The sequence below is a fragment of the Tachyglossus aculeatus genome, chromosome 4, assembly GCF_015852505.1.
Source record: "Tachyglossus aculeatus isolate mTacAcu1 chromosome 4, mTacAcu1.pri, whole genome shotgun sequence".
NCBI classification, from domain to species: domain Eukaryota; kingdom Metazoa; phylum Chordata; class Mammalia; order Monotremata; family Tachyglossidae; genus Tachyglossus; species Tachyglossus aculeatus.
In genome coordinates this window covers 87,720,985-87,792,781 of record NC_052069.1, presented here as the reverse complement: position 1 = coordinate 87,792,781, position 71,797 = coordinate 87,720,985, and the positions used below count along the sequence as shown (strand labels likewise).

The 71,797-nt window shown below is 48.4% G+C and overlaps 1 protein-coding gene and 1 non-coding gene across 2 annotated transcripts; one reads left to right on the top strand and one right to left on the bottom strand.

Moving 5' to 3' along the window:
• The first annotated feature begins 4,857 nt into the window (after positions 1-4,857).
• Positions 4,858-4,995, top strand: LOC119928025. The gene has a single exon (XR_005450986.1). It is a non-coding gene; the product is annotated as a small nucleolar RNA SNORA7 (small nucleolar RNA).
• Positions 4,996-17,906: 12,911 nt separating this feature from the next.
• On the bottom strand, positions 17,907-53,047 carry GDF6 (growth differentiation factor 6). Its single transcript, XM_038745640.1, has 6 exons — positions 52,830-53,047; positions 51,919-52,115; positions 19,979-20,087; positions 19,131-19,837; positions 18,386-19,076; positions 17,907-18,255 (listed from the first exon to the last, which is right to left on the bottom strand). The coding sequence occupies exons 1-6, from the start codon at positions 53,045-53,047 to the stop codon at positions 17,907-17,909; spliced, it is 2,271 nt and encodes a 756-aa protein (XP_038601568.1).
• Positions 53,048-71,797: the final 18,750 nt, after the last annotated feature.

Here is a 71,797-nt window from a genome sequence, read left to right as displayed (position 1 = left end):
AATCCCCATTGTACAGATGAGGTAACTGAGGCCCAGAGAAGCAAAGTGAGTTGCCCAAAGTCATACAGCAGACACGTGGCAGAGCCAGAATTACTGTACTGAACTCTCCCACATGCTTAGTGCAGTGCTCTGCACACAGTAAGCACTCAATTCATTCATTCAATCATATTTATTGAGTGTGTATTGTGGGCAGAGCACTGTACTAAGCGCTTAGAAAGTACAATTCAGCAACAAAGAGAGAAAATCCCTGCCCACAACGGTAAACGCCATCGATTGATTGAGAGTCTGGCCCAAGGTCACCCAGCAGGTCACTGGCAGAGTTGGGACTAGTCCTTTCACTAGACTAGATCTGTTAGTGAATGAATACACAAAAACAGCTCAGATGAATTTAAAGTTAGAATCCCCGCCATCCATTCCTCCCCATTAACCACCCATCCTATTAGCCTGGATCAAACATCACATACCAAGGCAATCACCTGCTGAGTTAGGGCACTATGGCACGGCCTCGGCTCTGTCCTGTGGACACTTCAGCCGAAAATAGGTCCCTGCACACGCAAAACCTTTGTGTGCACTTCACAATACGCTGCATCCCTCCCCGCCTACACGTTTGCTGCACCCCGACCCAGTGGGTGCACATCAGTGCCAACCAACTAACGCTTTTATCGATTTTTTTTTTTGGCCCGGGTTCTTGAAGTCTCTGGACCGAGGGAGGCGCATCGAGTGCTTTCAGTGGAAGGCTCTAAAAATACAAACTTTGAAAGAAACTCCTTAAATCTGTAATCTTTCAGGGCAAAACCACAAACAAAGCTTTTAACGTGAGAGTGGGACCAAGAAGTTGGGGTATTTTAAAACATTCACACCGGTTACTTAACTTAGGGCCTCAGCTTCCCGATCTGAAAGTTGGGGGACAACTGCTGGGTGTCTGAATTCGCTAGTATTGGTAAAAATGCTTCAGGTACTTGCCTGAAAGATGTTGCATTACTTCAAATAACTAGGATGGAGTCTTCAATTATAAATACAATTTTGCACAGAATGAAACTTACCAAAGTAGAAATTCAGTTGACTGAATCAAAGTTAGTTTTTTCAATCCATTTCTCTACCTACTAAGTTTTGGGTTGATTTTGGCAGGGGTTATTTGTTCTGTACTACATTCAGGTTACTTTTAGAAAATCTTGAAACAAACTGTGGCTTCCAACCCAAATACTGTTTCATTTTTACTGTCAGAAGCTTCCCCAAGACTAAATGGGTTTTCTCTACTCCACATTATTATTATGATTATCATTATTATTACCAATAATTATAACAGTAGTGAATAATAATTACGGTATTCATTGAGCACTTACTATCTTTCAAGCCCTGTACTAAGCTCTGGGATAGATACAAGATAATCAGGTAGATCCCAGTCAGATATTACTACTGGAAAATGCCAACAAATGCTGTGGGTAAAAAAAAAAAAAAATGCTCTTTTTGCCTGGGCTATCATGATGCCAGGTTGAAAAAAGTTCTACTCTTAAGGCACTAATGGGACAGGACACGTTAGCTAAATGACAAAAAGAGGATCAGCCTTGGTGGGTTTTTGCTGAGATAGAGCACGGTGGGGTTGGAAAACATAATACTGTGCTCACAGTATCTGAGCTGAATTGTCATGCCCGTTCTTCCTCGAACACGACTTCTCACTGGTCCATTCCTAAATCCGGCTGATAGCTTTTACCCATAGCCCAGGTGGCTTTGTGCTCTCCTCTTGTCCCCAAATTAGCCTCCCTAGACACTAAAACCTTGACTGGCAGCAAGTCGAGCAGAGACTATATCTACCCCAGTGCTCAGAACAGTGCTTGACACATAGTAAGCGCCTAACAAATACCATTATTATTATAAATAAGGCAAAGGGATGGAGAGCCTGAAATGGTCTTTGCCCACCGCATGGGTATATATTATGAAGTCAGGGCTCCTGGCATTAACTGGCAGAGTTGGTGATTAGTGGCTCTGTTAACTGGTTTTGTAAGCCCTCCTCAATCCTCAAGAATGTTAAGTAGCAGTAGCACTAAAAGTATTTACTGAGCGCTCCATGGGTACAATGCACTACCACAAGGTTTGCTTGTGAACAGTTGGGAAAAATCATTTTCATCTGAAGAACTCTACATGCCTACACCCTGCAGATACATCAAGTGGTCTGGTGAGTCAAAGCATAATCTACCCAAAGCCAGATTGAAAACTTTCAACGTTACCACAGTCATCTTCAACTGACATCTCTTGGTAAATGACAAACCTCAGGGCAAGGTACCACACTTTGTGTACTGCCCAAACTCACAAAGGATCACTGAACTTAAATAGAACAATTAAGCCTGTTGCATTTATTCAGAAATTACAGTACGCTCCACACCACAAACTAGCGTGTTAACAAATTGATCGCTTCACATCGTAAGTTCCAAAGTCTTATCAGAAAACCCATTTCTGGAGTGTCATGTGACACTATGTCAGTTCAGAATAATGAATTTCAAAAGAGCAAACAATTTCAAATAAATTAGCCAAAAAGCTTCCCAAAAGCCCTGTTTCTACCTTGAGCGCCACTCAGAGCAAACTTCTGGTTTGTTTTCCATTCACATCCCTGTTACAACCCATTCTGCCCCGCCACCTGCCTATCCATCTTGGACTCCACTTGAGTAAGTACCATAGCTTCCAGGCAGCCAGTCAGTCAATCAATCAATCATATTTACTGAGCGCTTACTGTGTGCAGAGCATTGTACTAGGCGCTTGGGAAGTACAAGTTGGCAACATATAGAGACAGTCCCTACCCAACAGTGGGCTCACAGTCTAAAAGAGTGTGTCAATCGTATTTACTGAGCACTCACTGTGTGCAGGGCACTGTACTAAGCACTTGGGTTAGTACAATCTACCAATATAACAGACACATTCCCTACCCACAACGAGCTTATAATCTAGAGGGTCCTGGGTCCCAAACGGTATCCTAAGGATCAGAGGACTGTCTTCTATGCCACAGAAGACTGAGAGAGAATTGTGTGCTCAGATTCCATGGTGGCAGACAGGTCCTGGGGTATGAATTCAGGACTTCAGGGCTTGGGAATAAGGTGTGTGTTTGGCGGGGGGTTGGTGGTGGGTGGGGAGAAGGGGAGACAGGCGTAGATTGCTTCCCTAAAAAATAATTGTAATAACTGGGGTATTTATTAAGCACTTACTATGTACCAGGCACTGTACTAAGCACTGGGATAGATACAAGATAATCAAGTTGGACACAAACCCTGTCCCCACATGGGACTCACAGTCTTAATTCCCATTTTACAGATGAGGTAACTGAAGCCCAGAGAAGTGAAATGATGAGGTCACACAGCAGACAAGTGGAGGAGCTGGAATTTGTATCCTGGTCCTTCTGACTCCCAGGACCGTGCTCTATCCATTAGGCCATGCTGTTTTTCAAAACAAAAACAATTTTTAAAAAGTTTTACTCGTATTTTCCTTTAACTAAACCATATCTGTTGTGGAACCAACTCTAGCCCTGATTTTTAATTGAACGCTCAAAATAAAGAAATTTTCAGGATAACAAGTGAGCTTCTTGTGGGCAGGGAATGTATGTTATTATTTTATAGTCTCCCAAGCACTTAGTACAGTGCCCAGCACACCGTTAAGTGCTCAATAAATACAACTGATTTATTTGGTTGTCCCCTTGAAGCTCCTTAGGATAGGCGTTCGCTATTCTTGACTGTTAATAGGAATAACCCTCATTTATATTAATAAATCTTGACAGAAAAGCATCTCTTTTTAAAGTAAAATCCCATCAGGTCATTTGAAAAATGTCTTGTTGACACTCAGTAATTTATACCCTGCAATGTCATACTTGGTGGGGTTCAAATGGAGTAGTCCATTTGTGGGGGAACGTTGGGGGGCTTGTATGAAATCAAAAGGCTTTATTTAAACCCACACCAAGCAGCCTTAGGAGACAGATGCAATACAGACTTGTAATAATAATCATAATAATGATGGTATTTGTTAAATGCTTACTCTGTACCGGGCACTGAACTAAGCACTGGGGTTGATACAAGCAAATGGAAGTGGACACAGTCCCTGTCCCACGTGGGGCTCACAGCTTCAGAGGAAACTGAGGCCCAGAGAATAATAATAATGATGGTATTTGTTAAGCCAGGTTGCCCCACATGGGGCTCACAGTCCTAATCCCTATTTTACAGATGAGGCAACTGAAGCACAGAGAAGTTAAGTGCCTTGCCCAAAGTCACACGGCTGACAATTGGTGGAGCCGGGATTTGAACTCATGACCTCTGACTCCAAAGCCCGTACTCTTTCCACCGAGCCACGCTGCTGTGCCTAATATATTAACAGTGCTCAATAAACATTTACTATTAATAATGACTGCACCGATTCCTTAGCTAGAAGAGCATTCTGGCTAAATTAAACACACAGACACACACATATACACAAAACATACAGACACACACAAACAGAGGTGAGATTGGGAGACTAAAGTAAAACATGGGCCCGAACAAAACAAACTGGAATTTCTGGAACTGATTCTGATAACCAACCTGGTTCAAAGTGGAGAAATAATGATGCTATACTTTATATAACGTCCAAAACACCAGACTTTATTACCCTAGTAGAGCTCATAATGACGCCCATGAAAGAGATGGAGAACACAAGCCAAGAACTAAAAAGCGTACGAAGTTGCCCAATGTTTATAATAGATGCAAGTGCCAAAAGTCTGAAGAACAAAATGCAAAGAATCTAAGCAGGCACCACCTGTTTCTCTGCAATTGAGGTAGGTCTCTAGACTGTAAACTCACTGTGGGTAGGGAATGTTTCTTGTTATATTGTGTATCCTCCCAAGCTCCCCTCTCAGGATGGCATCTGGAGAGTTTCCAGTACCCTACCAGTATCAGCTACTGGAGGGAGAGTCAAGCAGAGGCAAACCCATTCCACTCCTAGCTTGGGCAGTGACTAGCGAGTGGCAGGCAATCTGCTACAATCAATTGTATTTATTGAGCGCTTACTGTGTGCAGAGCACTGTACTAAGCGCTTGGGAAGTACAAGTTGGCAACATATAGAGACAGTCCCTACCCAAGTCAAAACTCACCTGTGCTGGGCAGCTGCGGCACCGGAGAGAGTCGAGGGCGGAGATTCGAGTTTTCTGCGCGAAGGAGGGCAGTGGTCGACTGCTTCTGCATTTTTACCAAGAAAACTCTGTGGATACACTAACAGAATGGTTTCAGATGGAGATGGGGAGTTCTGGGAGAGATGCATCCATGGAGCCTGTAACGCCTCGACAGCCAAAAACAAGGCAAGACTCTCCCAAGCACTTAGTACAGTGCTCTGCACACAGTAAGTGCTTAAATACGACTGGTTGACTATCTAACCCCTGAAGAGTGCCCTGGGCAAGTCAATCAATCAATCAATCAATCGTGTTTATTGAGCGCTTACTGTGTGCAGAGCACTGTACTAAGCGCTTGGGAAGTACAAGTTGGCAACATATAGAGACAGTCCCTACCCAACAGTGGGCTCACAGTCTAAAAGGGGGAGACAGAGAACAAAACCAAACATACTAACAAAATAAAATAGAATAGATATGTACAAGTAAAATAAATAAATAAATAAATAGAGTAATAAATATGTACAAACATATATACATATATATAGGTGCTGTGGGGAAGGGAAGGAAGTAAGATGCGGGGGATGGAGAGGGGGACATCACTTCACTTCTCTGGGCCTCGGTTACCTCACCTGTAAAAAATGGGGATTAAGAGTGTGAGCCCAATGTGGGACAGGGACCTTGTCCAACTTGACTAACTTGTACTGCCCCAGTGCTTGGAACAGTGCTTGGCACACGGTAAGCGCTTCACAAGTACCATAATTATTGCTGTTATTATTAAGGAGGTGGCCCGGGGTATTGGTCGTCCGCGTGACAAAGAGGCAGCAGCAGCTCCATTCAGGAGGGCACTACACACACCAACCGAGGATAGGGAGCAAACAATGAGGTCCTAAAAGCCATCAGCCTCACCCAAACTCAGGCTAGATTCACCTGCAGCGTGGCTCAGTGGAAACAGCCCGGGCTTGGGAGTCAGAGTCATGGGTTCTAATCCCGGCTCCGCCACTTATCTGCTGTGTGACTTTGGGCGAGTCTAATTTCTCTGTGCCTCGGTTACCTCATCTGTGAAATGGGGATTAAGACTGTGAGCCCCACGTGGGACAACCTGATTACCTTGTATCTATCCCAGTGCTTAGAATTGTGCATGGCTTATAGTAAACACTTAACAAATGTTATCATTATCGGTAGTGTTATTATTTTACCTCTAATAATAGCACTAGATCCTCATCTTTTATGCTGGTGCCCCATGAAGACTGACCCCTGTTGAAAAGATTCTACACAGATCTAGACAGACGCTTCAAGGCAGTATCATGAAAGACTTCAGTGCGCATGAGGACAATGATGCCGAAACATGGAAAAATAGTCAAAATTATTGCAGCAGTCAGAGCCATGAAGAATCAATCAATCAATCAATCAATCAATCGTATTTATTGAGCACTTACTGTGTGCAGAGCACTGTACTGAGCACTTGGGAAGTATAAGTTGGCAACATATAGAGACAGTCCCTACCCAACAGTGGGCTCATAGTCTAAAAGGGGGAAGAATGGCAAAGCTCCTCTGTATAATGGAACACTAACTAAGATATATAATCAGGAAGGGAACAGCCTCTTTAGTCACCGATACAAGTTGTCTCTCGGCAAATGGGAAGCTGAGGAAATGACCCAGGATATCAAAGTTCTGACCATTATCACCATCTTCAAAAACAAGAGAGAGAAAGGTTGTCGGCAGAAGCTATAATGGGATATGTGCCTCAGTTACCTCATCTGCAAAATGGGGATTAAGACTGTGAGCCCCACACGGGACAACCTGATAACCTTGTATCTATCCCAGCGCTTAGAACGGTGCTCAGCACATAGTAAGCGCTTAACAAATACCATCATTATTATCATTACTATTACTATAAAACTGCTCCCCAAAATTGGCATGATCATAACTCTTTTATCCCGGTCTGACTCTTAAAAAGCATTGTTATCCACGAGTTCTCAGAAGTGTCCCTGAAACTTCCAGACCATAGCAAGATACACTGAACGAAGTTTTTGCTGCATATCAGACCCAGGAGAAATGCAGGGAAGAACGTTAAGATGTCTCTACGGTTTTCATAAAATTTACAAAACATTTGATCAGCGGGCCTGAAGTCCGGGAACTACTTGAAAGATTTGGATGCCTGAGAAGTTTATCAAGAACCAAAGAATACTCCACAGTGGGACATGGCTGCCTATCAAAAGTGAAAGACCTTGTCAAATCCCTTCCCTATCGCCCTTGGAGTTAAACAGGGAGGTGTACTAGAGTCAACCTCAGGGAAGCAATAAGAAATCTGGAAGTGGCGGTATTTATTAAGTGCTTACTATGTGCCAGGCACTGTACTAAGCACTGGGGTAGATACAAACTAATCAGTTTGGGCACAGTCCCTGTTCCACATAGGACGCACAGTCTTAATCTTAAATTAATCTTAATCTTAAGTGCTTAGTACAGTGCTCTGCACACAGTAGGCGCTCAATAAACACGATCGAATGAATGAATGAATCCCCGTTTTACAGATGAGGTAACTAAGGCACAGAGAAGTGAAGTCATGAAGTCACTTGCCCAGAGTCAAGCGGTGGAGCCAGTCCCTCTTAGACTGTGAGCCCACTGTTGAGTAGGGACTGTCTCTGTATGTTGCCAAATTGTACTTCCCAAGCACTTAGTACAGTGCTCTGCACACAGTAAGTGCTCAATAAATACAATTGATTGATTGATTAAAACCCAGGTCCTCTGAGTCCCAGGCCTGGGCTCTGGAAAACTTTCCATTCAACCAGCTGAGAGCACCATCGCAAGTCTTCGAAACATTCACACAGAAACTCTTCCTTGCTGATGACTGTGATCTGGAAGATCATACCCAAGAAAACATTCAGATGAATCAGCACAGCACTACCGGACAGACAATTAGCCTGAAAACTAAGATGATATAGTAGACTGTACCTTGGACTGCCCAGAAGACAAACAAGTGGATTTTAGAGCAAATTAAACCAAAAGTGGTCTTTGGACATTAGCGTATTTTGGACACATCATCAAGAGGACTAAATTCTCTGGAAAAGACACTAATGCCCGGAAAAGTCCAGGGAAAACGTGGAAGAGGCAGACCAGCAGCTAAATGGATAGGGACCATAACAACAATAACAGAAGAACCATTAGAAAGGTTGCGGATTATGGCAAGGGACAGGATTTTCTGGAGAAAGTATGTCCATGAATCAGAAATGACTCATATGCCACTTAATAATAATAAGTAACCAAGACTACCCACCATCAGTCAGTTGTATTTATTGAGCACTTACTGTGTGCAGAACACCATATTAAGCCCTTGAGAAAGTAACACGAAAGATTGTGGTACTTGTTAGGTGCCAAGGACTGAATTTGGTTTCCTGAGTAGCTCATTGTTCACTAATACAAGAACGGATAATGGAGGAAGAAAACAATAAATTCCCCCTTTGGGAGACAGCCAGTGGGTGGCACAAACATGGCATCAAGGTACTGATCAAACGGACGATGATGTATAAACTGATTGTTCTGTCCAATCTATCTTATGGTTGTGAGACCTAGAATTACCTAGACTCCACATTGTTTTAGAGCACTTCCATCAATTCAAACTATAGTGCTCCTTTCCGATCTCCCATCCTCGTGTCTCTCCCCACTTCAATCCATACTTCACGCCACTGCCCGGATTGTCTTTGTCCAGAAACGCTCTGGGCATGTCACTCCCCTCCTCAAAAATCTCCAGTGGCTACCAATCAATCTGCGCATCAGGCAGAAACTCCTCACCCTGGGCTTCAAGGCTGTCCATCCCCTCGCCCCCTCCTACCTCACCTCCCTTCTCTCCTTCTCCAGCCCAGCCCGCACCCTCCGCTCCTCTGCCACTAATCTCCTCACCGTGCCTCATTCTCGCCTGTCCCGCCAACGACCCCCGGCCCACGTCACCCCCCGGGCCTGGAATGCCCTCCCTCTGCCCATCCGCCAAGCTAGCTCTCTTCCTCCCTTCAAGGCCCTACTGAGAGCTCACCTCCTCCAGGAGGCCTTCCCACACTGAGCCCGCTCCTTCCTCTCCCCCTCATCCCCCTCTCCATCCCCCCATCTTACCTCCTTCCCTTCCCCACAGCACCTGTATATATGTATATATGTTTATACATATTTATTACTCTATTTATTTTACTTGTACATATCTATTTTATTTTGTTAATATGTTTTGTTTTGTTGTCTGTCTCCCCCTTCTAGACTGTGAGCCCACTGTTGGGTAGGGACCGTCTCTATACGTTGCCAACTTGTACTTCCCAAGCGCTTAGTACAGTGCTCTGCACACAGTAAGTGCTCAATAAATACGACTGAATGAATGAATGAATGAATGATTTTTTTAAATAGTGCTTTCAGGCCCTTCCTAGTCCATTCTTTCCCACTGCCGATAGTTCCTCATGGAATCTGTTACTTTTGCTGAAAAACAGGACGTGTAAAAGCAAGTTAAGTTTTTGAAAAAAAGTTTAATAATACAGCAATAGTTGGAGAACCACCTAGGAAAAGTGTACTGTAAAAATGTTCGGAATATTAATTTACCTCAGATAACTTTAGAGTTATAAATACTCGCATTATAAGTGAGGTAGACAGTTTAAAAAAAAAGTTTCCATTGTTAGCACAGAATTTAAATTTCGCAATAATATTAAGGAAACGACGATGGTACATAAGAACGAAATATCGGATTAATGCTTAACTGTACAACTCAAATATAAACTTTTAAAATATTAGAAATTATAACATTTCGAGTGCATACAATGTTTTGTACATTAAAATGAAAGGCGGGCTGTTCACTTCCGTTTTGCACTTTCAGTCTGCTTAAATAAACAAATATTTACAGCCTTAACATGAACAACAGTGCATCCAAAGCAAATGTGCATTTTAAATTATTGCTCCTGGCCAAGTCCTTTTTAATTAGTATTTTATATTATAATTATTTTCATTATTATTATTATTATTATTATTCTCCTCCTTTCTTTGCCAGTTTGTAGTTCGGTGAACCAGGGAAGCTAACAGTTTCAGACTAAGAGAGGGTTGAAACTACAGAGGGCTGGGAAGGGGGGAGAAAAAGAAAGAAAGAAAAGAGCGTCATCTGATGCTTGGTTCTTGCACGTGTGATTCCTCCGGGCAAAGCCGTCCCACAGGCCAAATGTGGACAGCACAAAAACTCTCTGGAGGGTTGTTTCCAGAACCACGTTTCCATATAATACTGGTGCAGGTTGACAAAAAGAAGATCACATTTTTGATCCTACCGCGACGGGGAATTGCACTGTACCTTCTTCTGGAGGGAAGTCCATCGCGACTCCCTCCCACCCACGCTCTTGGGAACACGCGGCCCTTTTCACAGTTTTCCATCACGATTTTTTTAAAAGATGGTCACTTCAATCTGGAAAAATGATTGTGGAGGCCAGGGGGAGAGATAGAGGGGGTTGAGGGGGTACCCTTGCCTATTTCTGCTGGTCATCCCGCAGGAATGTCAGTGCGGAGGGGAGACTTTTTAGAAAACACTTCAGAGAGATGCTTCCCTCTCCGTCTCCCTTCTTCTCACCCCGCCTCCACGCGTTATTTCCCTCCACCTCTTCTTCCTCCCGTCAGCCCTTCCTCCTGCGAGACTTTCTTTCAGCCTTTCTCTTCCCCCGCTTTCCACACTAAAGGCCTCCACTATTCCTCATCTATCGCTACCGCCCTTTCTCCCCCTCTATTTCCTCTCCTTTCACTTGAAGGCTTTTAGTTCCGGCTAAATTGCCTTCCCCTCGGAAGGGAATCTCGGATCATCTGATAATTCTGGGAGAAAGAGGAGGCTCCACAGAACTTGGATGGGCCTGTGGCGGGGAGGAGGGAGGTAGTCTAATGCCTCAATTCTCCTCCGGCCGTTTCCGTAATCTGCAGGCGGCCGATTTCCTCTCCCTCTTCAGTGGGCTCAGTTTGAACGGGTGCAGGCCACCGTCCCCGACTTCCAACGACTCGGAATAAAAAGCGAAAAACAAGACACACAAAAAAACGACGCACCAAAAAGCCAACACAAAAGGCGACTACGTAACCTACCCCTCTCCCGGCCAGATTCCCAGAACGTGGATCTGGATGACGCTGGGCCCCAGCGCGTGAACCGGCCCCGACGACTGGCTCCCGTCGGCGATGATAATAATAATAATTGCGGTGTCTGGTAAGCGCTTATTATGTGCGGGCACTGTATTAAGCGCTGGGGTGGAGACAAGCAAGTCGGGTTGGATGCGGGCCCGGTCCCTTGGGGGGTTCAGAGCGTCAACGGAGACGACGGTGGTGGGTAAGGGGCAATGTGGGAACTTTGGGAGAGGGAAGTGGGAGAGACGGATCTTGCGGTCACCCACCCGGGCCACTATATGTTGCCAACTTGTCCTTCCCAAGCGCTTAGTACAGTGCTCTGCACACAGGAAGCGCTCAATAAATACGATTGATGATGATGATCGTGGGCACGGTGAGCCGCGATACGCCGCCGGCTTGGGCTCCAGGTTGGGGGGTTTCCAGTTTGGGGCTGGCCGGCACGTTTAGGGCAGTGAACGTGTCCACCGCCTCGGTTACAGAGTACTCTCCCCAGCGTTTAGCGCAGTCCCCTGCGCGCAGGAAGTGCTCAATCAATACCAGGGAGGAGGATGCCTTCTAGACTGCTAGCCCGCCTTCTAGACTGTGAGCCCGCTGTTGGGTAGGGACCGTCTCTATACGTTGCCAGCTTGGACTTCCCAAGCGCTTAGTACAGTGCTCTGCGCACGGTAAGCGCTCAATAAATACGATTGATTGATTGATTAGGAGTAGGGGGGGAGGAAACGGGAGGTAGAAAGCCCGCCGCTTGACCGCTGGGTGACCTTGGGTAAGTCACTTAACTTCTCAAGCCTCAGTTCCCTCATCTGTAAAATGGGGATTGAGGCTGTGAACCCTCATGGGGGACCGGGTGCTGTGTCCAACCCCATTCGCTTCTATCCACCCCAGCGCTTAGCACATAGTAAGCACTTAATACCACAATTATTATTACTATTATTGTGGGCAGGGAAGGTGTCTGTTTACGGTGAGCTCATTGTGGGCAGGGAATGTGTCTGTTGCTTTACTGTACTCTCCCAAGCGCTTAGTACAGTGCTCTGCACACAGTCAGCGCTCAATAAATACGAATGAATGAATGAATAGTTAAATTGTAGTCTCCCAAGCGCTTAGTACAGTGCTGTGCACACAGAGAGCGCGCAATAAATACGAATGAATGAATGGTTATATCGTAGTCTCCCAAGCGCTTAGTACAGTGCTCAGCACCCAGTAAGTGCTCAATAAATACAACTGAATGAATGAATGATTATACTGGGGTCCCTCGAGCGCTCATTACAGTGCTCAGCATAAAGTAAGCGCTCAATAGATACCATTGAATGAATGAATGGTTACACTGCGGTCTCCCAAGAGCTTAGTACAGTGCTCAGCACAGAGTAGGCGCTCCATAAATACGACCGAATGTTTGAATGAGCACCTCCCGCCTCTTTACGCATTTAGGCAAGTGGACACACGCAGGAAGCACAGTGGCTTAGTGGCCAGAGCCCGGGCTCGGGAGTCCGAAGTTGTGGGTTCTAATCCCGGCTCCGCCACTTGTCGGCTGTGTGACTTTGGGCCAGCCACGTTGCTTCTCTGGGCCTCAGTGACCCCATCTGGAAAACGGGGATGAAGATCGTGAGCCCCACGTGGGACAACCAGATGACCTTGGATCCACCCCAGCGCTTAGAGCGGTGCTTGGCACACAGTAAGCGCTTAACAGATATCATCATTGTTATTATTATTATAGTATTATTACTATTAATGACGTCCGAGCAGCTGGGAGAGGAAGGGGGGGTGGTCGCAACGAATCCCGGCTCCGCCACTCGTCGGCTGTGTGACTTTGGACAGAAAGCGCTCAATAGATACGATGGAATGAATGGTTATATTGTACCCTCCCGAGGGCCTAGTACAGTGCTCAGCACACAGTAGGTGCTCAATAAATACAACTGAATGAATGAATGAATCAACCAACCGTATTTATTGAGCGCTTACTGTGTGCATCATCAATCGTATTTATTGAGCGCTTACTGTGTGCAGAGCACTGTACTAAGCGCTTAGCACTGTACTAAGCAATGAATGGTGACACTGTCATCTCCCAAGCGCTTTGGGCACATCAGCAGTGTGACTTTGGGCAAGTCACTGGGCACCTCTCTGGGCCTCATCTGTAAAACGGGGATGAAGACCGTGGGACAACCTGATATCTGTTGTTGAATTGGACTTCCCAAGCACTCAGTACAGTGCTCTGCACACGGTAAGCGCTCAATCAATGATAATAATAATAATAATGATGATGACGGTATTGGTTAAGCGCTTACCATGTGCCAAGCACTGTTGTAAGCTGCTGGGGTAGACACGAGGGAATCAGGTTGTCCCACGTGGGGCTCACAGTCTTCATCCCCATTTTACAGATGAGGGAATTGAGGCCCAGAGAAGTGAAGCGACTGGCCCCAAGTCCCACAGCAGACAAATGGCGGGAGCCGGATTCGAACCCACGACCTCTGACTCCTACACTTGGGCTCTTTCCAATGAATGAATGAATAACCTCGTATCTCCCCCCGGAATGAGAACGGCGCCTGGCACGCAGTAGGCGCTCAACAAACACCATCGTGACTATTACAACGGTCTTTTCGACAGGTCTCATTTGGGGGTGGTCCACCTCTGCTCCCCTTCCCCCGATTAATTTGTTCATTCAATCGTATTTATTGAGTGCTTACTATGTGCAGAGCACTGTACTGAGTGCTTGGCACTGTGAGAAGCAGCGTGGCTCGTTGGAAAGAGCCCGGGCTTTGGAGTCAGAGTTCACGGGTTCAAAACCCGTTGTCAGTTGTGTGACCTTGGGCAAGTCACTTCTCTGTGCCTCAGTTCCCTCATCTGTCAAATGGGGATGAAGCCCGGGAGCCCCAAGTGGGACAACCTCATGACCTTGTATCTCCGCCAGCGCTTAGAACGGTGCTTGGCCCCTAGTTAGCACTTATATCTATTCCATTTATTTTATTCATATCTATTCTATTTATTTTATTTTGTTAGTATGTTTGGTTTTGTTCTCTGTCTCCCCCTTTTAGACTGTGAGCCCACTGTTGGGTAGGGACTGTCTCTATATGTTGCCAACTTGGACTTCCCAAGCGTTTAGTACAGTGCTCTGCACACAGTAAGCGCTCAATAAATACGATTGATTGATTGATTGATTGATTAACAAATACCATCATCATCGTCGTCATCATTCTCTGGGCCTCAGTCCCCTCGTCTGTAAAATGGGGACGAAGACTGTGAGCCCCACGTGGGACAACCTCATTACCTTGTATCTGTGCTTAGAACAGCACTTGGCCCATAGTAAGCGCCTGACATATACCATCGTTATTATTATTATAAACATTACCATTACTAAGTGCTTCCCGGAGGGCTTCAGGGAAATTGGATTGTACTTTCCAGAGCGCCTAGTACAGTTGCTGTGCCCACTGGAAGCGCTCAATAAATACGATCGAACGAACTGCAACTTTCCAAGCGCTTAGTCCATTCATTCAGTTGAATTTCTTGAGCGCTTCCTGAGTGCAGAACGCTGCGCTAAAGTGCTCTGCACACAGTAAGCGCTCAATAAATACGATTGAACGAACTGTACTTTCCAAGTGCTCTGTCCATTCATTCAATCGTATTTACTGAGCGCTTTCTGTGCGCAGAGCACTGTACTAAACGCTCAATAAATACGATTGAATGAATGGTACTTTCCAAGCGCTTAGTCCATTCATTCAATCGTCTTTATTGAGCACTTCCTGTGTGCAGAGCATTGTACTAGGCGCTTAAGTGCTCTGTGCACAGTGAGCACTCAATAAATATGACTGAATGAGTAAATGGAATTGTATTTATTGAGTGCTGTGTGCACAGCACTGTTCTAAGCTCTTAGAACGCAGTAAGCGCTCAATGAATACGACTGAATGAATGAATGGATGGATGCATGAATGCATGCATGGATTAATTCATTCATTCATTCAATCGTGTTTATTGAGCACTAACTGTGTGCAGAGCACTGGACTAAGCCCATAGTACACTGTAAGCGCTCAATGAATACGGTTGGATGAATGAATGCATGAATGAATGCATGAATCAATGAATGGATGAATGAATTCACTCATTCAATCGTATTTATTGAGCACTTGTGTGAAGAGCACTGGACTAAGCGCTTAGTACACTGTAAGCGCTCAATGAATACGATTGAATGAATGCATACATGGATGAATGAATCATTCATTCCATCGTATTTATTGACCATTACTCTGTGCCGAGCACTAGGCTAAGCGCTTAGTACCCAGTAAGCGCTCAATGAATATGGTTGAATGAATGAATGAATGAATGCATGCATGGATGGATGAGTGCATTCATTCAATCGTATTGATTTAGCCCTTACTCTGTGCAAAGCACTGGGCTGAACGCTTAGTACCCAGTAAGCGCTCAATGACTACGATGGAATGGATGCATGAAATGCATGTATGGATGAATGAGTGCATTCACTCATTCCATCGTACTGATTGAGCGCTTACTGTGTGCAGAGCACTGAGCTAGGTGCTTAGGAAGCATTCATTCATTCATTCAATCGTATTGATTGAACGCTTACTGTGTGCAGAGCACTGTACTAAGCGCTTGGGAAGTACAAGCAGCGTGGCTCAGGGGCAAGAGCCCGGGCTTGGGACTCAGAGGTCACGGGTTCTAATCCCGCCTCTGCCACTTGTCAGCTGGGTGACTTTGGGCAAGTCACATCACTTCTCTGGGCCTCAATTCCCTCATCTGTCAAATGGGGATGAAGACTGTCAGCCCCACCTGGGACAACCTTGATTACCTTGTATCCCCCCGCCAAACCCCGCGCTTAGAACAGTGCTTGCCGCATAGTTAGCGCTTAACAAATACCAACATTATCATTATTATTATTACTCTCTGGGCCTCAGTTCCCTCATCTGTCTCCCCCTTTTAGACTGTGAGCCCACTGTTGGGTAGGGACTGTCTCTATATGTTGCCAACTTGTACTTCCCAAGCTCTTAGTACAGTGCTCTGCACACAGTAAGCGCTCAATAAATACGATTGATTGATTGATTGATTGATTGATTGATTGTCAAATGGGGATGAAGACTGTAAGCCCCACCTGGGACAACCTGATCACCTTGTATCTCCCCCAGCGCTCTCCCACTGGCCCGCGGATTGCGGAGGGGGCGTGGCCTTCGGGGGTGGGCGTGGCCTCCCCGCGCGGATACGCCTCCCATTGGACCGCTGCCCGTGTGGGGGGCGTGGCCTTCGATGTGGGCGTGGCCTCCCTGCGCGGAAACGCCCCCCATTGGCCCGCGGACGAAGGAGGGGCGTGGCCTTCCCGCGAGGAAACAGCTCCCATTGCCCCGCGGCCTAAGAGGGTGTGTCCTTCGGGGTGGGCGTGGCCTCCCCGCGCGGGAACACCTCCCATTGGCCCGCGGATGGAGGAGGGGGCGGTACCTCCCCTCGTGGATATGCCTCCCATTGGTCCGCGCATTGCGGAGGTGGCGTGGCCTTCGGGGTGGGCGGGGCCACAAATGTCAATCATTATTATTCTCTGGGCCTCAGTTCCCGCATCTGTCAAATGGGGATGAAGTCTGTGAGCCCCACGTGGGACAACCTGTTCACCTTGCATCCCCCCCCCCCACCAGCTGTTAGAACAGTGCTTGCCACATAGCACTTAACAAAGACCAACATTATCATTATTATTATTCCTCTCTGGGCCTCAGTTCCCTCATCTGTCAAATGGGGATGAAGTCTGTGAGCCCCACGTGGGACAACCTGTTCACCTTGCATCCCCCCCCCCCCCCACCAGCTGTTAGAACAGTGCTTGCCACATAGCACTTAACAAAGACCAACATTATCATTATTATTATTCCTCTCTGGGCCTCAGTTCCCTCATCTGTCAAATGGGGATGAAGTCTGTGAGCCCCACGTGGGACAACCTGATGACCTTATATCTCCCCCAGCGCTTAGAACAGTGCTTGGCCCATAGTAAGAGCTAACAAATGCCAATCATTATTACTCTCTGGGCCTCAGTTCCCTCATCTACCAAATGGGGATGAAGACTGGGAGCCCGACGTGGGACAACCTGATGACCTTGCATGTCCCCCAGCGCTTAGAACAGTGCCTGCCACATACTTAGCACTTAACAAAGACCAACATTATCATTATTATTCTTACTCTCTGGGCCTCAGTTCCCTCATCCGTCCAACGGGGATGAAGACTGGGAGCCCCACGTGGGACAACCTGATGACCTTGTATCTCCCCCAGCGCTTAGGACATAGTAAGAGCTAACAAATGCCAATCGTTATGACTCTCTGGGCCTCAGTCCTCTCATCTGTCAAAGGATGATGAAGACTGTGAGCCCCACGGGGGACAAGCTGATGACCTTGCACGTCCCCCAGCGCTTAGAACAGTGCTTGCCACATACTTAGCACTTAACAGAGACCAACATCAGCATTATTATTGTCACTCTCTGGGCCTCAGTCCTCTCATCTGTCAAACGGGGATGAAGACTGCGAGCCCCACGTGGGACAACCTGATGATCTTGTATCTCCCCCAGCGCTTAGGACAGCGCTTGTCCCCTAGTGAGCGCTCGGCAAGCGCCACGACTGTCATTCCTGTGACGACGGGCCCGGAGGAGGGAAGGGGAGGGAAGGGGACCCCGGGGGGCGGTCGGTCGGTCGGTGGGTGGGTGGGTCGGCTACCTGCAGCCGCAGGCTTCCACCACCATGTCCTCGTACTGCTTGTAGACCACGTTGTTGCCGGCGTCGATGTAGAGGATGCTGATGGGGGTGAGCTTGGTGGGCACGCAGCAGCTGGGCGGCGCGGCGCCGGGGTCCATGGAGTTCATCAGCGTCTGGATGATGGCGTGGTTGGTGGGCTCCAGGTGCGAGCGCAGCGGGAAGTCGCAGAGCCCGTCGCAGTGGTAGGCCTCGTACTCCAGCGGGGCGATGATCCAATCGTCCCAGCCCAGCTCCTTGAAGTTCACGTGCAGGGCTTTGCGGCCGCAGCGCAGCCGCGCCTTCTTGCCGTGCCGCTTGCCGTGCCGGCTGACCGACGACAAGGCGCGGGGGCCGCGGCGACGGGGGGCCGGGCGGGAAGGATGGGGATTGGGATGGGGATTGGGATGGGGATTGGGATGGGGATGGGGATTGGGATGGGGATTGGGATGGGGCCGGCCAAGACGGCGGCGGCGCCCGCCGACCGACCGGGAAGGGGAACGGACCGTGGGAACCCGCTGGGGCGGGAGCGCGGCCGACCGACGCGGAGACGCCTCCCATTGGCCCGCGGCCCGCGGAGGGGGCGGGGCCTCCCCGCGCGGAGACGCCTCCCATTGGTCCGCCGATTGCGGAGGGGGCGTGGCCTTCGAGGTGGGTGTAGCCCCCCAGCGCGGGGACGGCTTCCATTGGTCGGCCGATTGCGGAGGGGGCGTGGTCTTCGGGGTGGGTGTAGCCTCCCAGCTCGGAGACGGCTCCCATTGGTCCACCGATTGCGGAGGGGCCGTGTCCTTCGGGGTAGGCGTGGCCTCCCCGCGCGGAGACGCCTCCCATTGGTCCGCGAATTGCGGAGGGGGCGTGGCCTCCGTAGCCTCCCTGCGCGGAGACACCGCCCATTGGCCCGCGGACGAAGGAGGGGGCGTGGCCTTCCCGCGCGGAGACACCTCCCATTGGTCCGCGGCCAGTGAAGGGGGCGTGGTCCTCGCGGTGGGCGTGGCCTCCCGGCGCGGAGACACCGCCCATGGGCCCTCCGCAGGCGTGTCCTTCGGGGTGGGCGTGGCCTCCCCGCGCGGAGACGCCTCCCCGCGCGGAGGAGACGCCTCCCATTGGCCCGAGGCCCGAGAAGGGGGCGGGGCCTCCCAGCGCGGAGACACCTCCCAATGGGAATTGGCCCGCGGAAGGGGCGGGGCCTTATCGGCGGGCGTGGCCTCCCGGCCCGCAGACGCCTCCCATTGGCCCGCGGTCCGCGGAGGGGGCGTGGCCTCCCGGCACGGAGACGCCTCCCATTGGTCCGAGGCCCGCGGAGGGGGCGCGGCATCCCAGGCGGGCGCGGCATCCGATGGGAACGGGGCTTTCGGCGGAGGGGGCGGGGCCTCCGAGCGGGGGGACGCCTGCCATTGGCCCGCGGCAGGCGGCGGAGGCGTGGCCTTCGGGCGCGGGGAAGCATCCGATTGGGCCGCGGCCGGCGAAGGCACCTGCCAAGGGGGCGCGGCCGCCGCCGCCGCCGCCACCGCCCCCCAGCTGCTCCCGCATCTCGGCGAACAGGTTCCTCCGCCGCGACCTGGTGAAGACGACGAGCAGGGCCCGCTCCTGCGGCGGCCGCCCCCGGCGCCCGAACCCCAGGCTCCGCAGGTCCGGCGGCGGCCGCGGCCGCGGCCGGGCCACTCCGCCGGGCGCCTCCGGGGCCGGGGCCGGGGCCGGGGCCGGGGCCGGGGTCCCCCTGAGCTCCAGGCACAGCGTCCGCCGCTGCTGCTGCTGCCGCGGCCGGCGGCGCAGGCCCTGCCACACGTCGAACACCTCCCAGCCGGCGGGGGGCGCCCCGCGCGGGTCCAGGGTGCGCGCGGCCAGGAGGCGGCGGGACCGGCAGGGGAAGAGCTGCACGTGCAGCGGGCCGGCAGCAGGGGGCGCCGCGGGGTGCCGGTGTCCGGCAGGGGGCGCTGCGGGGTGGTGTCCGGCAGGGGGCGCCGCGGGGGCGGCGTTGGCGGGGTGGTGTCCGGCAGGGGGCGCCGCGGGGGCGGTGGGGTGTCGTCCGGCAGGGGGCGGTGCGGAGGCGGCGGCGCGGCGGAAGAGGCGGAGCTGGGCGCCCAGCAGCTCCTCGTGGTCGGCGAGCGTGGCCAGGTCGAACAGATAGGTCTGTGCCCGCAGGGGGCTGACACACGACAAGTCTGACACAGCGGTACAAAAGAGAAGCAGGATCAGCGAGGGTCCCTCGAAGGGGGGCAAATCCGCCCGGCTCCCCCGCCGGACGCCCCAGGGGAACGGGGGCTGGGGGATCCACCCGCCCGCCCTTCCAGAAGCTCGCCCTTCTGCCTCCCTTTTTCCCCCTTTTCCCCTTGGCTTCCTCCATTTTGCCATTGTCTTCTTCCATTTTCCCCTTTTCCTTCTCCCTTTTCCCCTTGTCTTCCTCCCTTTTCCTTCTCCCTTTTCCCCTTGTCTTCCTCCCCTTTCCCCTTTTCTCCGGTTTCTCCTTTTCTCCCTCTCTTCTCCCCTTGCCTTCTTCCCTTTTCCCCTTGCCTTCTTCCCTTTTCCCCTTGCCTTCTTCCCTTTTCCCCTTGTTTTCTTCCCTTTTCCCCTTGTCTTCTTCCCTTTTCCCCTTGCCGTCCTCCCTTTTCCCCTTGTCTTCCTCCCTTTTCCCCTTGTCTTCCTGCCTTTTCCCCTTGCCTTCCTCCCTTTTCCCCCCTCTACCCCCTTTCCCCTTGTCTTCTTCCCTTTTCCCCTTGTCTTCCTTCCTTTTCCCCTTGTCTTCCTTCCTTTTCCTCTTGCCTTCCTCCATTTTCCCCTTTTTTCTTTTCCCCTTCTCTCCCTCTTCCCCTTTTCCCCTTGTCTTCCTCCCTCTCCCCTTTTCTTCCTCCCCTTTTCTTTCTCCCTCTTCCCCTTTTCCCCTTGTCTTCCTCCCTCTCCCCTTTTCTTCCTCCCCTTTTCTTTCTCCCTTTTCTCCTCGTCTTTCTCCCTTTTCCCCTCATCTTTCTCCCTTTTCCCCTCGTCTTTCTCCCATTTCCCCTCGTCTTCCTCCCATTTCCCATCGTTTTCTCCCTTTTCCCATCGTCTTTCTCCCTTCTCCTTCTTCCTTTTCCCCTTTCTTTCTCCCTTTTCCCCTCGTCTTTCTCCCTTCTCCTTCTTCCTTTTCCCCTTTTCTTCTTCCCTTTTCCCCTTATCTTTCTCCCTTTTCCTTCTCCCTTTTCCCCTCTTTCTTCCTTTTCCCCTTTTCTCTCTTCCTTTTCCCCATTCTTTCTTCCTCCCTTTTCCCCTTTTCTTCCTCCCTTTTCAAATCCCAGCTCCACCACTTGTCAGCTGTGTGACTTTGGGCAAGTCACTTAACTTCTCTATGCCTCAGTTCCCTCATCTGCAAAATGGGGGTGAAGACTGTGAGGCCCCACATGGGACAATATGATCACCTTGTATCCCCCCCAGCGCTTAGAACAGTGCTTTGCACACAAACACTTAACAAATACCACCATTATTTTCCCCTTTCCCCAGTCTGCCCCTCCTCATCCACCGTGTGGCCCTCCCTGGCCACTCCCCCTCCGCGCCCCACTGGAAGCTGGCGGCAGCATAGCATCCTCATTCATTCAATCGTATTTATTGAGCGCTTACTGTGTGCAGAGCACTGTACTAAGCGCTTGGGAAACTACAATTCAGCAACAGAGACGGTCTCTCCCCAACAACGGGCTCCCAGTCTAGAAGGAGGAGACAGACAAAAACACAAAACAAGTGGACAGGTGTCAAACCCGTCAGAATCCTCTGCAGGAACATCCCCCTGCCCTCCCGTCCCCCCATCTCATCTTTTATCTCTTTTTCTCATTCTCTGGCTCTCATTCTTACTCTCATTCAGCCTGGCTCAACGGAAAGAGCCCCGGGTTGGGAGTCAGAGGTCGTGGGTTCTAATCCCGGCCCCACCGCTTGTCAACTGGGTGACTTTGGTCAAGTCACTTGTGAGCCCCACGTGGGAAAATCTGATCACCTTGTATCCCCACCAGCACTTAGAACAGTGCTTCACACATAGTAAGCGTTTAACAAAATACCATCATCATCATCATCATCATCATCATCATCATCATCATCATTATTATTATTATTATTCTCTCATTTTCTATCATTCTCACTTTCTCTTGTTCTCTCATTCTCTTTCTCACTCGTTCTCTCACTTTTTGTCTCATTCTCTGTTTCTCGTTCTCTCATTTTCTTCTTTTTCTCATTCTTTCTCATCTTTCTGGCATTCTCTCACTTTCTGTGTTTCTCATTCTCTGTTTCTCATTCTCTCTCATTCTTTCTGTGTTTCTCATTCTCTCTTCTTTCTCTTATTTTCTCTGTCTCCCATTCTCTTTCTCATTCTTTCTCTTCTCATTCTCTTTCTCTTATTCTCTCTGTCTCCCATTCTCTTTCTCGTTCTCTCTTTCTCTTCTCATTCTCTTTCTCTTATTCTCTCTGTCTCCCATTCTTTCTCATTCTCTCTTTTTCTCTTCTCATTCTCTTATTCTCTCTTTCCCTCTCTTTCCCTCATTGTCTTTTCCCTCACTCTCATTTTCTCTCCCTCCCCTTCAAATTATTTATATTATTATTTATTATTATTATATTAATGTCAGTCTCCCCCCACACCCCCTCCCCACAAACTGTAAGCTCACTGTGGGCAGGGAATGTGTCTGCTTGTTGTTATAACGTACTCACCCAAGCACTTAGTACACAGTAAGTGCTCAGTAAATTTGATCAAATGTGCACTTATGTAATTTTATTTATATTAATGTCTGTCTCCCCCTCTAGACTGTAAGCTCGTTGTGGGCAGGAAATGCCGGTTATATTGTTCTCTCTCAAGTGCTTAGTACAGTGCGCCGCACACAGTAAACACTCAATAATATGATTGACTGACCATCTCTTTCTCTCTCTGTCTCCCCCTCTCTCTGTCTCACATGATAAAAGGAAAACCTCTCCAAGTTAAATTCCTTTCATTGGTACTCAAGGAAGTTTTGTCCTTCGGGCGGGGACTGTACAGGCAGAGTGAAGAGAGGGTCAAAATGATGATCTGAGTGACCTCCCTCCTCCCCCTTCCCCAAAGAAAACCTGCCATTGAGGACAGTTTTAGACTGCCGTTTTAGACTGTGAGCCCACTGTTGGGTAGGGACTGTCTCTATATGTTGCCAATTTGTACTTCCCAAGCACTTAGTACAGTGCTCTGCACACAGTAAGCGCTCAATAAATACGATTGATGATGATGATGATGACAAGCAAAATTCACTAGGTAGCTTGGAGAGGCACTGCCTAGGGCTGATTAAAGCTAATCAATCAATGGCATTTATTGTGTGGTTCAGTGGAAAGAGCCCGGGCTTTGGAGTCAGAGGTCGTGGGTTCAAATCCCGGCTCCGCCAACTGTCAGCCGTGTGACTTGGGGCGAGTCACTTCACTTCTCTGGGCCTCAGTTCCCTCATCTGTTCAATGGGGATGAAGACCGTGACCCCCCACCGTGGGACAACCTGATCACCTTGTAACCTCCCCAGCGCTTAGAACAGTGCTTTGCGCATAGCAAGCACTTAATAAATTCAATCATTCAGTTGTATTTATTGAGCACTTACTGTGTGCAGAGCACTGTACTAAGCGCTTGGGAAGTCCAAGTTGGCAACATATAGACAGGCCCTACACAACAGTGGGCTCACAGACTAGAAGGGGGAGACAGAGAACAAAACCAAACATATTAACAAAATAAAATAAATAGAATAGATATGTACAAGTAAAATAGAGTAATAAATATGTACAAACATATATACAGGTGCTGTGGGAAAGGGAAGGAGGCAAGATGATAATGCCATCGTTATTATTATTATTGAGTGCTTACTGTATGCAGAGCACTGTACTAAGCACTTGGGAAGAGTAAAACCGAATCAGCAGGCACGTTCCCTGCCCAGAGCGAGCAAGAGAAAAAAGGAAACGAGGGGTCGCCCCCCACATTCCACCCAAAGACGGAGTCAGAGAGAGAAAAGGACTCCGTGGTGGATCCAGAGAGAAAAGGACTCCGCGGCGGATCCCAGCGGACGCCAAAAAGTGACCGTCCGAAGAGGTGAAACCAGGAATCCACTCCCAGCAGAAAAAGATTCAAGCTCCCCGCTTAACCTGGTACCCGAGGTGGACTTTCGCAGCTGATGCACAACTGGGGAGAAGATATCCGCGGGGAGGGGAAAGGGCTTTCAAAATCCAAGGAAAATATTCCCGGGCCTAGCCTCAACCTGGACTTCTTTTTTGACACGTTCGTTCCCGAAGCCCCACACGCAATCCAACGTGCAAGGCGGAAAGCTAACCAGATTTCCCCCGGAGCTGCCTGCCCATAAAATGTTTACAACCCAGCAAATACAAAAATCCCCAAAGCTCCTGGCTTTCCCCAGAAGCTAGTAAAGTTTGGGTCGGTTTCAACAGTAAAAGCGTCCCACTGGAGCCTGCGTTCGACCCTCTGCCGCCTTCCCAAGCCGGGCTTCATTGATTTCGGAGGCCGCGGCTCTCGGGAACCGGTGCGTGGCCCAACCTGAGGTGGAGTCGCGGGGAAGGGTTAGAGAGGGGAACGGGGAAAGACCGTCTCTAGATGTTGCCAACTTGTACTTCCCAAGCGCTTAGTACAGTGCTCTACACACAGTAAGCGCTCAATAAATATGATTGATTCTGGTGGGGGGCGGGGGGGGATCAACAGCCGGTTGATTTATGGAAGCCCACTGTTGGGTAGGGACTGTCTCTATATGTTGCCAACTTGGACTTCCCAAGCGCTTAGTACAGTGCTCTGGCAGTAAGCGCTCAATAAATACTATTGATTGATTCTGGGTTGGGGGGATCAACAGCCGGTTGATTTATGGAAGTCCACTGTTGGGTAGGGACCGTCTCTATATGTTGCCAACTTGGACTTCCCAAGCGCTCAGTCCAGTGCTCTGCACACAGTCAGCGCTCAATAAATACGATTGATCGATTGATTGGAAGACGGGACCTTCGGACCGACCGGGGTCATGTCAAAAATCAATGGGGGTTCAGCAGAGACCGTCCAAAACTACTTCCATGGCGCTGTCTTCTGCCTCTCACCTTCCAAAGCTCTCTTCTGGGTTCAGCCTCTGGTCCTAGCCCAGGTATGGCTACAGAAGCGGCGTGGCTCAGTGGAAAGAGCCCGGGTTTAGGAGGCAGAGGTCGTGGGTTCTAATCCCGGCTCTGCCACTTGTCAGCTGGGTGACTTTGGGCAGGTCACTTCACTTCTCAGGGCCTCAGTTACCTCAACTGTAAAATGGGGGTGAAGACTGGGAGCCCCCCGTGGGACAACCTGATTACCCTGTATCTACCCCAGCGCTTAGAACGGGTGCTCAGCACATAGTAAGCGCTTAACAAATAGCAAAATTATTATTATTATTATTATATGGCCCCCCAAATCTCGTGACTCTGCTGGATTATAGAATCCCCCACTAAACCTTAAGCAAGGTGGAGGCCAAGTGCTTGGCACATAGTAAGCGCTTAACAAGTGCCATCATCATCCTATCTTTCAACTTTATTGTACCGTCCTCCCCCACGCACTTAATCCAGCGCTCAGCACACAGTATGCACCAAATAATCAATCAATCATATTTACTGAGCGCTTACTGTGTGCAGAGCACTGTACTAAGCGCTTGGGAAGTCCAAGTTGGCAACATATAGAGACGGTCCCTACCCAACAAGCGGGCTCACAGTCTAGAAAATAATAATAATGCCACTGATTGAATCACTTTCCCTCGTGTATCAAGGGGATTGTCCTCCCCTTCAGGCCACTGACCCTTCCAGTGGGGGTGTTCAAAGGAGGGAACCAGCGTGGCTCAGTGGAAAGAGCCCGGGCTGGGAGTCAAAGGACCTGGGTTCTAATTTCACTCGTCCGCTCTGTGACCTTGGGCAAGTCGCTTAACTTCTCTGTGCCTCGGATCCCTCCTCTTAAAATGGGGATTCAATACCTGTTCTCCCTCCTACTCAGACTGTAAGCCCCATGTGGCACCTGATGATCATCCATCTTTAGAAGATATTTAGAGAAGCAGCGTGGCTCAATGGAAAGTTTGCCAACTTGTACTTCCCTGCCAACTTGTACTTCCCAAGCGCTTAGTACAGTGCTCTGCACACAGTAAGTGCTCAATAAAAACGATCGAATGAATGAATGAAAGAGCCCGTGATTGGGAGTCAGAGGTCATGGGTTCTAATCCTGACTCCGCCACTTGTCAGCTGAGTGACTTTGGGCAAGTCACTAACTTCTCTGTGCCTCAGTTCTCTCATCTGTATAATGGGGATTAAGACTGTGAGCCCTACGTGGGACAACCTGATTACCTGATCCCCAGTGCTTAGAACAGTACTTGGCACACAGTAAGCGCTTAGCAAATACCATCATCACCATCATCTATCTACCTCAGGGCTTAGCACAGAGTAAATGCTTAATCAATACCACAATTACTCATCAACGTGATTATCAGTAATAAAATAATAATAGATTTTTGGGAACCTCGTGGCTTTGCCTGTATGCGAACCATGTAGCCATAGGCGAAAGGAAAATAATAATAATAATAATTGTGGTATTTGTTAAGCACTTACTGTGTGCCAGGCACTCTACTAAGAGCTGTGGTGGATACAAGCTAATCGGGTTGGACACAGTTCCCGTCCCACGTGGGGCTCACGGTCTCAATCCCCATTTTACCAAAATGAGGGGACTGAGGCACAGAGAAGTAAAGGTCAGACAGCAGATATGGGGCAGAACCAGGATTAGAATCCGTGACCTTCCGCTCCCAGGCCCTTGCTCTATCCACTAGGCCATGTTCCCAGAGGACACCGTTTTCATTCTCCTCCCAGAACAGTGGGCGGTCGCATTTCGGTTTGCAGATCGGTTTATAGAGGCAGGAGAAAGTTGTCCTGAAGCCGGAGGGGCTTTCTGATCTTTGAGAGGTTACCCTTAACCGGGAGATTTTTCTCTCCACCCCCCCAAACCCCAAGCCTTTTTTTTTTCCTTCCTTTGGACAAATCCACACATCTGCCAGGTTCTCTGTGACACTGACCATGTGCTTCTAAAACACCGCCATGAAACACAGGTGAACATCGGGGTTCTCACGGCCCAGTGCTTGCAAGAGTGGCACATGCGGAAACTTCCCGGCACATGCAGCCTCTTCCCTTCGGGAATTCACGGCTGCCTGCAGCTCCTTCGAAACGGGGGCTGTAACTGCGGGATGCCAGAGCTTCATGGAAATTGTTTTCCTTGAAGAAAGCCATCGCTCTGGAATAATTCTCTCCCACCTAGCTAAACCAGGGCTTTTCAAACAGCAGTGTCAGTGATATTTCATAGTTTCCCTCAACTTGGCACTTAGCCCAAGCAAGCCTTCAGGAAAACTCCCTATAGTGTTTCCTTCGCTTGGGAAGGCTGGTTGGGCGACGGGGGTGGGAGGAAGGAGGGGGGCATCTGCTTGTTTCAATTGTTATATCTCTGTGAATATTGCTTTAATTTTCCACTTGGGATTTTAAGAGAAATTGGAGGGGTGCAGAAACAGGAGCCAAATAGCTGTAAGTGGCATGTGTCCAACCTGATTATCTTGTATCTACCCCAGAGCTTAGAATAGTGCCTGGCACATAGTAATCACTTAACAAATACCATTATTGTCATTATTATTATTATCTTCAAAAAAAGGTCGATAAGGACTAAACCAGGAAAATCTCTTTACCAACATTAAGGTCTCAATCTACCTTTTGTCCCGGGACCTATTTCCTAACCCTACCAGACAGAGGATGTAAGTGGGGCAATTCGGGTGAGAAGGGATCTTTAAGATCATGGAATTCCTCTTTCTAATACTGATTAACTTCTGACAACTGGATAAATGAGTCTCTCAAAAATGTCATTCGTGAGGTTGGCAGGAATCCTCTGTCATCTTTTAGACTGTGAGCCCACTGTTGGGTAGGGACCGTCTCTGTATGTTGCCAACTTGTACTTCCCAAGCGCTTAGTACAGTGCTCTGCACACAGTAAGCACTCAATAAATACGACTGATTGATTGATTGATTGATTTTAAAAAATATATTAAACCACTGAGTTATAAAGTGTCTTGAGGAAGTCCTTCTTGTATAGATTAATTCCTTTCTAGATAAAAGGGCTTAGATGGGAAAGGAGTGAGGTCTAGATTGGTACACAGAACACTCCGCCAATTGTCAGCTGTGTGACTTTGGGCAAGTCACTTAACTTCTCTGTGCCTCAGTTCCCTCATCTGTAAAATGGGGATTAAGACTGTGAGCCCCACGTGGGACAACCTGATCACCTTGTATCCCCCCAGTGCTTAGAACAGTGCTTTGCACATAGTAAGCACTTAACAAATACCATCATCATTTAAAAAAAAAAAACAAGAAAGAAGTGGGCGAAGAAGCAGGAGAGAAAGGGAAGAAAGGAAAAGAGGAAGCTATGAGATGCCACTGAGATATTTTTTGGGAATTAATTTCTTGGAACCAATGGTTTCCTCCCCCTAGCTAGCAGGTATCTCTCAGGGTGGCAACTGGAGAGTTACCGGGCTCAACTTTGGGAAGGGAGAGTCAAGCAGAGGCCTACCCATTCCCTTCCTAGCTTGGCCAGTGGCTAGCAAGTTCAGGCAATCTGCGACAAGTCAAAACTCCCCTGTGCTGGGCAGCAGTGTCATGGGGAGAGAGTCAAGGGCAGAGACTCATTTACTGCATGGAAGAAGGCAATGGTAAATAAACCATTTCTGTATTTTTACCAAAAAAACCCCAAAACTCTAGGGATCCACTACCAGAACGATTGCAGGTGGAGGTGGGGCGTCCTGGAAGAGATGTGAGCCTGTTGTTGGGTAGGGATTGTCTCTATTTGTTGCTGAATGGTACTTCCCAAGCACTTAGTACAGTGCTCTGCACACAGCATGCGCTCACTAAATAGGATTTAATGAACGAACGTGCCCGTGGTGTCGCTGCGGGTGGGAGACGACTCGACGGCATAAGAGAAATTATCATCTGCTGAGACAGGCAGACCAGACCAGCGGGGCGTGGGGGAAGAGCACAGAGCCGGGAGGGCAGAACGCGCAGCTCAATGTGTAAAAATCCCGCATGGTCCTTCTCCTTGAGAAGCAGCGTGGCTCAGTGGAAGGAACCTGGGCTTTGGAGTCAGGGGTCATGGGTTCAAATCCCGGCTCGCCAATTGTCAGCTGTGTGACTCTGGGCAAGTCACTTCACTTCTCTGTGCCCCCGTGACCTAATCTGTAAAATGGGAATTAAGACTGTGAGCCCCCCGTGGGACAACCTCATCACCTTGTAACCTCCCCAGCGCTTAGAACAGTGCTTTGCACATAGTAAGTGCTTAATAAATGCCATCATTATTACTATTATATTATTAAGTGCCAGCATTTGGCCCTTTTCCAGCTAAATGTCCCCGGGCCCCAGGCTGCCGAGCCGGCAGACACGGACCCATCGCCGCCTCTCCATGCCATCTACCGCCATAGAAGCGCAGGACCGGAAAACCATTTCATTACTTCACGCTGCTGCCTGGATCATCTTTGTGCAGAAATGCTCTGGGCATGTCACTCCCCTTCTCAAAAATCTCCAGTGGCTACCAGTCAACCTACGCATCAAACAAAAACTCCTCACCCTGGGCTTCAAGGCTGTCCATCCCCTCGCCCCCTCCTACCTCACCTCCCTTCTCTCCTTCTCCAGCCCAGCCCGCACCCTCCGCTCCTCTGCCGCTCATCTCTTCATTGGGCCCTGTTCTCGCCTTTCCCGCCATCGACCCCCGGCCCATGTCCTCCCCCTGGCCTGGAATGCCCTCCCTCTCCACATATCCGCCAAACTAGCTCTCTTCCTCCCTTCAAAGCCCTACTGAGAGCTCACCTCCTCCAGGAGGCCTTCCCAGACTGAGCCCCCTTTTTCCTCTCCTTCTCCCCATCCCCCCTGCCCTACCTCCTTCCCCTCCCCACAGCACCTGTATATATGTTTGTACAAATTTCTATTTTACTTGTACATATTTACTAACAGTGCTTCATTCATTCGCTCATTCATTCCGTCGTACTTATCGAGCGCTTACTGTGTGCACAGCACTGTACTAAGCGCTTGGGAAGTAGGGAAGCAGCGTGGCTCAGCGGAAAGAGCCCGGGCTTTGAAGTCAGAGGTCATCGGTTCAAATCCCGGCTCTGCCACTGGTCAGCTGTGTGACTTCGGGCAAGTCCCTTCATTTCTCTGGGCCTCAGTTACCTCCTCTGTAAAATGGGGATTAAGACTGTGAGCCCCACGTGGGACAACCTGATCACCTTGTAAATTCCCCAGCGCTTAGAACAGTGCTTTGCACATAGTAAGTGCTTAATAAATGCCATTATTATTATTATTATTCATTCATATATGTTGCCAACTTGTACTTCCCAAGCGCTTAGTACAGTGTGTAAATACGATTGAATAAAAGAATGAATTCAATCGTATTTATTGAGCACTTACTGTGTGCAGAGCACTGTACTAAAGCTCTGGGAAAGTACAATTTGGCCACAGATAGAGCGTCACTACCCAACAAGAGGCTCACAGTCTAGAAGGGGGAGACAGACAACAACACAAAACAAATGCATTTCTGTATTCCCCCAAGTGCTTAAGTACTGCTCTGCACAACATACCATCGATTGTAACCTCCCCATCATCAATCGCATTTATTGAGCGCTTACTATGTGCAGAGCACTGTACTAAGCGCTTGGGAAGTACAAATTGGCAACATATAGAGACAGTCCCTACCCAACAGTGGGCTCACAGTCTAAAAGAACAGTGCTTTGCACATAGTAAGTGCTTAATAAATGCCATTATTATTATAAGAACATAAGAAATGAATTTCTGAATTCCCCCAAGTGCTTTAGTGCTCTGCACATCATACCATTGATTGTAACCTCCCCAGCACTTAGAACAGTGCTTTCTACATAGTAAGCACTTAATAAATGCCATTATTATTATTATTATTATTATTATTATTATCCTTCCCGCCAGGCTCCTCCTAGCTCTCACCTCACACAAATGCACATACATGTACACACATGCACAGCCTCTAATTATAATAATAATGACGGTATTTGGGAATCACTTGCTCTGTGCCGAGCACTGTTATAAGTGCTGGGGAAGATACATTCTAATCAGGGTGGATACAGTCCCTGTCCCCCCCATGGGGCTCACAGTCTTCATGCCCATTTTACAGATGAGGTCACTGAGGCAATGACGGCATTTGTTAAGCGCTTACTATGTGCCAAGCACTGTTCAAAGCGCTGGGGGAGATACAAGGTAATCAGGTTGTCCCACATGGGGCTCACGGTCTTCATCCCCATTTTGCAGATGAGGTCACTGAGGCACAGAGAAGTGACTTGCGCAAGGTCACACAGCAGACAAGCGGCGGAGCCGGGATTAGAACCCAGGTCCTCTGATTCCCCAGCCCGGGCTCTTGCCATTAAGCCACGCTGCTTCTCTATGGTGGGAGACTGTGATGACGGGCAGAGATTGTCTCTCTTTATTGCTGTACTGTTCTTTCCCGAGCGCTTAGTACAGTGCTCTGCACGCAGGAAGCGCTCAATAAATCCGACTGAACGAATCTGGATCATTGCTTTCTGGGGCGTTGGGACCAGAGTGACCAGCTGTCTATTTGTGTTTGGGGGGAGAGCAGGCAGGGGAGGGCAGAACTGTGATGATGGGCAGAGATTGTCTCTCTTTATTGTATTCTTTCCCGAGCGCTTAGTACAGTGCTCTGCACACAGTAAGCGCTCAATAAATCCAACTGAGTGATTCCGGATCATTGCTTTCTGGGGCGTTCAGACCAGAGTGACCAGCTGTCTATTTGTGTTTGGGGGGAGAGCAGGCAGGGGAGGGCAGAACTGTGATGATGGGCAGAGATTGTCTCTCTTTATTGCTCTACTGTTCTTTCCCGAGCGCTTAGTACAGTGCTCTGCACATAGTAAGCGCTCAATAAATCTGACTGAATGAATCCGGATCATTGCTTTCTGGGGCGTTGGGACCAGAGTGACCAGCTGTCTATTTGTGTTTGGGGGGAGAGCAGGCAGGGAAGGGCAGAACTGTGATGATGGGCAGAAATTGTCTCTCTTTATTGCTGTACTGTTCTTTCCCGAGCGCTTAGTACAGTGCTCTGCACACAGGAAGTGCTCAATAAATCCGACTGAATGAATCTGGATCATTGCTTTCTGGAGCGCTTGGACCAGAGTGACCAGAGCTCCTCAATCCAGGGCCCGGAGGGAGGAGAGAAGAAGAATTGGGGAGAAGGGGGTTTCCCCCCAACCCCAGGGATTTTCTCCACGTTCCCCAATTACTCTGCAAACAGGGGCACTTAGACAATACCATTGACGAAGGTGACATCATCATCATCATAATGATGGTATTTCTTAAGCGCTCACTACGTGCCAAGCACCGTTCTAAACTCTGCAGTATATATGTTTGTACATATTTATTACTCTATTTATTTATTTATTTTACTTGTACATGTCTATTCTATTTATTTTCTTTTGTTAATATGTTTTGTTTTGTTGTTTGTCTCCCCCTTCTAGACTGTGAGCCCACTGTTGGGTAGGGACCGTCTCTAGATGTTGCCAACTTGGACTTCCCAAGCGCTTAGTACAGTGCTGTGCACACAGTAAGTGCTCAATAAATACGATTGATTGATTGAGCATTTTGCTTAAGTGCTTGGGAGATTCCAGTTCAACAGAGTTAGCGGGTGCCTTCCCTGTCCATTACAAGCTTTAATAATAATAATAATAGTAATAATAATAATAATAATAATAGCATTTGTTAAGCTCTTAACTATGTGCCGAGCACTGTTCTAAGCCCTGGGGTAGATACAGGGTAATCCGGTTGTCCCACGTGGGGCTCACACTTTTAATCCCCATTTTACAGATGAGGTCACTGAGGCCCAGAGAAATTAAGTGACTTGTCCAAGGTCCCACAGCAGACAAGTGGCAGAGGCGGGATTAGAACCCACATCCTCTGACTCCCAAGCCCGCGCTCTTTCCACTAAGCCACACTGCTTCTCATAAATAATGGTGGTATTTGTTAAGCGCTTACTATGTGCCAAGCATTGTTCTAAGTGCTGGGGTAGATACAAGGTAATCAGGTTGTCCCACGTGGGGCTCACAGTCTTAGAGAAGCAGCTTGGCATGATGGAAAGAGCCCAGGTTTCAGAGTCAGAGGTTGTGGATTCTAATCCTGGCTCCGCCGCTGATCAGCTGAGTGACTTTGGGCAAGTCATTCAGCTTCTCTGTGCCACAGTTACCTCATCTGTAAAATGGGGGATTAAGACTGTGAGCCCCATGTAGGACAACCGGATTACCTTGTATCTCCCCCAGCGCTTAGAACAGTGCTTGGCACATAATAAGCGCTTGACAAATGCCATCATTATTATTAATCCCCATTTTACAGGCGAGGCAATTGAGGCACAGAGAAACTAAATGGCTTGCCCAAGGTCACACAGCCGACAGTGGCGGAGGTGGGATTAGAACCCATATCCTCTGACTCCCAAGCCTGTGCTCTTGACACTAATTCAGCGCTAGGATCCAATAACAATTTCATTTATTTGTATTGATGTCTATGTATTGATATCTATTCCGCCCCCCCCCCCCCCCAAGACTGAGCTCATAGTGGTCAGGGATTGTCACTCTTTATTGTTTTATGGTACTTTCCCAAGTGCTTAGTACAGTACTCTGCACACAGTAAGCGCTCAATAAATACGATTGAATGAATAAATGTGTGCAGTGCACTGTATTAGGCGCTTAGGAGCATACAATATGACAGAATCGATAGATGTGTTCCATGCCCATAACAAGCCTAGGATGACTAGAGCCCGGGCCTGGGAGTGCGAAGGACCTGGGTTCTAATCCCATCTCTTCTGCTGGTCTGCTGTGTGACCTTGGGTAAGTCCCTTCATTTCTCTGTGCCTCAGTCAAAGGGGGATGAATAATAATAATAATAATTATAATGGCATTTATTAAGCGCTTACTATGTGCAAAGCACTGTTCTAAGCACTGGGGCGGTTACAAGGTGATCAGGTTGTCCCACGGGGGGCTCACACTCTTAATCCCCATTTTACAGATGAGGTAACTGAAGCCCAGAGAAGTGAAGTGAGTTGCCCAAAGTCACACAGCTGATAAGTGACGGAGCCGGGATTTGAACCCATGACCTCTGACTCCAAAGCCTGGGCTCTATCCACTGAGCCACGCTGCTTCTCTGACGTAGACAGTGAGTCCCATGTGGGACATGAACTGTGTCCAACCTGATGAGCTCGTATCTTCCCCCGCATTTAGAACAGTGTCTGGCACATAGTAGGCGCTTAAAAAATACCATTAAAAAAACAAAAAAACACCAAGCTGTGACACTCACTCGACCCCCTGCGGTACCGGCAGGATCGCTCTGTTGGTTGTCCTTGAACTGGACAAGGAGCTGAAACCTCACACCCTCTTTCTCCTTCTTTCTCGGGGAAGAAGCCGGAAAACGTTAGAAGCAGTACAGTGTAGTGGACGGAGCGGGTCCTGGGTTCTAATTCCGACTCCGCCGCTTGTCTGCTATTTGCCCGTCTACTGGATTTGTTTTGTTGTCTGTCTCCCCCTTCTAGACTGTGAGCCCGTTGTTGGGAAGGGATTGTCGAACTGTACTTTCCAAGCGCTTAGTACAGTGCTCTGCACACAGTAAACGCTCAATAAATACGATTGAATGAATGAATGAATGCTGTGTGACCTTGTGCAAGTCACTTCACTTCTCTGGGCCTCATCTGTAAAATGAGGATTGAGAATGGGAGCCCCACGTGGGACAGGGATTGGGTCCAACTCGATTTGCTTGCATTCATTCATTCATTCATTCATTCAATCGTATTTATTGAGCGCTTACTGTGTGCAGAGCACTGTACTAAGCGCTTGGGAAGTACAAGTTGGCAACATACAGAGACAGTCCCTATCCAACACTGGGCTCACAGTCTAGAAGGGGGAGACAGACAACAACAAAACAAAACATGTGGTCAGGTGAAAAGTCATCAGAATAAAATGTATCCACCCCAGCGCTTAGTATGGCACCTGGCACATAGTAAGCGCTTAACAAATATCACAATTATTATTATTAGAAGTCTAACACGGGGAGACTTTGAACCCCAGCCGTTTTCTGGAGTTGCCCGAACTCACTGTGGACAGGGAACGGGTCTACCAACTCCATTATACCATACTCTCCCAAGCGCTTAGTACAGGGTTCTGCCTACAGTAAGTGCTCAATAAATCCGATTAATTGATTAAATAATTAAGTCCTTAGAGCACGTTGGGGGTGGACGGGCCCTGCTCCCTCCCTCTCCTCCCCACTTCTTTGAGGAGATCCAAGAGGCCTTTCCCATTTAACCCTATTTTCCCCAGCTGGCTCTCCCTTCTACATCATCTAGGCACCCACCTGGACCTGTGACCTTTGGATATTTGAAATTAGCTCCACCCCCAACCCCAGAGTACTTAAGTACATATCTTTAAATTATTTATTTATAGGAATGTCTTTCTCCCCCTCCAGACTTTAATAATAATAATTATGGTATTTGTTAAGCACTTACTATGTGCCAAGCACTGTTCTAAGCGCTGGGTTAGATATAAGGTAATCAGGTTGTCCCACGTGGGTCTCACAGTCTCAATCCCCATTTTACAGATGAGGTAACTGAGGCACAGAGAAGTAAGAGAAAAGCAGCATGGCACAGTGGAAAGAGCATGGGCTTCGAAGGCAGAGGTTGTGGGTTCTAATCCTGGCTCCTCCACTGGTCAGCTGTGTGACTTTGGGCAAGTCACTTGACTTCTCTATGCCTCAGTTACCTCATCTGGAAAATGGGGATTAAGACTGTGAGCCCCACGTGGGACAACCTGATTACCTTGTATCTACCCCAGGGTTTAAAACAGTGCTCGGCACATAGAGCTTAACAAATGCTATTATTATTATTATTATTATTAAAGCTTGTAATGGACAGGGAAAGCATCCGCTAATTCTGTTGAACTGGAATCACCCAAGCGCTTAAGCAAAATGCCTCTGCACATGGTAAATGCTCAATAAATACGATTGATTGATTGATTGATTGATTGATTCTGTCGTTCCCCCCAGGAACGCCCCCTGGATAGGGCGGGAAAGAACCAGCTGGAGGCCCTTGGAAGCAGTGTGGCCTAATGGATAGCGCACGGGCTTGGGAGTCAGAAGATCATGGGTTCTAATCCCGGCCCTTCCACTTGTCTGTTTTGTGACCTTGGACGAGTCACTTCACTTACCTGGGCCTCAGTCATCTGTAAAACGGGGATCGAGACTGTGAGCCCCAGCTGGGACAGGGACTGCGTCCAACCCGCTTTACTTGTAGCCACCCCAGCGCTTAGTAGAGTGGCTGGCATGTAGTAAATGCTTGACAGATACTATAATAATTATTATTTCTATTCATTTGTCCTCTCTGAAACTCCCTCCCCTCCTCCCCCGGCGGGGAGAGGTGGGTCAGACGGAAGAGTCGGAGAAAGGTGGGCTGCAGAAAGTTTCCCCTCCTCATTGGGCTCCGTGCCAAGTCATCAAGGGGCTAATCTCAATTTTCCATCCCTGCAAATTACACCCAAACCACAGTTTCAAGAAGACAACTCAACCCCGACACCTCCCCCTCCCCATCCCAGGGCCTAACTTTCTTTAACCCCCCACACCTCAGAGGCACGTTTGCTGTTCTGCACCCAGTAAGCGCTCAATACATTCATGCATTCATTCAATCGTAGTTATTGAGCGCTTACTGTGGGCAGAACACTGGACTAAGCGCTTGGAAAGTACACTTCTGCTATTAAACGAATGAGTTTAAGACCCTTTAAACGGAAAATGGAAAACCAGTCTCCGCAGACCCTCTCCCCAGGCGTTTGGGAGTTTGCGGGGGCTGCAATCCCGTGGGTGGTTGGGACCGTCTCTATATAATAATATAATATATATAATAATAATAATGGCATTTATTAAGCGCTTACTATGTGCAAAGCACTGTTCTAAGCGCTGGGGGGAATACAAGGTGATGAGGTTGTCCTACATGGGGCTCACAGTCTTCACCCCCATTTTACAGATGAGGTAACTGAGGCACAGAGAAGTTAAGTGACTTGCCCGAAGTCACACAGCTGACAAGTGGCGGAGCCGGGATTCGAACCCATGGCCTCCGACTCCAAAGCCCGGGCTCTTTCCATTGAGCCACGCTGCTTCTCTATTCGTGTTTTCTCTTTAGATTAGATTTCCCACTGACAGGAAGGACGCCTGAAAACTATATGTTGCCGACTTGTAATAATAATAATGGCATTTATTAAGTGCTTACTAGGTGCAAAGCACTGTTCTAAGCGCTGGGGAGGTTACATGGTGATCAGGTTGTCCCACGGGGGGCTCACAGTCAATCCCCATTTTACAGATGAGGCGCCGAGAAGTTGGGTGACTTGCCCGAAGTCACACAACTGACGAGTGGCGGAGCGGGATTTGAACTCATGACCACTGATTCCAAAGCCCGTGTTCTTTCCACTGAGCCACGCTGCTTGCACTTCCCAAGCGCTCAGTACAGTGCTCTGCAAACAGTAAGCGCTCAACAAATACGATGGAACGATTGAATCTATTTGCGGGCCTGTCCGCGATGTTGGGTTTTATTGTGATATTGGAATAGATGGGAGGTTTTTATTATTATTATTCGCTTCGCTATCGAGGCGCGAGGGGAAGACGGCGGCTTTACGCGATTTGCCTTTAATCCTCCCCAAATCAGGACAGATTTGGCGGGGTTAGTGAACCTCATCTGAAGCCCTCAACGCCCAGGGTATTCGGGCTGCGCTATCTTGTGTCCGGAGTAATTGTCTAAAACTTTCAAATGCTTTTTAAAAAAATGAATAATCCACGCCAGAACGTCTGGGTATGAGGCCCGCCCGGTCAGAGTCACACCATCGTCCAAAATCTCTAATTCTTTAGGGTTGGGACAATCATAATAACAGTAATAATAATAATAATGGTATTTGTTAAGCGCTTACTATGTGCCAAGCACTGTTCTAAGCGCTCGAAGCGATCCTGACCTGGACCAAGTTGGGGGAGGGAAAGAGGCGGGGGATAACACCAACCTCTCTGCCCCCCGCCCTTTTAATGGTATTTGTTAAGCGCTCACAGGCACTGTACTAAACGCTGGAGAGGATACGAGTTAATCAGGTTGGAAACAGTCCTTGTCCCATATAGGGGTCACAGTCTTAATCCCCGTTTTACGGATGAGGTAACTGAGGCCCAGAGAAGTGAAGTGACTTGGCCAAGGTCACACAGCAGACACGTGGCAGAGTCGGGATTAGAACCCGGGTCCGTGCTCTATCCACTAGGCCACGCTGCTTCAATAATCCCTCTCCAGCCGAGAGAGCCAGGAAGGCCTGGCACCCCACTCTCTCTGCCACCAATCAGAACCATCCTGGGTGATATTTTCCCCTCCCTCCCGGAGACTTCACAATTCAGTGTCCGCCCAAGCCATCCAGGTGTGTCCGGCAGCAGTCCCCAGGTGATTCTCGCTAGAGAATCCTGGCTCTGTCACTTCTCTGCTGTGTGACCTTGGGAAAGTCACTTCACTTCTCTGTGCCACTCGTCAGTTGTGTCACTTCACTTCTCTGTGTCTTAGTAACCTAACCTCATCTGTAAAATGGAGGCGAAGACTGTGAGCCCCCCGTGGGACAACCCGATCACCTTGTATCTCCCCCAGCACTTAGAACAGTGCTTCGCACATAGTAAGCGCTTAATACCATCATTATTATTATCCTCATTTTACAGATGAGGGAACTGAGGCCCAGAGAAGTGAAACGACTTGGCCAAGGCCACACAGCAGACAAGTGGCAGGGCCGGGATTAGAACCCATGGGCTTCTGACTCCCAGACTTGTGCTCTATTTTTTATTATTATTATTATTATTATTATTACCGCCCGCTAGAAGCGAACCGCAGCATCTCTGGAACCCCATTATTCCAGGGAAGGGGGGCCAATTCATTCTAGCAAACAGGAGACATCGTAGAGCAAACATTGAGCTGGAGAAGAAACAGACCGGCAATTAGAGTTTGTAGTGACTACTGTGAAGCAGAAGATCACTAGCCTTCCCTGGATCGTCAATCGGCTCCAACCCCCTCCCCTGCGATCCCCCCCAGGGAGACAGGGAGCATTGTTTGGCTGTGTGGTTAGTAAATAACCGGGATTTTATCTTCAGCGACCGAACAGACGCCTTTCTCTTTACTTAAAGACTCCAGGGCTGATTTTCGATTTGCTCGCCAAAGTTTGATCAACACAGCCGAGCATTTAAGGAAACAAGGATTTCCCCTCATTTTCATTCTTTAATATTTTCTCTGTCCCTGTCTTTCCCTCATTTTCATTCTTTAATATTTTCTATGTCCCTATCTTTCCCTCATTTTCATTCTTTAATATTTTCTCCTCCCCTGTCTTTCTCTCTTTGTCTCTCTCTCTCTCCCTCATTCTCATTCTTTAATATTCTCTTCCTCATTTTCATTCTTTAATATTTTATCTGTTTCTCTGTGTGTGTGTCCGTCTTTCCCTCATTCTCATTCTTTAATATGTTCTCTGTTCTGTCTTTGTGTGTCTCTCTCTCCCTCATTCTCATTCTTAATATTCTCTCTTCCTCATTTTCATTCTTTAATATTTTCTCTGTCTCTCTGTGTCTCTGTCTTTCCCTCATTCTCATTCTTTAATATTCTCTCTCTTCCTTATTTTCATTAATATTTTCTCTGTCTCTCTGTGTCTCGTTCACTCATTCTCATTCTTTAATATTTTCTCTCTTCCTCATTTTCATTCTTTAATATTTTCTCTGTCTGTGTCTCTGTCTTTCACTCATTCTCATTCTTTAATATTCTCTCTCTCTCTTCCTCATTTTCATTCTTTAATATTTTCTCTGTCTCTCTGTGTCTCTGTCTCTCCCTTATCCTCATTCTTTAGGATTCTCTCTCTTCCCTCCCCTCCTCTCTTCTTTCCCTTCCTCTCTTTCCCTTCCCTACTAGTGGGGCAATGCATACCTTTCCTACTCCTAAATTACTGGCCCCCAGAGAAATCTAAATCTCTTGCCGATTAAACTCTCCTTCCTCCCCTAGGATCGCAGTCAAGCAAAAACGATTCCAAGACGAATCAATCCAGCTCGGATCCGGACGCAAAGAGATCGTGTTACCCATTCTAGTATACTCCCCCAAGCGCTTAGTGCAGTGTTTGGCCTATGGTAGGTGCTCAGGAAATACCACCGATGGATCAGAAGCGCTTGGATCTAACTGGGGAATCGTTTATCACCTGTTGGAGAGGGGCGAGTTTCCGTTTTTTCATTCTATTCCTAGTTCGATTTGACGGACGCCAGGTTCAGAAGATTAGAATGATGGTTTCCTAGGCTGCATTTTTTTTCCAATTCGCGGAAAATTCAAATGGACATTTAATGGCCACGCTTTAGGTGCTGAAATTTCGAATATTCTGCAAGGACCCACAGGGTTAGAAACAACAACAGCAGCAGCAGATCGGCCAGTGAACTCTCCAGGGGGATGAGAAGGGCACCCATCCCAGGAGTGGCTTTAGGAAAACACTTTCCCCTCTGCTTTCGGGGAGTTCTCGGGTACAAGAAGAGGATCGAGCGTCTTGATTAGAAAAAAAAAAAGGCCTGTAAGATTTGGGGGTCGGAAAGCTACTTGGACCCACTGATCTGTAAAAAAATAATCAAGACTAACTCACAATTTTTTTTCCCACATGTGTCAAATGTTGATTTTTTTTTTCTCCAAAAGAGGAAGCAGCCTGTCATGTTGGATTTGCATTTGGGGGATGGTGGGGGGGGGGGGGAGACTAAAGGAGCCACATAGAGTGTGTGTTGGCAAACTGTCTCTCTCTGTATCTCTCTCTCTCTCTCCCTCCTACCCCTCTCCCCCTCCTTCTATTCCTTTCCCAAGGCCGCGGCTACCTCTTACCAGGAAAATAAAATGTAGATTGGAACCTTCTGCCCCTCCTGACTTCCCCCTCACCCTCCCCGGCCGTATGGTGTGCATTAGGGTTTTTATAAGGGACTCCAACAAATCGAATACAAGGTCACCAAATAATTAACAGTTGTGAATTCCCTTCTTCCCCATTAAAATACTTCCCTGCTTATATTTCATTTTCCGTTTGCCAACGACAACACTGCCTGGGCAAAGGACTGCACTGATTAGACTGCCCTGCAGCTTCTTGTCCACCCAGAAACCCGCTGTTTTGCATAAGCATGCTGCACCCGATGAATTTCGATTGGGATTTACCTTACTTTTCTCCTGCCCTAGGAACAGCGGGCCGTCTTCGAGGGGGCTGACGCCTCGGGACCCCTCCCTCCCCTTGCTCCCCATTTTCCATTCTTTCCTCCTATCGACGCTCAAACAGCAAAAAAACTCATTTCTCAAACGTTTCAAAACAAGCTCTCCGTTAGGCGAGAAGCAAAACCCCATGCAGAGAGTCGTCTGCCTAGCTTCAAGCCCCACGATGACTATTAAATGTTGTAACGTCTTTCGTGTTTTCCCGACTGTCTCTTTTCTGGCCCTGAGAGCCTCAGTTGAAAAGAAAAAAACAAACAAACCAACTCCCAAAACAATGTATTCCTCCTTGGAAATCATCTGGAAGCCCGCAGAGCGTTTACCCTCCCAATCATTACGCGCATGCAGATCCACAAATGTAAATACACATGTTTATACACAAACATTCACACGTGCATAAACACAAACGTCCAAACATACACACACATACGCAAATACATAAACCCAAATATATACACGCGCGCAAACACAAACCGATACCACGTGCGTGCACACCAACGCTACCACGTGCGTATACACCAACTGATAACACGTGGACACCTCCCCATGTGCAAACATGCGTGTGCACACACCCAGTCCTCTGACAACCCTTTAACCGTCTCTCTAGGAATAACTCTGCGCTCTTGAAGCTGAGATTTTCTGGCAGTGGGGGTAAGCGACACCCTTGGCTTTTTTGAGCTGCAGCTTGCCAATCTGGCAGTTGTTTCTGTCTGCCTCTTCCCGGCTTTTCTTTTCAGCATTTCTCTCCATCCCTCTCTCCGTTTCCTCCTCACCCTCTGTCCCCTCAAGCCCCCTCCCCTCCAGCTAATGCTAATTGTCCCTGGTTTTGGGGGGAGAGGATCCTCTGATGCTGGGGGTCTGGGAAGCACCATCTACGTCTTAATGAGGTACTCCTTGTGCCAACGGTAATTTTCCTACTTTCAGCTCCTCTCTGATCCGGCCCCAGAACCAAGGCAGAGTAAAAAGTGCACCGACTTTCTCTTTTTTTCCATCGAAGTGAATTTACACGGAATTCCTCCGAGCATCCATTAGAGCTTTCCTTTCTTTCATTTTTCTCCTGCTAAATGAGGGACACGAAACCTCACCGTAGTCCCTTGTCTCCGCCCGACACCCCATTTATCTGACGATAATAATAATAATGATATTTGTTAAGCACTAACTATGTGCCAAACACTGTTCTGATTTAGCTCCGCTTTCACCCGAGAACCTATCTCTCCTTCCCTCTCCCGGGGCTTTTTGGGACAACTCTCACGTTCCTAATTCTAAAACCATTTATTATTATTATTATTATTTTTGCGCCAATCCTGGAGAGGAGGGAACGTTTGCGTCCACCTTACTGGACTCCCTCTCCTCCACCTGTCCTCGCGTCGCGGTCTTCAATGATAATAATAATAATAATAACGGCATTTGTTAAGCGCTTACTATGTGCAAAGCACTGGTCTAAGCGCTGGGGAGGATACAAGGTGATCAGGCTGTCCCACGTGGGGCTCACAGTCTTTAATCCCCATTTTACAAGAGGCAACTGAGGCACAGAGAAGTTAAGTGACTTGCCCAAAGTCACACAGCTGACAATTGGCGGAGCTTGGATTTGAACCCAAGACCTCTGACTCCTGGTTTGAGGGGGAAGACCTGGATGGAGACTCCTTTGGGGGGAACCCCAGCCCCTCAAAGCCAGGGCTAGCACGGAAAATAAAAACGATCAGATGTCTTTATTCCCCCATCCCCTACTCCTACCTCCCTCAAAAGGGGCTCTTCCCAGCCTCTCCGTGGCCGCCCAAAACGAACAATCGATCAGTAATATGTATTGAGCGCTTACTATGTGCAGAGCACTGTGCTAAACCCTTGGGAGAGCACGCTACAACAGATTCATTCATTTCATTCATTCAGTCGTATTTATTGAGCGCTTACAATGCGCAGAGCACTGTGCTAAGCGCTTGGGAGAGCACGCTACAACAGACTCATTCATTCAGTCGTACTTATTGAGAGCTTATAGTGTGTACAGCACTATGCTAAACGCTTGGAAAGTACAACCCAGAAACAGAGACAAACCCCTACCCCACAACGGGCTTCATAGTCTAGAAGACTCGTTCCCTGCCTCCAGAAATCATCATCATCATCAATCGTACTTATTGAGCGCTTACTATGTGCAGAACACTGTACTAAGCGCTTATAATAATGATGGCTTTTATTGAGCGCTTACTATGTGCAAAGCACTGTTGAGGTTACAAGGTGATCAGGTTGTCCCATGGGGGGCTCACAGTCTTCATCCCCATTTTACAGATGAGGTAACTGAGGCCCAGAGAAGTTAAGTGACTTGCCCAAAGTCACACAGCTCACAACTGGCAGAGCTGGGATTCAAACCCATGACCTCTGACTCCAAAGCCCAGGCTCTTTCCACTGAGCCACGCTTACTCATAAACCCCTCCTGAATATGAACTTAATCAATATTTCATTCAATTCATTCATTCATTCAATCGGATTTATTGAGCGCTTACTGTGTGCAGAGCACTGGACTAAGCGCTTGGAAAGTACGATTTGGCAACAGATAGAGACAATGTTTGTACCGGTTCTGAGCTTCCCTAAAGATCCCTTCCCCCCCCCCCCCCCCCAAGGCGGAGCCTCTCTGGGTGCCTAAAATGAGTTTTTTTTGGGGGGAGTACCGCATGGTTGGAGAGGGATGGGGAGGAGAAAGAGGGAAAAGACAGACAGAAACCTCTCCCTCTCTTTCTCTCTCTGGGATCTGGGAGGCGGCGGCAACAGCCCAGGTCAAGCTCGACAATTAACTGGGCGACAATCCCGCAGGGAGGTGGTCAGTAAAAACAAAACCAAAACAAAACGGGGAAAAAAAAAATCTACCACTTCAGAGGAAAGGAAGTCCTCCTGAAGTTTCTGGTGATGTGCCACTGAGCGGTTCCCCTTCATTATGGAAGACTAGACAATCTTTGATATGTTATGACATGAACCCTCAATTAGATCGCTGAGTTGAAATACTCCAATCAGGACCTTGATGCCAAGAAACCCTCGGAAGGGCCCCCACAGGGTCACAGGCTGTGACACATCAAATCAAAATCAATGGGGGGAAAGTGAGCCTTTTCCTTCGTCAAACCAGGACGTCTGGTGGCAACTCCCCCCCGCCCCCTCCTCCTCTCCAGGCCAGCAATCTCCCCGTTCATCAAGATGAGCTCAATTTGTTAAATGAACTGTCGTTCATTCATTCATTCATTCAATTGTATTTATTGAGCGCTTACTGTGTGCAGACCACTGTACTAAGCGCTTGGAAAGTACAAGTTGGCAACATATAGAGACGGTCCCTACCCAACAACGAGCTCAGTGTCGTTCTTCCTACAACCAGGGGGCACGAGAGCATCTTGATAGAGGCTTTTTGATTTTTGATTTTTTTTTTTGGTCTTTTAAGGCGCCTCTCTGTGGGAAACTCACCTCCTCCAGGAGGCCTTCCCAGACTGAGCCCCCTTTTTTCCTCTCTTCCTCCCCATCCTACATCCTTCCCCTCCCCACAACACTTGTATATGTTTGTACAGATTTATTACTCTATTTTACTTGTACATATTTACTATTTTTTAGACTGTGAGCCCACTGTTGGGTAGGGACTGTCTCTATATGCTGCCAACTTGTACTTCCCAAGCGCTTAGTACAGTGCTCTGTACACAGTAAGCGCTCAATAAATACGATTGATTGATTGATTGATTACTAGTCTATTTATTTTGTTAATGATGTGCCTATGGCTTTAATTTTATTTGTTCAGTCGATTTTGACACCTGTCTACATGTTTTATTTTGTCTTCTGTCTCCCCCTTCTAGACTGTGAGCCTGCTGTTGGGTAGGGGCCGTCTCTATATGTTACCGACTTGTACTTCCCAAGCGCTTAGTACAGTGCTGTGCACACAGTCAGCTCTCAATAAATACGATTGAATGAATGAATGAATGAATGAATGAATGAGAACGCCGTTTTCCACTTTCAGAGCCCAGGTAAAGTAGGGGTCATTCTTTCAATCGTACTCATTGAGCGCTTACTGTGTGCAGAGCACTGTACTAAGCTCTTGGAAAGTAATAATAATAATAATGGCATTTGTTAAGTGCTTACTATGTGCCAAGCACTGTTGTAGCGCTGGGGGGGGGGGGGGGGGGGAATACAAGGTAATCAGGTTGTCCCACATGGTATAATATCGCAATAAAGACCCACACTTACCGGCTGGGGAACAACCTCCTGAAACCTCATTTCTGGACGCCAATCTCCACACCCACCGCCCCAGTGCCATCCTGAACAAACGCTGGCACTCCCGGGAGCGCACATACACAAACACACACGTACACAAACACAGAGAAGTAGTAGCGTGGCTCAGTGGAAAGAGCCCGGGCTTTGGAGTCAGAGGTCATGGGTTCAAATCCCGGCTCCGCCACTTGTCAGCTGTGTGACTTTGGGCAAGTTACTTCACTTCTCTGGGCCTCAGGTACCTCATCTGTAAAATGGGGATGAAGTTTGTGAGCTCCCCGTGGGTCAACCTGATCACCTTGTAACCTCCCCAGAGCTTAGAACAGGGCTTTGCACATAGGAAGCGCTTAATAAATGCCATTATTATTATTATCATTATTCATTCAATCGTATTTATTGAGCGCTTACTGTGTACTAAGCGCTTGCAATACAAGTATTATTGCATTTCACAGATGAGGTAACTGAGGCCCAGAGAAGTTAAGTGATTTGCCCAAAGTCACACAGCTGACAATTGGCAGCGTGGCTCAGTGGAAAGAGCATGGGCTTGGGAGTCAGAGGTCATGGGTTCTAATCCCGGCTGCGCCACGTGTCTGCTGTGCGGCCTTGTGCAAGTCACTTAACTTCTCTGAGCCTCAGTTACCTCATCTGTAAAAATGGGGATTAAGACTGTGAGCCCCACGAGGGACAGTCTGATCACCTTGTATCCCCCCAGCGTTTAGAACAGTACTTGGCACATAGTAAGCACTTAACAAGTGCCATCATTATTAATTGATGGAGCTGGGATTTGAACCCATGACCTCTGACTCCAAAGCCCATGTCTTTCCACCAAGCCACGCTGCTTCGCTAACCTCTAACCCTGTAACCTCCTTAGAACAGGGCTTTGCACATAGTAAGTGCTTAATAAACCCTTAATAAACCCTTAATAAACACACCTGCCCTAACAATCAATCAATCAATCATATTTATTGAGCGCTTACTGTGTGCAGAGCACTGTACTAAGCGCTTGAGAAGTACAGACACACACACCACACGAATATACCCAGGCACCCGTATACCCACGTGGGTGGAGACCCTCCTTCCCAGGCAGCCAAGCCCCCCAACTTCCAGAAACCTGGATACAAAGGGAGGAAAATTCTGCTTTTGTTTTGTTTTGTTTTGTTTTGTTGTCTGTCTCCCTCTTCTAGACTGTGAGCCCGTTGTTGGGTAGGGACCATCTCTGTATGTTGCCGACTTGTGCTTTCCAAGCGCTTAGTACAGTGCCCTGCACACAGTAAGCGCTCAATAAATACAATTGAATGAATGGTGCAGGCCACCGCACCGGGACAGTGGGAGGGAGAGCCACTTTCCTTAGTAATAATGATAGTATTCGTTCAGCGCTTCCTATGTGCCAAGCACTGTTCTAAGCGCTGGGGTAGGTTCATTCATTCACTCGATCTTATTCATTAAGCGCTTGCTGTGTGCCGAGCACCGTACTAAGCGCTTGGGAGAGCACAATACAGCAATAAAGAGTGACAACCCCTGCCCACAACCTAGATGGCATAGTGGATAGAGCACGGGCCTCGGAGTCGGAAGGTCATAGGTTCTAATCTGGACTCTGCCACTTGCCTGCAGTGTGACCTTGGGCAAGTCATTTCACTTCTCTGGGCCTCAGTGACCTCATCTATAAAATGGGGATTGAGACTGTGAGCCCCACGTGGGACAAGGACAGCGTCCAACCTTAGTACAGTGCCTGGCACATAGTTAAGCGCTTTACAAATACCATAATAATAATAATTATTATTATTATGCAGGGCAGTCAGGTTAGACACTGTCCTTGTCCCGTTTGGAGTTCAAAGTCTTAATCCTCATTTTTCAGATGACCTAACTGACGCAGAAAGAAGTGAGGTGCCCAAGGTCACACAACAGATCAGTGGGAGAGGTAGGATGACCTCATCTGTAAAATGGGAATTAAGACTGTGAGCCCCCGTGGGACAACCTCATCACCTTGTAACCTCCCCAGCGCTTAGAACAGTGCTTTGCACATAGTAAGCGCTTAATAAATGCCATTATTATTATTATTATCATTATTATTAGCACCCAGGTCCTTCTGACTCCAGATCCATGCTCTAGCCACTATGCTTCTTCCTGCCTTCGCCGCGGACTACAAATGGCTCCGAATATCAGAATCGCCTTCTGAATGCCTCTTTGCCTTCTCCTCCTCCTTCTCTTAATAATAATACTACTACTAATAATAGCATTTGTTAAGTGCTTACTATGTGCTGAGCACTGTTCTAAGCGCTGGGGAGATACAAGGTAATCGGGTTGTCCCACGGGGGGCTCACAGTCTTCATCCCCATTTTACAGGTGAGGGAACTGAGGCCAAGAGAAGCTAAGTGACTTGCCCAAAGCCACACAGCTAAGTGGCAGAGCCGGGATTAAAACCCACGACCTCTGACTCTCAAGCCCGGGGCTCTTTCCACTGAGCCACGCTGCTTGTCTTCCTTGTCTTCCTCCTCCTCCCCCCTTTCGAGTGGATGGGGGAGCCCGGGATCCCGCGGACCAGGGGGGTGGGAAGAGGGGGAAAAGGACCTAGGGGTCAGGGGTCAGGGGTCAGGGGTCGGGAGTCAAGGCACCCCTTCCTCGGGGTGTCTCCTCTGCCAACCGGGGTCGGTGGGGCTTCACGGGCGGCAGCTCATAAAACGACACAGAGGCCCGGGTGGCCTTTTAGAGAAGCAACATGGCCTAGTGGCTAGAACACAGGCCTGGGAGCCGGAAGGTCGTGGGTTCCAATCCCGCCTCTGCCCCTTGTCTGCTGTGCGACCTTGGGCGAGTCGTTTCACTTCTCTGGGCCTCAGTTCCCTCATCTGGAAAATGGGGCTGGAGACTGTGTACTCCAAGTGGGATAGGGATCGGGTCCAACCTTCATTCATTCAATCGAATTTACTGAGGGCTTACTGTACTAAGCACTTGGAAAGGACAATTCGGCAACAGATAGAAACAATTTCTACCCAACAACGGGCTCACAGCCTAGAAGGGGGAGACAGACAACAAAACAAAACTAGTAGACAGGCATCAATAGCATCAAAATCTCATTACCTTGTAATAATAATAATGGCATTTGTTAAGCGCTTACTATATGCAAAGCCATGTTCTAAGTGCTGGGGAGGATACAAGGTGATCAGGTTGTCCCACGTGGAGCTCACAGTTTTAATCCCCATTTTACAGATGAGGGAACTGAAACACCGAGAAGTGAAGAGACTTGCCCAAAGTCGCACAGCTGACAAGTGGCGGAGCCGGGATTTGAACGCAGGACCTGACTCCCAAGTCCGTGCTCTTTCCGTTGAGCCACGCTGCTTCCTGCATCTACCCCAGGGCTTAGAACAGTGCTAGGCACATGGTAAGCGTTTAACAAATACCATCATCATTATTATTATCGTTCTGTCCCTCAACCAACCCAAAAAAAACCAGAGAAGGCGAATTGCCTGGTCAGGGTTTTCGGCAGGTAAGGAGCCCTCTGGAGCCTGACAGGTGGAGCTCAGTCCAGCCCAGTCCAGCCCAGTCCAGTCCAGTCCAGCCGCTCCTTCGCCGAGGGGGAAGCCCGAGGAGGGTCGCAGCGAGGGCGAGCTCGGCGGGAGCCAGTGGGAGGGGAAGACTTTACAGCCCTCATTAAGGACCAGTTAATTAGCCGGCCATTAATGGCTCGCGAAACAAGATAACGCGCTGGGCCCGGCCTGGGGTTTGTTGATCTTTTGGGTTTGGGGTTACTGGTGATTTTTCAAGCCTCCTCCTCCTCCTCCTCTTCCGCCTGCCGCAGCCAGACACTTTCACTGGCCCTGGCTCGGGGGCCGAGGGGGGCCGGGGAGAGAAGAGGAGCGGAGCGTTGTGCAGAGGCTGGGTTGGGCAGGCTGCAGGAGGTCCCACCCATCCCCGCGGCTCTTCAAGCTGACCAACTAGCTGGCTCTTCCTTCCTTCCTTCCTCCTTCTTTTCCTCCCTTCTTTCCTTCCTTCCTTCCTCCCTTCTTTCTTTCCTTCCTTCCTCCTTCCCTCCTTCCTTTCTCCCTCTTTCCCTCCCTCCCTCCCTTCCTTCCCTCTCTCCTTCCTTTCTTTCTTTCTCCTTTCCCTCCTTCCCTCCTTCTTCCTTCCTTTCTCCTTCTTTCCCTTCCTTCCTTGTACTTCCCAAGCGCTTAGTACAGTGCTCTCCACACAGTAAGCGCTCAATAAATACGATTGATTGATTGATTTTCCTCCCTTCTTTCCTTCCTTCCTTCCTCCCTCCCTCCCTTCTTTCCTTCCTTCCTCCCTCCTTCCCTCCTTCCTTTCTCCTTCTTTCCCTCCCTCCCTCCCTTCCTTCCCTCTCTCCTTCCTTTCTTTCTTTCTCCTTTCCCTCCTTCCCTCCTCCTTCCTTCCTTTCTCCTTCTTTCCCTTCCTTCCTTCCTTGTACTTCCCAAGCGCTTAGTACAGTGCTCTGCACACAATAAGCGCTCAATAAATACGATTGATTGATTGATTGATTTTCCTCCCTTCTTTCCTTCCTTCCTCCCTCCCTCCCTTCTTTCTTTCCTTTCTTCCTTCCTTCTTTCCCTCCCTCCCCTCTCTCCTTCCTTTCTTTCTCCTTTCCCTCCTTCCCTCCCCCTTCCTTTCTTCCTTTCTCCTTCTTTTCCTTCCTTCCTTCTCTTTTGTCTTTGTTCTTTCTTTCTCCTTCCTCTCTTTTTCCTCACCCCCTTCAGACGGTTCGCCCTCTGTCCTAGTCCAATTCTTCCCCCTTTCCGGGCCGCCCCAGCTCCAAATTCCCTCGGAAATGGGAGTTGCTTTGGCTCTGAGCTCGGGTCCCGCCGCTCTGTCTGAGGAGATGCTCGACTTTCCCCGCTGAAAAATCTCCAAGATCGGGGTGGTGAGGGGAGAATTTAAGGGAGGGGATCCTTTGGGGACACGGCAGTAGAAGCCAAGGCCCCTCCGAGGGAAGAAAAGGGCCCACCTCGTGGGGCTATTTTCTTTTTTCTGTCCTTTCCTTTTTTCATCTTTCCTCAGAGTGGTGGCCTGTTCTCCAGGCTCTCTCAACTTCCCCAGCCATCACCCCAAAATTGATCCGGGTTCACAGGCAGAGCCCAAGTCCCCTTCGAGGGTGGCAGAGCCTCAGGGCTTGGAGATATCCTTCTCAGAGTCGATACTTTCTCAGGTGGTCCGGAGAAAAAGCGTCCTCTCGCCCACTTCTCTTCTCCCCGGCTAACGCTCCGCAAAGGCGGGCAGCCCCGGGGGTCGAATTTGCAACCAGCTGGAGCGTTTTGCACCAAAAGTGCCAGCAACGGGACGCGGGGCTGTGCGATTTCCCCCGCACCCCAGGGCAATTTCACCCCCATTACAACCCCCCTTATCCTGGAGGGTGGCAACAAGCCCGGGCTTGGGAGTCGGAGGTCGTCGGTTCCAATCCCGTCTCCGCCACTTCTCAGCTGTGTGACTTTGGGCAAACCACTTCACATCTCTAGGACTCAGTGGCCTCGTCTGTAAAATGGGGATTAAGACTGCGAGCCCCACGTGGGACAACCTGATTACCTTGTATCTACCCCAGGGTTCCGAACAGTGCTTGGCACGTAGTAAGTAAGTGCTTGACAAATGCAATCATTATTTTATTATTATTACTGACGTTTATATATGATTATATATGCTAACAAATACAATCATTAATTTATTATTGTTAACGATTATAATAATTATCATTATAATAATGGTAGTATTTGTTAAGCGCTTACTACGTGCCAAGCACTGTTCTAAGCGCCGGTATTACTATTTATTATCTCACCAGACTGAACCGCACATGCTTCCAAGCGCTTATTCCCAGCCAGGCCCTCTTCCTTTCTTACAGCACACGCACAAGCAGAAGAAATCTCATCCCCCTTTCCTCTAAACCGAAGCCACTCTCCTCCTGCTTCACCCGTTTTCCTCCCAACAAAAGTTTCTAACCTCTGTCTTCCCTCCCTCCCCTCCCCGATATCCACCGGCCACCTTCTAGATGATCGAAAGCCGGATGATAGGTGATCGAAAGATGATAGAAGGACGGGAGAGAAAGTGGGAGAGAGGGAAAGGAAAGACCGAGAGCGCTAAAACTTCCAGGCAGGCAGGCAGGCAGGGCAAGGGAGGGGAGCCAATGTTCAGATTTCTCTAAAATGAGCGAGACCTGCAGTTCACGGGAAAAAGAAAGGAGATCCATGAAGGAAAAGAGGGAGAGGGGAGGGAAGGACCAGGCAGAATTCCTCTTTCTACACCCAGAAGAGTGTTTGGAGGTAGAATTCCCCTTTCTACTCCCAGAAGAGTGTTTGGAGGCAGAATTCTCCTTTCTACTCCCGGAAGAGTGTTTGGAGGCAATAATCCCTCTTTCTACTCCCAGAAGGGTGTTTGGAGGCAGAATTCCTCCTTCTACTCCCACAGAGAAGAGCGTTTGGAGGCCGGTTGGGAGCCCAGGGCCCCGGGGGCGCGGGAAAGGTGGGATCTCCCTTGCCAACTTACCTCGTCCCCTGTCTACGAAGCTGGTGATGGTGTTGGCGGCCTTGGAGGGCTGGAAAAAGCTGGCATTGATCCCTAGTTTTTCCGCGATAGAGTAGGTCCTGTAAATGGACAGCATGTACTCGTGGGGCTCCACCCGCTGGCTCCTGCCGGGGGGACCGTGGTGGGGAGGAGCGGGTGGCTGCGGCTGGCCCGGAGGATGGCCCGGCGACCGGGGGGGCGACCGTCCCGGAGGCTGGGGCGGTGACAGGGGCAGTGACTGGTGCGGCGACTGTCCCGGCGGATGAGGCGGTGACTGGTCTGGCGACTGTCCTAGTGACTTGTGCGGCGACTGTCCCGGCTGATGGTGCGGCGACTGGTGCGACGACTGTCCCGGTGACTGGTCCGGCGACTGTCTCAGCGGATGGGGCGGTGACTGGGGCGGTAACTGGTCCGGCGACTGTCCCTGCAGCTGGGGCGGTGACTGGTGCGGAGACTGGTCCGGCGACTGTCCCAGCGGATGGGGAGGTGACTGGTCCGGCGACTGTCCCGGTGACTGGTCCGGCGACTGTCCCAGCGGATGGGGCGGTGACTGGTGCGGCGACTGTCCCAGTGGCTGTCCCGGCGACTGGTCCGGCGACTGTCCCAGCGGATGGGGCGGTGACTGGGGCGGTGACTGGTGCGGCGACTGTCCCAGCAGATGGGGCGGTGACTGGGGCGGTGACTGGTGCGGCGACTGTCCCGGGGACTGTCCCGGGGACTGTCCCAGCGGATGGGGCGGTGACTGGTGCGGTGACTGGTGCGGCGACTGTCCCGGGGACTGTCCCGGGGACTGTCCCGGCGCCTGGTCCGGCGACTGGTCCGGCGACTGTCCCAGCGGATGGTGCAGTGACTGGTCCGGCGGCTGGTCCGGCGACTGTCCCGGCGTCTGGTCCCGCCTTGTTCCCTCCTGTTGCCCCGGCCCCGGCGAGCTCTCCCGCGGGCCCCGGGGCACCTTCCCCTCTCTGCGGCCCCTCAGGCCCTTGTCGGAGGAGGCCAGCTCGGAGGAGGAGGAGGAGGAGGACGATGGGATGGACGCCTGCTGGACCCCGGGCAAATCCCAGAGGAAGCCGATGAGGAAGACGGCCGAGAGCAGGGCCCTGGGCGCATCCATGGCCGGCTCCCCCAGGCTGGCCTCGTGGCCCCTGCGGGGGCCACAGCGCGGGGCTGCGCGGGGCGCTGCGCTGCGGGCTGGTCGGCGGGGGCCCGGCCTGCGCCGCGCCGGCCTGGGTCCCGGCGGGGAGTGCGAAGAGCCCGGACCCAGCCTTCTGCCCAGCCCGCCTTCTTCTTCTTCTTCTTCTTCTTCCCAGCCTTCTTCTTCTTCCCAGCCCTCTTCCCAGCCCCGCCACGCCCCTTCCCGCCCCCTGCCCGGAGGGAGGGGAGCGGGGACAGATGTGGGAAGGGGAGGCGGGGGAGCCCGAGACCCCCGCAGGACCCGCGCCGGACCCTCCTCATCAGCATTTAGTTTTTTTATTTCGTTAGCATGTTTGGTTTTGTTCTCTGTCTCCCCCTTTTAGACTGTGAGCCCACTGTTCGGTAGGGATGTTGCCAATTTGGACTTCCCAAGCGCTTAGTACAGTGCTCTGCACACAGTAAGCGCTCAATAAATGCGATTGGTGATGATCATCATCCCCATCAGGGGATGTGTTAATAAGAATAATGATGGCATTGGCTAAGCGCTTACTGTGGGCTGAGCACTGTTCCAAGCGCTGGAGGGGATACAAAGTGAGCGGGCTGTCCCGCTTGGGGCTCACAGTCTTCATCCCCATTTTCCAGCTGAAGGAACTGAGGCACAGAGAAGCGAAGTGACTTGCCCAAAGCGGCGGAGGCGGGATTAGAACCCACGACCTCTGATTCCCAAGCCCGGGGTCTTGCCACTGAGGCACGCTGCTTCTCCATATGGTAAGCGCTTACTATGTGCCCAGCGCTGTTCTGATAATGATGGTAGTCGTTAAGCGCTGACTATGTGCCAAACACTGTTCTAAGCGCTGGGGGGATACAAGGTGATCAGGTTGTCCCACCTGGGGCTCCCAGTCTTCATCCCCATTTGACAGATGGGGGAACTGAGTCACAGAGAATAATAATGAGGATATTTGTTAAGCGCTTACTGGGTGCCAAGCACTGTTCTAAGCGCTGGGGGAGATACACGGTCATCAGGTTGTCCCACAGTCCTCATCCCCATTTTGCAGGTGAGGGAACTGAGGCTCAGAGAAGTGCAGTGACTTGCCCAGGGTCACACAGCAGACGAGTGGCAGAGCGGGATTAGAACCCACGTCCTCTGACTCCACCCTCATCATCCCCAGCAGCAGCACGGCGTTTCTTAATAATGATAATAATGATGGCATTTGTTAAGCGCTTACCACGTGCGTAGCACTGTTCTAAGCGCTGGGGAGGATACAAGGTGATCAGGTTGTCCCACGTGGGGCTCACGGTCTTAATCCCCATTTTCCAGATGAGGGAACTGAGGCACAGAGAAGTGAAGTGACTTGCCCAAAGGCACACAGCTGACAAGAGGCGGAGGCGGGATTAGAACCCACGACCTCTGACTCCCAAGCCCGGGCTCTTTCCACTGAGCCACGCTGCTTCACCCCACCTTTCCGAGCGCTGGGGTGGATACCAGCTCATCAGGTTGCTCCACGTGGGGCTCACAGTCTCCATCCCCATTTTCCAGACGAGGGAACTGAGGCCCAGAGAATAATAATGATGATATTCGTTAAACGCTTACTATGTGCTAAGCGCTGTTCTAAGCGCTGGGGTAGATACACAGTAATCAGGTTGACCCACGTGGGGCTCACGGGTTTAATCCCCATTTGAAAGATGAGGTAACTGAGGAACAGAGACGTGAAGTGCCTTGCCCAAGGTCACACAGCCAACAAGTGGAGGAGCCGGGATTAGAACCCAGGTCCTCTGACATCCAAGCCTGAGCTCTTGCCACTAAACCGCGCTGCTTCAATCACGATGGTGCTTGTTGAGCGCTTACTATGTACCAAGCACCGTCCTAAACGCTGGGCAGGTTGTCCCACGTGGGGCTCACAGTCTCCATCCCCCTTTTCCAGTTACTGAGGCCCAGAGAAGTGAAGAGGCTCGCCCAAGGCCACACAGCAGAGAGTGCTTAATAGAGAAGCAGCGTGGCTCAGTGGGAAGAACCCGGATTTGGGAGTCAGAGGTGGTGGGTTCTAATCCCGGCTCCGCCTCTTGTCAGCTGTGTGACTTTGGGCAAGTCAGTTGACTTCTCCGGGCCTCAGTTACCTCGTCTGTAAAATGAGGATGAATCAATCAATCAATCAATCAATCAATCAATCAATCGTATTTATTGAGCGCTTACTATGTGCAGAGCACTGTACTAAGCGCTTGGGAAGTACAAATTGGCAACATATAGAGACAGTCCCTACCCAACAGTGGGCTCACGGTCTAAAAGGGGGAGACTGTGAGCCCCACGTGGGACAACCTGTTCACTTTGTACCGACCCCAGCGCTTAGAACAGTGCTCGGCACATAGTAAGCGCTTACCAAATGCCATTATTATGACAATTATTACAGTGCTCTGCACACAGTAAGCGCTCAATAAATACGATTGATTGGCAGGGATTGGCAGTGCCAAGCGGGGATGCGACTCGCCAGAGAATCCCGGGGGCGAGGGGGGCCGGGGAGCGGGAGGGGAGGAAGGGGAGGATAAGGAGAGGGAAGGAAGGGAGAAGGAGGGGAGGGACCCCCACCTCCACTGGCTTTCCCATCCCAGACTCTGCAGATTCATTCCTTCATTCAATCGTATTTATTGAGCGCTTACTGTGTGCAGAGCACTGTACTAAGCGCTTGGGAAGTACATGTTGGCGACATATAGAGACGGTCCCTACCCAACAGCGGGCTCAAGGCCCCCGCGGCGGATTGCGCCCGGATACTTATTATTATTATGGTATTTGTTCAATCAATCAATCAATCAATCGTATTTATTGAGCGCTTACTGTGTGCAGAGCACTGTACTAAGCGCTTGGGAAGTACAAGATGGCAACATATAGAGACAGTCCCTACCCAACAGTGGGCGTTAAAGCGCTTACTATGTGTCAGGCACTTGTCTAAGCGTTGGGGTCGATACAAGGTAATCAGGTGGAGCTCACAGTCTTCATCCCCCTTTTCCAGATGAGGTAACTGAGACCCAGGGAAGTGAAGTGACTTGCCCAAGGTCACCCAGGAGACAAGTGGGGGAGCCACGATTGAGAACCCAGGTCCTCTGACTCCCAAGCCCGGGTTCTTGCCACTAATCAATCAATCGTATTTATTGAGCGCTTACTGTGTGCAGAGCACTGTACTAAGCGCTTAAAGTCACGCTGCTCTCTCCCCAAGGGCTCAGCGCCCCTCCCCGGGCCCCCCACCCCACCCCTTCTGCCCGCTGATGGCTCCTCGGGCGGACACCACTTTCTCCAGCCCCCTCCCTTCCCTCGCCCTCTCGCCCTTGGCCTTCGGCGATTAGAGAAGCAGCGTGGCTCAGTGGAAAGAGCCCGGGCTTTGGAGTCAGAGGTCATGGGTTCAAATCCCGGCTCCGCCAATTGTCAGCTGTGCGACCTTGGGCCCGTCACCTAACTTCTCTGTACCCCAGTTCCCTCATCTGTAAAATGGGGATTAAGACTGTGAGCCCCTCCGTGGGACAACTTGATCAACCCTGTAACCTCCCCAGCGCTTAGAACAGTGCTTTGCACATAGTAAGCGCTTAACAAATACCATCATCATTATTATTATTATTATTTCCCCAATCCACCAGCCTGTCCACCGTCTACCACCTGCCTGGATTCCCTCTTCGCCTTTTCCCTCTCCTCCTCCTCTCTGGCTTTCTCCCCCTTGAGGATCTCCCCTCTAAACCAGGTTTCCCAGTCCTCCATCCCGTTTCCCTCTTCTCTCCCCTTCCTCTTTTTTCCTTTTCCCTGGGGCTGCTCCCGAAGGCCCTCTTCTCCCTACTTTCCCACTGTTCTGTCCCCCTTTTCCTCGCTCCAGAGGCCTTCCCCGAACAGACCCATCCAATTTTCACTATGGGTGCCGCCGAGAAGCGGCGTGGCTCAGTGGAAAGAGCCCGGGCTTGGGAGTCAGAGGTCTTGGGTTCAAATCCCTACTCCACCACTTGTCAGCTGTGTGACTTTGGGCAGGTCACTTCACTTCTCTGTGCCTCACCTGTAAAATGGGGATCAATCAATCAATCAGTTGTATTTATTGAGCGCTTACTGTGTGCAGAGCACTGTACTAAGCGCTTGGGAAGTACAAGATGGCAACATATACAGTCCCTACCGAACAGCGGGCTCACAGTCTTGAAGGGGGAGGCAGATGAAGACTGTGAGCCCCTCGTGGGACAACCTGATCACCTCGCATCCTCCCCAGTGCTTAGAACAATGCTTTGCACATAGTAAGCTTTTAACAAATGCCATCATTATTATGATGATTTCTGTTTCTATATTCAGGTCAGCCTAAAGAGGCGTCTCTCCTATGCTGGAGAAGAGATGAGAGGGTGCTATTCTCCTCCAAGGGCTTTGTCCGTGGCTGATTAGCAAACTGGAGGGTGTTTCTGGGGTTCCCGTTTGACGTCTTTCCTTCAGCCATTCTCTGCCCTGGGTTTTCCCCTTTGGGCCGCTCCCCTAACTTTCATCCGTGTTTGCCCTTCTCGTCCCACTTATTCCTTTGTCCCCAGAAATTCATCTCTGCTCCATGCGCTGCTTTCCACTGCCCCCTCTGCTGGTCCTGAGTGGTCACCTCTGCAAAATTCCCGAATACAATTCCTGGGATCAGGAAGGGCTATGGAAATGATTGTTCCCTGAACGCCTATCTGCGCTGGGGAGGCGAATTCATTTCACGTGGGCTTGTTTGTCTGACAACACACTCCCTCCTTCTTAATAATAATGCCAGACGAGCAGCGTGGCCCTGTGGAAAGAACCCGGGCTTGGGAGCCAGAGGTCATGGGTGCTAATCCCGGCTCTGCCCCTTGTCAGCTGTGTGACTTTGGGCAAGTCACTTCTCTGGGCCTCAGTTACCTCATCTGTAAAATGGCGATTAAGACTGTGAGCCCCTCGTGGGACAAACTGATCACCTTGTATCCTCCCCAGCACTTAGAACGGTGCTCGGCACATAGTAAGCGCTTAACAAATACCATCATTATTATTGATATTATTATTATTAATTATGGTATTTGTTAAGCACTTACTAGGTGCCAGGCGCCGTTCTAAACGCTGGATTAGAAACAAGATAATCGAATTGGACACGGTCCCTGTTCCACATAGAGCTCACAGTCTTAATCCCCATTTTCCAGATGAGGGAACTGGGGCGCAGAGAAGTGAAGTGACTTGCCCAAGATCACACAGCAAAGGGGCAGAGCTGGGATTGGAACCCATGACCTTCTGACTTCCAGCCCTGTGCTCTATACACTAGGCCTTGCTTCTTGCAACCAGCCCCCAGATCTGGAAGAGCAGGGAGGGCTCCTTTTTCTTTTTCAGTTCTAAACCCCTCACTCAGGGAAGCAAACAGTCATGGTTGGTGTTATCGGGATTTTAATTTATATCAAGGGTCATTGCAGGGTCTGATGAATGATGGTTCACGATTACAGCCTCTCCTCCCATAACAAAGGTATTTTTTTTTAGAAGCTACAGGCTCAAGTCCCTTTTTCCTTTGCCCTCAGGGGCTGTTATCTGTTACAACCTATCAGTAAACAGGAAACAAAGCCCTGAGTCTGTTTGCTGTGGCTGAGGATTTTTCTGGACTGGGAGTCGATTCACTCTGAGTATTAGGTGACACCAATAATAATAATGAAAGTAGTGCTTGTTAAGCATTTACTGCGTGCCAAGCACTGTTCTAGGTTCTGGGGAAGATACAAGTAAAGCACGGTGGACACAGTCCCTGTCCCACATGGGGCTCCCGCTCTTAATCCTCATTTTACAGGTGAGGTAACTGAGGCCCAGAGAAGGAAAGTGACATGCCCAAGGTCACACAACAGACATGTGGTGGAGATGGGACTAGAACCCTGGTCCTTCTGACTCCCAGGTTTGGGCCACTAGGCCAAGCTTGTCCTGGGCCTCCATTGGATTATTATAGCTTGGATTATTTGCTTCTGCATTTCCCAGGGAGGAACAACCAGGCAGTAATATATATATATATATATATATATATATATATATATATATATATATATTTTCCATATATAGTTGTTTCCTGTGTGGAACAAGGAGTGGGTCTGTATTGTACATACCCCAGTGCTGGGCACATAGTAAGTGCCTAGCAAATATCACAGATTTGTTTTAAAAAATATATTGGGTCAAATGCCTTTTACAGTTAAGGCACAGGAGGTGGATTGTTGAAATTTTTTCAATCTGCCTTTGCTTTCCCCAGAGCCAACCTGTTCATCAGGTCTAGAAGCAGCATGGTTTAATGGAAAGAGCACGGGCTTGGGAATAAGAAGTCGTGGGTTCTAATCCTGGCTCTGCCACTTATCAGCTACGTGACTTTGGACAAGTCACTTAACTTCCCTTTGCCTCAGTTACCTCATCTACAAAATGAAGATTAAGACTGTAAGCCATACGTGGGACAACCTGATTACCTTGTATCTACCCCAGTGTTTAAAACAGTACTTGGCACATAGTAAGCGATTAACAAATACCATTATTATTAATAATTATTATACCTTCCTAGGTAGCTGTTGTAAGTCCTGTGTCTAGAATGAGAGTAGAGTATGTTCCATGGATGCTTCATGCTTCCAGGATGTACAGAGAATAGATACATCTCCGTCCTGTATTCTTTCTGCCAAGTCAGAGATTAGGTGGCCTCGGGAATACTGTAGCATGAGCCTCTGGGAGTCTATAAACCAAGACTGTGAGCTTATTGTGGGCAGGTAATATGTCTGTTTTTTCTTAATATACTCTCCCAAGTGCTTAGTACAGTGCTCTGTACAAAGTGCTCAATAAATACTATTGAATGAATTATTGAAAAGAATGATATTTATCAAGGACTCCAAGCTTATATTGGGTTGTATCCTACAGCATTTCAGAATCTTTATTTGGGGAATAAAAGGAGACAGGCTGGGAACTGGTATAATAACTGCGGTATTTGTTAATAATAATAATAATAATAATAATGATGGCATTTGTTAAGCGCTATGTGCAAAGCACTGTTCTAAGCACTGGGGAGGTTACAAGGTGATCAGGTTGTCCCACAGGGGGCTCACAGTTTTGATCCCCATTTTATAGATGAGGGAACTGAGGCACAGGGAAGTTAAGTGACTTGCCCAAAGTCACACAGCTGACAGTTGGCAGAGCCAGGATTTGAACCCATGACCTCTGACTCCGAAGCCCGAGCTTTTTCATGCCAATCACTCTACTAAGAGCTGGGGTATATACAATCAGGTCTCACATGGGGATCACAGTTTAAGTGTCATTCAGTCAATCATATCATGATCAATCAATCATATTCATTGAGCACTTACTGTGTGCAGAGCATCGTACTAAACGCTTGGAGAGTCAATATAACAGAGTTAGTAGACACATTGATGGGACAACAAGTATTGAATCCCCATTTTGCAGATGAGGGAACTAAGGCACAGAGAAGTTAAGCGTCTTGGCCAAGATCACACAGTGGACATGTGGCTGAGCTGAGATTAGAACCCAGGTCTTCTGACTCCCAGGCTCTGGGCTCTTTCCACTAGGCAACACAGCTTTTATCTTTGTGCAGAAACGCTCTGGGCATGTTACTCCCCTCCTCAAAAATCTCCAGTGGCTACCAATCAACCTGCACATCAGGCAAAAACTCCTCACTTTCAGCTTCAAGGCTGTCCATCCATCCCCTCGCCCCCTCCTACCTCACCTCCCTTCTCTCCTTCTCCAGCGCAGCCCGCACCCTCGGCTCCTCTGCCGCTAATCTCCTCACTGTGCCTCGTTCTCACGTGTCCCGCCGTCGACCACAGGCCCACGTCCTTCCCCTGGCCTGGAATGCCCTCCCTCCGCACATCCGCCAAGCTAGCTCTCTTCCTCCCTTCAAAGCCCTACTGAGAGCTCACCTCTTCCAGGAGGCCTGCCCAGACTGAGCCCCCTCCTTCCTCTCCCCCTCCTCCCCTTCTCCATCCCCCCGCCTTACCTCCTTCCCGCCCACAGCACCTGTATATATGTAAATATGTTTGTACAGATTTATTACTCTATTTATTTTACTTGTACATATTTATTCTGTTTATTTTGTTTTGTTAATATGTTTTGTTTTGTTGTCTGTCTCCCCTTTCTAGACTGTGAGCCCGCTGTTGGGTAGGGGCCGTCTCTATATGTTGCCAACTTGTACTTCCCAAGCGCTTAGTACAGTGCTCTGCACACAGTAAGCGCTCAATAAATACGATTGAATGAATGAATGTTTCCCAGTGTTCGAAGACTGAAAACTCTCTCAGGGCAGGGACCATGTCCTTGATTTTAAGGTACTCTTCCACACATCCTCTAGACATTCATTCAATCTTATTTACTGAGCAATTACTCTGTGCTTTACACTGTATTAAGTGCTTGGGAACGTATAATATAACAACAGAGAGACACATTCCCTGCCCACAACGAGCTCACGGTCTAGAAATGTGGGCAGGAAACACATCTACTAGGTCTGTTGTCCTGTACTTTCCCAAGTGCACTGTACACTGCTCTACACAGTAAACACTCAATAAACACCATTAATTGATTGACTTATGCTTTTTTATGGTATTTGTTGCTTATAAGGTGCCAAGCTCTGTACTAAATCCTGAGGAAGATTAAGCTAATCAGGTTGGACTTAGTCCATGTCCCACATGGGCTCACAGTCTTAATCCCCATTTTACAGATGAGGTAACTGAGGCACAAAGACGTGAAGTGGCTTGCCCAAGGTCACACAGAAGATAAGCGGCAGAGGTGGGATTAGAAACCAGGTCCTTCTGGCTCCCAGGCCCATGGTCTATCCAGTAGGCCACATTGCTTTTTCCCTGCCTTCACTCCCCACTGGACCCACCCACCTACCTAAAGCTACGATTGTGCATTAATTTTAAAATTTCATTCCCCAGCCTAACCTTAGGAGTGAGGCTCTCAAGGGAACCCAAGCTCACATTGTTACAGGAGTAGACATCATCCCATCCATACCAACAACAGAGTGAGGAACTGTCAATTTACCACAACATGGGTGTTTTTTTTACTTGGACATTCTTTGACATGACAGTGTTATTCTTTTCAGTAATACTAGGTTAAAAAAAAGGCCTCTTTAGAACTTCCAGCTGTGCATATGGAGAGAAAATATGGGTCAAAATAAAATAAAATAACAACGCTATTACTGCCCGATACTTTTTTTCACCCCTCTCAGGGTCGCACCTGGAGAGTTTCCAATACTCTATACCAGTCTCAACTACGGGAGGGAGAGTCAAGCGGAGACATATCCACTCCATCCCTAGCTTGGCTAGTGGCTAGCGAGGGGAAGGCAATCTGCTACAAGTCAAAACTCCCCTGTGCTGGACAGCAGCGGCATGGGAGAGATTCAAGTGTGGAGACAAGCTGACTACGCGGAAGGAGGCAGTGGTCAACCACTTCCGTATTTTTACCAAAACAACTCTATGGATCCACTTTCAGAATGACTGCAGGTGGAGGTGGGGCATTTGGGGACAGATGTGGCCATGGCATCGCCATGCTGAGATCCTGCTCCTCAAGGCCCTCTCAAGGCCCTGCTCTTCAAGGCCCTGCTGAGAGCTCACCTCCTCCAGGAGGCCTTCCCAGACTGAGCCCCTTCCTTCCTCTCCCCCTCATCCCCCTCTCCATCCCCCCATCTTACCTCCTTCCCTTCCCCACAGCACCTGTATATATGTATATATGGTTGTACATATTTATTACTCTATTTATTTATTTATTTATTTTACTTGTACATATCTATCCTATTTATTTTATTTTGTTGGTATGTTTGGTTTTGTTCTCTGTTTCCCCCTTTTAGACTGTGAGCCCACTGTTGGATAGGGACTGTCTCTATGTGTTGCCAATTTGTACTTCCCAAGCGCTTAGTACAGTGCTCTGCACATAGTAAGCACTCAATAAATACAATTGATTGATTGATTTGGGGACAGATGTGGCCATGGCATCGCCATGGGTCGGAAATGGGAGTCGGGCTTGGGAGTCAGAGGTTGTGGGTTCTAATTCCGGCTCCGCCGCTGGTCAGCTGTGTGACGTTGGGCGAGTCACTTCACTTCTCTGGGCCTCCCCCTTTTAAATGTGAATAAAAAAAAATAATAAAAAAATTACTCCCCTTTCTAGACTGTGAGCCCATCATTGGGTAGGGACTGTCTCTATATGTTGACGATTTGTACTTCCCAAGTGCTTAGTACAGTGCTCTGCACATAGTCAGCGCTCAATAAATACGATTGAATGAATGAATGAAATGACTCGATGGCATAGGACAAGACTTTTACTCAAGAGTGCTCCAGCATACTGAATAAACTCGAATCAGAGATAGTCATAGATAATAACTCACTCATGGATCTAAGGCAAGGAATGCGTTGGTCTGCTGTTACATGGTCCTCTCCCAAGCGCTTAGTACAGTGCTCCTGCACTCAGTAAGCACTCAGTAAATACGATTGACTGACTGACTGACTATAAATATCATAAACGGAGCCAGCTCAGGAATGGGGTAGGGACTGGGGGGTAACAGTTATTGCAAGAGTCAGTCGCCAGCCCCCGATTCCAGAGTCCCATTAGAGTTAAGTAGGTGAAGTAAAGGAGCACCTCAGCAATGGCCTTAAGAAGTAATTTTAGTCTTAGAACCCAGCAGAAGCTACTGTGAGTGCACAAGCTGTAAGCTGTGACTGTAAGCTAGACTGTAAGCTCATTATGGGCAGGGAATGTGTCTGTTTAGTTATATTGTACTCTCCCAAGCGCTTAGTACAGTGCTTTGCACACAGTAAGTGCTCGATAAATGTGACTGACAATGAATGAATGAAAGCATGCTGGACCTGCCAGCAGCACCCCAATCTATCATTACCCCCACAGCCCTAAGTCGGCAGGTATTCAAGGAGCTCTGGGCTGTGAAGAGGGAATCTCAGTCCAGTTCAAATCATATCTTCACTGGGAATCAATCCTGTCAATCCGTACATTCAATCTGTCATGAAATCCTGTCGGTCCTACTTTCACAACATTGCTCACATCTGCCCTTTCCTCTCCATCCAAACTGCTATCACACTGATCCAAGCCCTTATCCCATCCTGTCTTAAATACGATTGATTGATTGACTACCGTGCCAGCCTTCTCATAGACCTCCTTGCCTCCCGTCTCTGTCCTCTCCAGTCACTACTTCATTTTCTTGCCCAAATCATTTTCCTGAAAAAACTATTCAGTCCATACTCCTCACTCCTCAAAAACCTCCAAATCAAACAGATGCTTCTTAACATATGAGAAGCAGCGTGGCTCAGCGGAAAGAGCCTGGGCTTTGGAGTCAGAGGTCATGGGTTCAAATCCCAGCTCTGCCAGTTGTCAGCTGTGTGACTTGGGGTAAATCACTTCACTTCTCTGGGCCTCCGTTCCCTCATCTGTAAAATGGGGATTAAGACTGTGAGCCCCCTGTGGGACAACCTGATCCCCTTGTAACCTCCCCAGCACTTAGAACAGTGCTTTGCACATAGTAAGAACTTAATAAATGCCATTATTATTATTATTATAAGCTTTAAAGCCCTTTTTCTCCCACCTTAGTTCGCTGCTCTTCTACTCCAACTCAGCCCGCACACTCCATGTCCCAAATGCCAACCTGCTCTCTCTAACTCCATTTCATCTATCCCGCTTCCAACCCCTTTTCCATGCCCTCCTCTGGGCCTGGAATTCCCCCGCCTCTCACATCCGAATTTCCACTGCTCTCCCCACCTTTAAAACCCTCCTAAAATCACATCTTCTCCAGGAGGTTGTCCCTGGTTAAGCCCTTATTTCTCCTACCTACCATCTCTTATCGTCAACTATGCATTTGGCTGTGAATAATAATAATAATGATTATTATTATGGTATTTGTTAAGCACTTACTATGTGCCAGGCACTGTTCTAAGCCCTGGGGTAGAAACAAGATATTTGGGTTAGACACAGTCCCTGTCCTTTATAGGGCTCACAGTCTTAATCCCCATTTTACAGATAAGAGAACTGAGGCACAGAGAAGTTGTGACTTGCCCAGACAAGGGGTGAAGCCAGGATTAGAACCCATGACCTTCTGACTCCGAGGCCAGTGCTGTACCACTAGGCCACCTTGCTCCTCTAAGAGTGAATCCCTTAAGCACTCTGATACTCATCCCAGTCTTTATATTCTACTATTTCCCTTATGTGTGATTTATTTTAATGTCTATCTCCCCCTGGAGACTGTAAGCCCCTTGTGGGTAAGGATCATGTCCACCAACTCTTTTGTATTGTACTTTCCCAAGACTTAGTACAGCACTCTCTGTGTGCTCTGCACACAGTCAGCACTCAGTAAATACCATTGACTGATTGGTCATAATAAATCATATAATGTGTGATATATATGATATATATTTATAATCAATAAATCAGTTGTTTATTCACTTAACTATGCAAAAGTGAGTGTCTTTGCCCCACTAGAATGCTTCCTCTGAAAGGTGTGCTATACTAATATCTTCCCCTTATTAGCAAATACTGAATATTTGATATTCTAAAATCAACCTCAATTTAAATCTTGAAAGGTCCATTTAGCCCTATCTTGGGCTATACTCTACTTCACCCTCAAGAATGTCCTTATTCTTTCCATGTGAGGTCCATGCGGGACCTGATTATCTTATATAATAATATTGGCATTTGTTAAGCGCTTACTATGTGCCAAGCACCGTCCTATATGCACATCGTTAATAAAATACAGTAGTAAATATTTACAAGTAAAATAAATAAAGTAATAAATATGTACAAATATATACAAGTGCTGTGGGGAGGGGAAGGGGGTAGGGCGGGGGGGGGTGATGGGGAGGGGAGGAGGAGAGGAGAAAGGGGGCTCAGTCAGCTATTCCAATGCTTAGTAAGAGCTTAACAAATGCCATAAAAAACAAACAAACTGGGGAATTCCCCAAAAAGAGAAAGGGAAGCAGCCCCTGGGAGCAAGATCAGAAGTCCAAGTGAACTCAATGAATTGTAGAGGTGGTCAGAAACCAATGGAAAAAGATTCAGTAGAGCAATTGGGAGGAAACAAGCTGCAAAAAACACAAGGCAGGGAAACAACCAAAGCAGCAGGGTAAAGGTCTTCGAGTCAGAAATGTCAAGCACTTTTACATCCAAAAGTGGGATAAGGAAATAAGTCCATAGAATGCAGGGACGAAAGATAATTCTCCCCCTGGACACAGCCCTGGTCAGACACTTACTAGAAAATAGTACTCTATCCAGTTCTGGAGCTCACAAGGGTGTTGTGAAGAATCTGAAAAGGCTTTGGAGAAGAGCCAGAAAAAGAAGTGCTTGGAAAATAAGATCTGTGAGCAAAGATGAAATAATTGGGATTATTTCTGGAGAATAGAAACCTGAAAGGCTATTAAATCACAAGACTTCAAGTATAGGCAGGTCTTTTACAAGAAGGATGATGACCAGCTATTTCTCCATCCCTCCTGAGGACCAACCTACAGAATGAGGGACTTGGTACACGCTGTTGGGAAGAATTTCCTTCTAGGGAGGTTGTTAAATACTGGAACGGATTACTGAGAGAATTTGTGGAATTTCTTTCTCAAGAGATCTTTAAAACCAGACTGGATTATCACCTGTCTCCGATAGTTTAGCTATGGTCCGTCATGAAGGCAGGCGATAGAAGAGAGATGATCTCCAGGTCTGGAGTAAGACCAAGCAAAGATGCTTGGAGCAGAAATAGTAAGTGTCCCTTAGTTTTGGCACTAGAGGTTTTAGTGGTCCCTGAATGCTTTAAGGTGAGGGGTGTTAGAGAGTAGAACTCCTTGCTGATTCAGCAGCTTCTCTACCTTAACTACACTCTCTTGGGCCAGGGCTGTACAAGAGACTTCTTACTTCACCAGTGGGTAGCCCCTGAAAATGGTGGCCCGGTGGGGTCTAGTGGAAAGGGCCTAGGTTTAGGAGTCAGGAGCCCTGGGTTTTAATCTCTGTTGGGTGACTCTGGGCTAGTCATTTAATTTTCCAGTGCCTCAGTTTCTTCATGTGTAAAATGGGGATTTTCTTCTTGTCCACCATATGGAATTAGAGGCTAGGTTTGATTTGATTGCATTGTGCCTACCCCAAAGCTTATTACAGTGGTTGGCAGGGGCTTGGCAAATACCAGTATTATTATGCAAGACCCCAATCAATTGTCTCCCCTTCTTCATCCCCTTCTCTTACGACCTCTTAAGGCAGTGAAAATCGAACCCAATTCTCATTGCTGTATACTGTATCATCGTTACATAAGGATGGCCTGGACTTTAATGGAAAGGACACCTAATGTAGTCTTTCTCCTTCGGTTTGTTTTAAGAATCACAAAATCATAAAGCAGGGACCATGAGAGGTCTACTGACTACCCTTACCTCCAAGCTGATTAATGACTAGACTAACCAAGATAGAGGATGATCTATCCTCTTTTTTAAGCTCTCCATAAATGGAGAGTTCATAAGCTTTCCTCTGTGAAATCATCAGTAAAAATTTGTACCTTGTATTCCTCTTTGACAGGGTCCATGTCAATTTCAAGAAAGATTATTAAGTGACATAAAGTTTGCTTATAGGAAATCAAAAAGGCAGTGAGCCTGCTATTAAAACTTATCCTTTTAGGTTTTGATGATTTTATCAATCAATCAGTGGTATTTGTTGAGCACTTGCTACTGAGAGCTCACCTCCTCCAGGAGGCCTTCCCAGACTGTGCCCCCTTTTTTCCTCTCCCCCTCCCCATCCCCCCACCATACCTCCTTCCCCTCCCCACAGCACCTGTATATATGTCTGTACAGATTTATTACTCCATTTATTTTACTTGTACATATTTATTATTCTATTTATTTTATCAATCAATCAATCAATCAATCAATCGTATTTATTGAGCGCTTACTATGTGCAGAGCACTGTACTAAGCGCTTGGGAAGTACAAATTGGCATCACATAGAGACAGTCCCTACCCAACAGTGGGCTCACAGTCTAAAAGGGGGAGACAGAGAACAGAACCAAACATACCAACAAAATAAAATAAGTAGGATAGAAATGTACAAGTAAAATAAATAAATAAATGGAGTAATAAATATGTACAACCATATATACATATATACAGGTGCTGTGGGGAAGGGAAGGAGGTAAGACGGGGGGATGGAGAGGGGGACGAGGGGGAGAGGAAAGAAGGGGCTCAGTCTGGGAAGGCCTCCTGGAGGAGGTGAGCTCTCAGCAGGGCCTTGAAGGGAGGAAGAGAGCTAGCTTGGCGGATGGGCAGAGGGAGGGCATTCCAGGCCCGGGGGATGACGTGGGCCGGGGGTCGATGGCGGGACAGGCGAGAGCGAGGTACAGTGAGGAGATTAGTGGTGGAGGAGCGGAGGGTGCGGGCTGGGCTGGAGAAGGAGAGAAGGGAGGTGAGGTAGGAGGGGGCGAGGTGATGGAGAGCCTTGAAGCCCAGGGTGAGGAGTTTCTGCCTGACGCGCAGATTGATCGGTAGCCATTGGAGGTTTTTGAGGAGGGGAGTAATATGTCCAGAGCGTTTCTGGACAAAGATAATCCGGGCAGCAGCATGAAGTTTGATGTACATCTAGTTTTACTTCTATTTATTCTGATGACTTGAAACCTGACCACATGCTTTGTTTTGTTGTCTGTCTCCCCCTTCTAGACTATGAGCCTGTTGTTGGGTAGGGACTGTCTCTCTATGTTGCCAACTTGTACTTCCCAGGTGCTTAGTACAGCGCTGTGCACACACTAAGTGCTCAATAAAGACGACTGAATGAATGAATGCTATGTGCAGAGCACTGTACTAAGCACTTGGGGGAGTACAATACAACAAAATTAGTGGACATGTTCCCTGCTCCTAACGAGCTTACAGTATAGAGGGGGATTATAGTATACAACTTAAAGACATGCACATAAGTGCTGTGGGGCTGGAGGTGGGACAAATATCAAGTATCTCTAGGTCACAGATCCAAATTAATAGATGACACAGGAAGAAGAGTGAGTTGGGGAAAAACAGACTTAACTGGGGAAGGCTGTTTGCTGTTCGGAGGAGATGTGAACTTAATAAGGCTTTGAAGGTGGAGAGAGTCTGGTGTCTGGTGTATATGGATGGGGAGAGAGTGCCAGGCCAGAGGCAGGTCATGGGAAAGCAGTCAGTGGTGAGACAGGTGAGACAGAGAAGCAGCGTGGCTCAGTGGAAAGAGCACGGGCTCTGAAGTCAGAGGTCATGGGTTCAAATCCCAGCTCTGCCAATTGTCAGCTTTGTCACTTTGGACAAGTCACTTGCCTTCTCTGGGCCTCAGTGACCTCATCTGTAAAATGGGGATTAAGACTGTGAGCCCCCCGTGGGACAACCTGATCACTTTGTAACCTCCCCGGGGCTTAGAACAGTGCTTTGCACATAGTAAGCACTTAATATATGCCATTATTGTTATTATTATTATTAGGGCACAGTGGGTAAGCTGGCACTAGAGGAGCAGAGTGTGCGGGCTGGACTGAAGTAGAAGTTCAGTGAGGTGAGGGTGAGCTGCTTGAGTGCTTTAAAGCTGATGGTAATTTCGTAATTGGTAGAATATCTGCTAAGACATTAACAAAAAGATTTTCTGATGTACTTAAAAGGTAAAGCTGCTTTAGAAGTTTCTGTTCAGGCCAAACAGTCATATAGAGGATTGGACACCTTGACAGTAACCATCTACTTGGTAATGAAGTTTGATATTCCACTGTTGTCACACTCTGTCACTGTGCCACAATTGATGTTGGTCAAGCATTTAGTACAGTGTTCTGCACACAGTAAGCGCTCAATAAATATGACTGATTGATTTTTTCATTGTTTTCTGCTTCTTTGTCTATCCATCTTCTTTAGCAGTTTTCACCAGCGTCACTCGTGAACCAAACTCAATAGTAAATGGCAAGACAAGATTAGCACCCATGGGGCCTAGGAACAGTAGATTTGCTAGCACTGAGACAACACTCACAGCAGCTTGGCTCCCCTGGGAGAGACATGTGAGGAGAATTTTTTTTTTTAATGGTATTTGTTCAGCACTTACTATGTGCCAGGCACTGTTCTAAATGTTGGGGTAGATACGAGGTAATCAGGCTGGACACAGTCCATGTCCGACATGGGGCTCATAATCTTAATCCTCATTCTACAAATGAGGAAAAAATTGTTGATAGTAGGATACTAAAGCAGCTGCTACATAGTACCTGAAAGGTGACACACATAAGCAGATTAAAGACAGAGTGAAACACAGTCTCAAACAAAGCATTATAGCAGCGGACGGCAGAAAAGCCAATCCTATGGCAGTTGAGCCTACTTCATTTCAAGTGATATCACGTCGGGCAAATTTTCTTAGGAGAGCTAACTTCTGGGCATGACTCTGGCCTGTGAGAAAATTTACTATCTTGGAGCACAGACTTCATGAAGATTGGGATGACTGACAAAAGAAACAAAGTGCAGCAGGGAATTATCTTTACAGACAAATGCCACGGAAGGAAGTGTTGATGGCTCATTGATATATTCACACACCTGGATAGGATCTCGTCATCAGTGGTGCCAACTTTGAATATGTATATTGGTAGCGTAAAACCGACTTGCCATAATTTTCAGCAGCGAATAAACTATCACAGTTTCAATGCTTGTGAAAAGATCAGGGAAAAATTTTGAGGCAATTTAGAATGCAATGCTGATTTTTCAAAAGGAAACAAATGCCAGTATATAAGGACAAAGCGTAAGACTATTCTAAAATTGATTTTGATATTTTCTTTAATCAATCCATCAGTCAGTTGTGTATAATTGAGAGTTTACTGTGTGAAGAGCACTGTACTAAGAGCTTGAGAGGGTACAATATGAATTAGTTGATAAATACATTCCCTGCCCATAACAAGCAGATGGCATTTCATAAATTAATTCCTGCATGCAGATGAAGTAATCTGTGTGATATGGGGAAATTTAGGCCACTACATATCAGGCAGAATATAGCTAGTTGAGCATACTGGAAGTCTTCATTAATTTAAAATTAAACCAAAAGAACATGTTAACAGTGAACTGTGTCAATGAAGCTAAACACCTTCAAATTAACCTACAAGCTATTTAGTCTATGTGGGTTAAGACTTCTATTTATGGGAAGATTCTGCACAATTGCTCTTAAAAACAGTCTGTTGATCATTTATGTTCTGTTTCAGAACTAGTGGTTGATTGCCTTTATGAAGTAATTAGAATTGAGAAGCAGCATGGCCTAGTGAATAGAGCAAGGGAGTGGGAGTCAGAAGGCTCTTAATCCCAGCTCTGCCACTTGTTTTTTGTGTGACCTTAGACCTCTACTTCTCTGTGCCTCAGTTACCTCATCTATAAAATGGGGATTAAGACTGTGAGCCCCATGTGGGACATGGACTGTAACGAACCTGGTTTACCTTGTATCTACCCCAGTGATTAGAACACTGCCTGGCACATAGTAAGCACTTAACAAATACCATAAAAAAAATCCTGCTTTTTAGTAGATGAATAAATGGTAGGAAAGGTGATCATTCAATCTGTAGCATTTGAAGTTCTGAAGCAGAAATACAGATTATGACAGGCTAATGGGAAATGGGACAGTTTCTATGCTTGTGAATAAACACTCAATCCGAGAACCTTGGTTTTCCCAGAGCAGTAGGAAATACGCATATAACAGAGACCTCGTGTAAAGTAACCATATGCTTATAATTATCCAAACTTTTGTAGATCCCCAGTGTGAGATTTCACATCTTTATTGCTTCTATTTTAATGTTTAC

Bases quoted from the DNA above. Each gene is read 5' to 3' on its own strand.
- GDF6 (XM_038745640.1), bottom strand. From the start codon at position 53,047: ATGGATGCGCCCAGGGCCCTGCTCTCGGCCGTCTTCCTCATCGGCTTC. The intron at 19,838-19,978 runs CGCCGCCTCCGC...CGGACACCGGCA, and splicing joins CTCCGCCTCTTCCGCCGCGC to CCCCGCGGCGCCCCCTGCTG. The intron at 18,256-18,385 runs GCCGGCCCCATC...GTCGTCGGTCAG, and splicing joins CGGGCGCCGCCGCCGTCTTG to CCGGCACGGCAAGCGGCACG.